The 52,439-nt window shown below is 46.7% G+C and overlaps 2 protein-coding genes across 2 annotated transcripts in view; both read left to right on the plus strand.

The window, feature by feature from the left end:
- Nucleotides 1-2,549, plus strand: part of HRG (histidine rich glycoprotein) — an 11,544-nt gene extending 8,995 nt beyond the window's left edge. Inside the window, exons 6-7 of the mRNA XM_028728492.2 lie at nucleotides 371-466; nucleotides 1,663-2,549. Of these exons, the coding sequence (XP_028584325.2) occupies nucleotides 371-466; nucleotides 1,663-2,460 (894 nt within the window). The 3' untranslated portion in view covers nucleotides 2,461-2,549. The remainder of the gene's footprint in view (nucleotides 1-370; nucleotides 467-1,662) is intronic.
- Nucleotides 2,550-6,577: 4,028 nt separating this feature from the next.
- KNG1 (kininogen 1) lies at nucleotides 6,578-33,905 on the plus strand. Its single transcript, XM_028731677.2, has 11 exons — nucleotides 6,578-6,871; nucleotides 11,921-12,031; nucleotides 17,061-17,145; nucleotides 20,658-20,830; nucleotides 22,667-22,774; nucleotides 26,094-26,175; nucleotides 27,118-27,284; nucleotides 29,226-29,333; nucleotides 29,784-29,873; nucleotides 32,079-32,123; nucleotides 32,615-33,905. Exons 1-11 carry the CDS (start codon nucleotides 6,683-6,685, stop codon nucleotides 33,149-33,151), a joined length of 1,695 nt encoding a protein of 564 aa, XP_028587510.2. The 5' UTR covers nucleotides 6,578-6,682; the 3' UTR covers nucleotides 33,152-33,905.
- Nucleotides 33,906-52,439: the final 18,534 nt, after the last annotated feature.

Below are 52,439 nucleotides of genomic sequence, written 5' to 3' on the forward strand. Positions count from 1 at the left end.
GAACATGCCAGTCGGGCATGTATCTCTGCCAGGGTCCTACTCAAGTGTAGGACGAGCTCCTGACACCTCTACCTCATGTAAGTCATAGGACACCCCCTATCAGTGGTTTACCTTTCCATGGACTCCCTACAGATGGGCAGGAGACAAGATATAGCCTGGCTTCACCTCAGTGCCTAAGCCAAACTGCTCACATCTGTAACCAATGAAGTTGTGGCCTTTTTGAACCCATAAACCAAACTACTCTGTGTCAGTGTGTTTTATTGTTCTTCTGGGAACTTTGTGGCTCGGGTGCCTTGACACACAAAAGAATCTGCCGCACCATCCAGTGCAGGGGCACAGATTCACATTGACATTTCCTCCTTCTCCGCAGCGCAAAGGACTCTGCAGAGGAAAAGCCGTTAAGGAGTCGGATGCAAAAGATCCCAGTGTGATTGAAATAGAGTCCTGTGAAATCTTCGATATTCAAGTAAGTCTATTCCCCTGCCCCTTGCTCCATGGCTAAAGGGAGTGGCCTTCCCACCTACCTTTAAGTCAGGCTTCCTCAACCTCAGCCCTCCAGATGTTTTTGGCCTACAACTCCCATGTTCCCTAGCTAGCAGGACCAGTGGTCAGGGATGCTGAGAATTGTAGTCTCAAAACATCCGGAGGGCCAAGGTTGAGGAAGCCTGCTTTAAGGCAAGGACAGAAGCAGGCAGCATCGACAGAAACAAGTGCACCGCCTTGCCTCCATAGTTGAGGGGGCCGGTGCCCGCAAGATGCGCAAGTGACGTCAGCATGCCACAGGACGTTCTGATGTCATGCGCCATGTGCCGTGCTCGCACTGTGGATGCACAATGAACTGCGTGCTGATCACAGTTGCATGACGGTGTGCAATTAAGGTAAGCATGTTACACAGCATGCACACACAGCCGCCGCTGTGGCGGCAGAAAATTTAGGTGCACTGCAATTGCAGGGGAACCTTGGTTTTCGAAAGTCTGTTTGACTTCCGAAATGTTCAAAAACCAAAAATCAAAGGGCTGTCGGCAAAGTGAATGGTGAAAATGGAAGAATGCTCCGCAGAAGCCGTTCAACTTCCAAGGCATGTTTGAAAACAGAATAATTCACTTCCGGGTTTTCGGTGTTCGGCTTCTGAATCATTCAGCAGGCGAGATGTTCGAAAACCAATGTTCCACTGTACTTCCGTTCCGAAGTGGCAATAGCAAATTTGTATTCCACCCAGCAGAGAGCACCAAAGAGGTTCCTATACTGTGCTTTCTTTTGGTCTCTAGAGTTTCAATGAATAGGAAGTACAAGCTGCTAATGTGGCTCACATTAATTGGAGATTTTGCAAAACAAAAACAAAAAACTCAGCAAAACTCAACAACTTTGTGAAAAAACATTCAGCAACTTTTGGAGAGGACGAATGGTAGGCTGCTGTTTCATGGTGAGCGTGATAGCAGCCCAAAGTCCAAGGACTGACAATCTACATCCAAGGCAAAAAAAAAAAAAAGGAGTTGGGTGCATTCGCTGGTGCAATGAAAATTGTGAAAGGTTCGCAAGCTAACTCCTTTTCTTTCTTTCTTTCTTTCTTTCTTTCTTTCTTTCTTTCTTTCTTTCTTTCTTTTCTCCTTTTGCTTCCCGTTCTCATGTGTGCTGCATGCAAACCTGGTGGCTGCGCTCCAGGATACAGGAAAAGGTTGCCATGTGTGCGGGCACACATGCAGGCACCCGCCGCATGGGCACCCTCACAACCAAGACCACCACCACCATGGTCCTTGTCAACATCATCACCATCACAGCTTTGGACCTCACCATGGGCATCACAAACATCATGGGCATCACAGGCATGGGCATGGGCATCATGGGCATGGGCATCATGGGCATGCAGGGCCCAGAGGTGACCACAATTGCTCTGAAGAATATCCTGACTTCCCCCCTCCTCCAGGACCTTGCTACCCTCCTCCACCCCCTGGCGGACCACACCATTTCCCGCCTCTTAACGGTCCCCCACCTCCTCCAGGGCCACCACATGGGCCTCTTTGCCATCCTCCTCCCCCTCCTGATGTCCCCGACGATCGTCCCATGTCTCCCCCAAATCAGCGGGTTCGTAGGCATAGCAACCACCACAAGCGCTGTCACGGCCCCAGGTGTCGTATGAGGTCAGCTGGGAGAAGAAGAGGAGGGTCTTCTGAAGAGCGCAGTTCCTTTGAAGACCACCACCCGTTCCACAGCAGCAAAGCCGGGTCGGTCTACTACATCCCAGTTGCGAGTCCAGACAATGTCCTCCAAGTTCCTGGGGCAGACTTCTTTGGTGGCCCAGACAGTCAGCAGGGAGGCCACAGGGGGCCGCCTTTGTGCGGCAAAGGCTTTCGCGAGAAACCAGCACTGCAGCCATTCCCAGAAGCTGATTCAGAATCAAAATCATGCCCAGGGAAGCCCAAGTATGATCGGCCCGGCCTTTTGTCTTTGTATCCACAATGAAACACATTCCCATTAAGCCGAAGTGTTTCCGTAACCACATAGCTCCATGGCCTTCAATAGTGAAAAATAAAACATCTCTATACACAAAACAGTTTCTTTTATTCTGAGAGGGAATGAGCATTTGTGGAAAGAGGTATGTCTCAAGCAGAAAACCTAAGTTTGGTTTGTTGGTTGTATTAGATTTATATATTAGCCTTCATCATAAGATCTCGGGGCAGTTCACAGAATAAAATACAGGATGAAAAAGTGAGAATAAATAAAATGAAATTGCACAACAATAACACACACACCCTTCCCACAGACACATTTAAAAGCCTGTAGAATATTAATCAGCCAAAGGTCTGGCTGAAGAGGAACGTTTCCGCCTGGCACCTAAAAATATATAATAAAGGCACCAGGCGAACCTCCCTGGGGAGAGCATTCCACAGATGGGGAGCCACTACAGAGAAGGCCAGTTCTCATGTTGCCACCCTCTGAACCTCACGTGAAGGAGGCACATGAAGAAGGGCGTCAGATGATGAGTGCAGAATCCAGGACGGCTCGCTCCCTCTTCCAGTGTGGTGTAGTGGTTAAGAGCGGTAGTCACGTAATCTGGGTAACCGGGTTCGCGTCTCCGCTCCTCCACATGCAGCTGCTGGGTGACCTTGGGCCAGTCACATTTCTCTGATGTCTCTCAGCCCCACTCACCTCACAGAGTGTTTGTTGTGGGGGAGGAAGGGAAAGGAGATTGTTAGCCGCTTTGAGACTCCTGAAGGGGAGTGAAAGGCGGGATATCAAATCCAAACTCTTCTTCTTCTTCTTCTTCTTCTTCTTCTTCTTCTTCTTCTTCTTCTTCCATATGACAACCCTTTAGATATTTGAAGATGGCTATCATATATCCTGTCAGTCTCCTCTTATCCAGGCCAAGCATACCCAGCAACTTCAACTGTTCCTCATAAGCCTTGGTTTCCAGACCTTTTATCATCTTGGTTGCCCTCCTTTGCGCCCATTCCAGCTTATCAATATCCTTCTTAAATTGTGGTGCCCACAACTGGACACAGTATTCTAGGTGGGGTCTGACCAAGGCAGAAAAGTGCATTACTATGACTTCCCTTGATTGGGACACTATACTTCTGTTGATGCAGCCTAGAATAGCCTACGGTTTTCTCTCCTTTTTTTGCCGCTGCATCACACTGTTGACTCATGCTAAGTTTGTGTTCTACTAAGATCCCTAGATCCTTTTCACATGTACTGCTGGCAAGCCAGGTGTCTCCCTTCTTGTATTTGTGCTGGTGGTTTTATCTTGCCTGAGTGCAGAACCTTACATTTGTCCCTACTGAAATTCATTCTGTTAGTTTGAGCCCAGTTCTCCAATCTGTTAAGCTTATCTTGAATTCCAATTCTGGCTTCTGCAGCAAGTTGCTACTATTGCTTCTTTGTATATACAGCCCTTCACATTTGGGGATCAGTTTACTTGTGAGATTGCCTTACCCATATAGGCCCGTGCAACTGCTTTGATCTGAAGAACTGGCACTGTTACAGGTGCAAATATTCATTCTGCAGTTTTAAGTAATCCGTACTTTACTGCAGCAGCATCTACACTTTGGAACTCCCTGCCGATTGAAAACAGGCAGGTGCCTCCCCCTTTACTCTTTTTGGCACCTGCTTGAAACATTGTCGGCCTACGTGGAGAGGTGTTTTAATCTCTTTTGCTGTTACCGTATTTTTCGCTCTATTGGACGCACCGGACCACAGGACGCACCTAGTTTTTAGAGGGGGAAATCAAGGGAAAAAATATTATTCCCCCCCCAGCCCCAAAGAGCAACGGACAGGCTGCACGCAGCCTGTCCACTTCTCCCAGACCTTCTCGGGGCTTCGGGGGAAGCCCGGGTTCCCCCCCCCAGCCCCAAAGAGCAAAGAAGCCAAGACAGCGCGCGGGGTCCATAGCCGCACAACCTCTCCAGCCAGGAGCTAAACCTCTCCAGTGCAGCTAAAGAAGAAGACAAGGCAGCAAGCGCGATCCATCCCGCTCGCTGCCTTGGCTTCTTCTTTAGCCTTGCGCAGCATCTTTAGTCTTGCGCAATGGGATGGATTGCGCATGCTGTCCACCGGGGCTGGACTAGATGACTCCTGGGGTTCCCTTCCAACCCTGCAATTCTATGACCTCGGAAGGTGTTTGGGGTCTCCACCACTGGAGGCTTTTAAGCAGCGGTTGGGGGACCATCTGCCTGGCGTTCTTTAGCTGTGATTCCTACATTGTGAGGGGGCTGGGCTAGATGACCCTCGGGTGGCCCTCCCAACTCTATACAGTCCTACAGTTCTGCGGCAGGAGATCCACAGCCACTTCACACAATGCCCACTCCCAATTTTCATTGGAGAGACATGTGGCTTCACTGTCTAGGTAGGTACCCCCCTACCTGCCACACTTCCCCCACCCCACTTAAGCTGGGGGGGGAATCCGCTGAAGCCTCCAGCAGCGGAGGATCCATGGTCCCCTTCCTTCCCTCCTCCGTAGTTGCTTTGAAGGAGGAAAGTGGGAGAGGAGCTGCTTACACGAGTGTAAGCTGCCCCCTTCCCACTTTCCTGCTTCAAAGCAATCACGGAGGGGGGAATCTGCTGAAGCCTCCAGCAGCGGAGGATCCATGGTCCCCTTCCTTCCCTCCTCCGTAGTTGCTTTGAAGGAGGAAAGTGGGAGAGGAGCTGCTTACACGAGTGTAAGCTGCCCCCCTCCCACTTTCCTGCTTCAAAGCAATCACGGAGGGGGGAATCTGCTGAAGCCTCCAGCAGCGGAAGATCCATGGTCCTCTTCCTTCCCTCCTCCGTAGTTGCTTTGAAGGAGGAAAGTGGGAGAGGAGCTGCTTACACGAGTGTAAGCTGCCCCCCTCCCACTTTCCTGCTTCAAAGCAATCACGGAGGGGGGAATCTGCTGAAGCCTCCAGCAGCAGAGGATCCATGGTCCTCTTCCTTCCCTCCTCCGTAGTTGCTTTGAAGGAGGAAAGTGGGAGAGGAGCTGCTTACACGAGTGTAAGCTGCTCCCCTCCCACATTGCCGCCTCAAAGGGAACCTGGGAGGAGGGAATCTGCTGCAGCTTCCCCCACCTCCCGCAGAAGCCGCACGCTCTTTAAAGGGGCGGTGCGGCTTCTCCTGGGTTTTCTGGGAGGTGGGCGGATTCCCCCACCTCGTAGAAAAGCCTGCAGGAGCCGCACAGCCTATAAAGAGGGCGCCGCTCTTGGGGGCTTTTCCCCCAGGAGGGAGAAGGGACTGCTACAGCCAGTCAGTCCCTTCTCCCTCCTGGAGAAAAGCCCGCAAGAGCGCACGAAGCTTGTGTGCGGCTCTTGAGGGCTTTTCCCGCCTGCCTCCCCCCTGCATTCGCTCCATAGGACGCACACACATTTTCCCTTGCTTTTTAGGAGGGAAAAAGTGCGTCCTATGGTGCGAAAAATACGGTAATTTCAATTATATTTAAATGCTTTTAGTTTTGTTTTTCAATCATTTTAAACAAACTATTTGTATTGATCATTGTAATATTATAAGTCACTCCAACGTTTTGTTGCAATCAAGCAGCCTTCAAATTTTAGTGAAATAAACAAGCAAATGCCAAGGTAAACAGGTACCAGGTGCGTATCTAAGGGGAAAGCATCCCACAATGACTGCCTATGCAGCCAGGGACCTGCATCTCTCCCCTAAGTCGTTTTCTTGGTTCTCACCTCCTTGGCAAGCTTGCAATCTCTGAAGGATGGTGTTACAGAGGGGGGAAAGGTCCCCTTTGGGGGCTGGAACAGGGCCTCTTGGTTTGTTTTCCTGAGGTTCCACCTCAGCTTTCTCTGTATGCGTCTACGTTTTGAAATCGGCATATTCACCATAAGGCTGCAGAATGTTCTAGGGCGTACAAAACATGACCTAGAACTGGTAATCTTTGTTCTGACCCTGACATCCTGAGGTTCGCCCTGTAACCAGAGCGGCAGGTGAACAAACGTGGTGTCATCACAGTGCAGGGCTGCCTCTTTAAAAAGAAAACAGCAGATGTTTGGATAAACCCAAAAGGTTGTTTGCACTGTACACAGGAAGCGACAAGAGTCCATCAAGCCCTCCTGCCCTCTTTCTGCTTTTGCTTGATTACCTTAAATCAAAAGAAGGCTGTTCCAGTCTTCCACGGCAAGGCATTTCCCCGACAGGCTTTTGGAGAGTCTTTTCTCTCCCTTTTCCTCTCCCCAGGTTTCAGGACCTTCTTCCTCGCCTGGACATGAGACTCTTCATTCTGTTAGCCTTTGCCTTCTGCTCCTGCCATGCCAGCCCTCTCCAAGGCCAGAAGGTAGACTGTGATGATCCTGGGGTCTTTAACGCGGTGGATCTAGCCCTGAAGGAATTGAATCGAGGCATAGCTAGTGGCAACAAATATGCACTCAGTGTAGTCCTGGATGCCAGCAAAACAGTAAGTAAACTCTGGAACAGCAAAAAAATCATCTCTGATTATTAATCTTCCCATGCAAGGACTATTAATTTGTTCTACAAGAAGACATTTCCTACAAATCAATGCGATCGGATGCAGGAGGGGACATTGCTCATGAGTCGGGAGTGCTAATTTTCTCTCTCCTATCGCCGTTGCTCTCATATAGTTCTCTCTCTCTCTCCTTAATATTGAAGCACTCTAACTAGTATAAAATTAAATGAGCACCAATTATGACTCCGTTTAGTGAATATTTCAATTGTATTAATAATTATCACTGCATAGAGCTCACGCTGGACTTCACCCACAGAGTTTTATGTGGGTAACTTGCAACTTATGCGAAGGTCCAGTTCCGTGGGTCCATGCAAGTACGCAAAAATGCGTAAAACCAGAAATCCCGGGAACACCGCTCCCCGGCAAGGTGGAGGGCTGCTTACCCAGTTTTGTCTTTTTCTAAACCTTTAGTCCTTTTTTTTTAAGCACCTCTCATAATTTGATTAATACCTCCACTCGGTAGCTGACGATTGTGGGGTGGGATGGCAGTGCTCAAAGGACCACCCATAAGTTGCATGGTTGCTGTTTACCGGGAGGTAGTACTTAGTTTTAGCATTATATTCCGTCTTTCCTCCTGAAGGAGCCTAGGGTGGCAAGAGGGGGGGGAGGGCAAGGCAGCAGGGAGGGTGGCATGGTCCAAGTATAATGGCAAGAAGTGCCAGATTGGCTCCAGTGTCAATCTCATTGCTGCCTCTCCTCCTCTAAGGCATCAGTGTGACCAGTTAAAGGTCAGGTGAGCATCAGCATCCACTACTGCCTCTGCTCTAGGCCCAGATTACATTATTATTACAGTAGTACCTCCAGTTATGTAACCCTCTGGTTATGTAATCTTCAGGATGCGAAAGCGGCAAACCCAGAAGTATTTGACCAGGTTTCACCACGCGCGCATGCGCAGAAGCGGCCCTCAGGTTGCAGAAACCTCGGGATCTGAAAGGACTTCCGGAACGGATCCCATTTGCAACCGGAGGGACCACTGTATTATTATTATTAATTGAAGTTATATTGGCAAACTGGCCAAAATGTATAAAAAACCCTCAAATGTTTGTTGGAGATTTAAAAAGGGGATGGTACCTTCATGCACATGTGGTGGGACTGTGTGAGGATACGAGAATTTTTTGGATATAATATACAATGAACTCAAAAAGATCTTTAAATTCACCTTTTTAAAAAAACCAAAGCCTTTTTATTAGGCGTCATGTCCACTGAAATCCAAAACAACTTTAGAACCATCTTTATGTATGCAGCTATGGTGGCTAGAATTTTAGTAGCAAAAAACTGGAGATGTGGCTCAATTCCTACAAAGCTTGACTGGCAGGTGAAGATGATAGAATACAGTGGTACTTCAGGTTACATACGCTTCAGGTTACACACTCCGCTAACCCAGAAATAGTGCTTCAGGTTAAGAACTTTGCTTCAGGATGAGAACAGAAATTATGCTCCAGCGGCGCAGCAGCAGCAGGAGGCCCCATTAGCTAAAGTGGTGCTTCAGGTTAAGAACAGTTTCAGGTTAAGAACGGACCTCCGGAACGAATTAAGTACTTAACCTGAGGTACCACTGTATCTATCATCTATCCATCCATCCATCCATCCATCCATCCATCCATCCATCCTTAATTTATTCTAGAATATAGGCATTGCTGCTCTGCTGGCATTTCTTAAATGGATCGTTCAAACCCATCTATTATTGATGGACTAATTAAGTATAAAAGCTTGCTTGTACAAGAGACCGGTGTCACTCTGGTTTCAAGCACAGTGGGTAGAGCTCGCCATCGTAGGAGAAAACAGCATGTAGCTTTATCAAAGGAGCCAAATATTGATGTTGCGGTGGGGCAAGTGCAAGTCTGGATGCAGCTGTAGATCACACAGTGCGTCGACCGCAGCAGAATTTGGAACAAGTCTTCTGCTTGGAAAGTTCACAACACGCCGGCTGAAGAGCTGGCTTTGTTTACTGAGGTTAAATATTCCCATCAGTTACCTTTCACTTATGAAATGTTTGCTCTGCTTTGCAGCTTGCGGACAACGGTTCAAAGAATGCTTAGCTGAAAGGGCTGTTTCACGGCACGTAGCAGAGAAACACAGCAGTGTGCTGGGTCCAGTTTCATTCTGTTGCTTCTGTGTTAACTCAGAACAAATTACTGCAGTTGAGTTAATGAGTCTGGGTGTTGTGTCCGATTCTGCCGTTCCACATGCGCAACACACTTCTGCTTGTGCAACTCCTCTCCCACACAGCTCCCCCCATGCACAATCAAAATCTGTTCCAGAGGATTGAGGGACCCTCTGGAGCAGATTTGGGGAGAGAGAGGAGAGGAAGGGAAAGTCCTGTTGTGAAAGCAAAAATATTTATTTATTTGAAGCATTTCTAAAGTGCTTAATATTTTTTTAAATATCTGTACGCGGTATACAAAAATGACACATAATAAAAACAACATCAGATAGATAGATATGTGATGTTGATGATATAGATGAGATAGATAGATAGATAGATAGATAGATGATAGATAGATAGATAGATAGATAGATAGATAGATAGATGATTGATTGATAGATAGATAGATAGATGATAGATGATAGATAGATAGATGATAGATAGATGATAGATAGATAGATAGATAGATAGATAGATAGATAGATAGATGATAGATAGATGATAGATAGATAGATGATAGATAGATAGATAGATATAGATAGATAGATAGATAGATGATAGATAGATAGATAGATAGATAGAGATAGATAGATGATAGATAGATAGATAGATAGATAGATAGATAGATAGATAGATGATAGATAGATGATAGATAGATGATAGATAGAGATAGATGATGATAGATAGATAGATGATAGATAGATAGATAGATAGATAGATAGATAGATAGATAGATAGATGATAGATAGATAGATAGATGATAGATAGATAGATAGATAGATAGATAGATAGATGATAGAGATAGATAGATGATAGATAGATGATAGATAGATAGATAGATAGATAGATAGATAGATAGATAGATGATAGATAGATAGATAGATAGATAGATAGATAGATAGATAGATAGATGATAGATGATAGAGAGAGAGAGAGAGAGAGAGAGATGATGATAGATGATGATAGATGAGAGAGAGAGAGAGAGAGAGAGAGAGAGAGATGATTGATAGATAGATATAGCTAAAAACAGGAATTCAGAAATTATGGGCTCTGATCTTAAGTGCCAGGGAATTACCAGAAAAAACAATAAAACCTTCAAGAGATATCTGAATACATCTGATATATGCTACGATTTGGCATGTGCTGTCATCTTCTTTCTTATGTGTAGAGGATTTTTAATTTTTCTTTAAAGAGAAGTGTATATTATTTATTTCATCTGCAAATTGATTCCCATAAGGCATTCCAAAGTGATTTAGCATGAGATGCCCCCACATGCAATGGGGCTACCTAAACACAGATTTATCACTTCAATTACCCACTGGTCCAAAAAACTAGGCCTTACAGCAGGGGGCACCAACCTTTTTGGACCAGTGGGTACATTTTGAATTTGAATTTTGATGAAGTGCTCCATTCTATAATTCTATGAACAGAATGGGAGCAGCTGTCGGTGCTCCCACCACCACCCCTGCTTAACCGCAGACAACTTCAAGCTTACTAAGAGAAATCGTCTATATGTCCTGCTGGTTTTGACTGTGGCGCACAACTCGGGCACATTATTTTCATTGGGTTTTCTTTGAGTAAAACTGAGCTGGACATGAGCATAAAACACAGATGAAATCGGCAGCACCTTCGAAACAAGCATAGGCAACTGAATCATATGTCCAGATTAGGCTTGCGGAAAATAATGATAAAAGGGTTTTGGATACTTCTTCCACCTCCAAGTCCTCTTGTACACCCAAAATCTGCTCTGGAGGATGCCCTCAACCCTCCAGAGCAAATGGCAGGTGGGTGTTTACAAAGAAACTATAGAGGGGAGGAGAAAAAGAAGGTGGTTTGTGGGACCCTTCACCATCAGGGTCCCAATGCAGGTTACAACAATTTAAACTTGGTTCTTGAACTTAATCCATTCTAGGAGTCCGTTCAACTCCTGAAACTGTTCAACAACCAAGGCGCAGCTTCTGATTGGCTGCAGGAGCTTCCTGAACTCAAGTGGAAGCTAATAATAATAATAATAATTTATTATTTATACCCCACCCATCTGGGTGGGTTTCCCCAGCCACTCTGGGCGGCTTCCAACAAAACACTAAAATACAATAACCTAAGCTGCGTTAGATGTTCAGCTTCTGAAAAACCTGAAGACTTAATTCTGGGTTTGTGGCGTTCGGGAGCCAGGGTGTTCGAGTACCAAGGTACCACTGTACCAAAAACAGTTCAAAACTAAATACAGTGATGAATTGGGGGCATTTACTTTATTTTCATGAATATTGATCCAAGGGTACTGGCACAGGGTATGTGTTTGATATATGGTAATTCTATTTTGATATTTAATTTGTTTGGGAAAGTCTTTATCAACCTCATCCAAACTGAAGCTATGTGGGTTTTTTAGACTCTAGGGCCATCTTCCCCAGTTAGCATAGCCAATGGTCAGGGAAGAGGAGATCAGTGGTCGAAAACATCTGAAGGGCCCCATGTAGAAAGTTGATTTAAATATTCATTTTACTATGCAACTCCCTCTTTGGATATTTAGGCGTAGTAATTTCTGTTTGTCTACCACTGGTTGAACAAAAGCACTGAAGTATTCTGAACAGAAGCATTTAAAATGTAAAAAAAGAAAGAAAGAAAGCTGAGCGTACACTGTCTACCAAACAAAATTTCTTGCACACTTTTAGAAAAATGGGTTTCCAGCAGAGAAGAGTCTGGCCATTTATGATCCTGGGGAATAGGCCTCATTTAAAATGCTGCACATATTAATAAGTCATTAAGAAATCCTTCTGAAAACGATCTCCCTGGCTCACTGTGGAAATGATGAGCACTTACATAAATGTTTTCTTCAGCCAGGCCCTGGCCAAAATTACATTGTGACATATCAGCTAAAGAAAACCTCTTGCGTTGCTGGAGATGCGACTCCCTGGCAAAACTGCGAGTTCATGCTATTATCGGAGGGAGTAAGTATCTATATTTTCTCTCTAAAATGTATGTATAATTTAGCACAAACGTGGTGGGAAGGTGCTACAGGAGAGGGCAACAGACACTGGAGCATACCCCTAAACAGTCCCAATTTCTGATTGGATCAAACCAAAAGACGCCCATTTTTATTTTTATTTTGGTCTCATGCTGTGGTGCAAGTCAGCTGATTTGCGCCAGAGTGCCGGGCCAAAGGGCTATCGAGAGCCTTTGTGGTGTAGTGGTTAAGAGCGGTAGACTTGTAATCTGGTGAACCGGGTTCACTTCCCCGCTCCTCCACATGCAGCTGCTGGGTGACCTTGGGCCAGTCACGCTTCTCAGCCTCACTCACCTCACAGAGTGTTTGTTGTGGGGGAGGAAGGGAAAGGAGAATGTTAGCCGCTTTGAGACTCCTTCGGGTAGTGATAAAGCGGGATATCAAATCCAAACTCTTCTTCTTCTCTTCTTCTATCGTTTTTTGGGTGTCTCATGTTCTCGAGGAAATCCTCTGGTTTCCATGAAAACTGAAAAACAAGCGTCCCAATTTTGATCAGCGGGATGTTGGAGGGTATGCAGGAGTGCCCATGTAGAAATGCTTTACACAGAACGTGGGAGAACTGTGCTCTGGGTACAGGTCGCACCAACATCTTTGGCAGGGATTCCAATCATGAAATTGTGTTGGTTGCCCAAGCATGCAAGCTACAGTGTGTATGACCCTTTGCTTGTATGTACAACTCACAAGCGTGTATTGCTCTCAGTGCTTTCCAAATCTCACTTGCTGTTTCAAGGTCTCGCACATGAGATAACTGAGACTTCTCTAAACTCAAAATTAAATTGGCATAGGCTTTGTCCTCCAGCCTTTGTTCTGCTTCATCTACTTCTTCATCCTCATCTTTTACAGGAGGGTTAACAATAACAGTCCAACATTGTTCTTTCTTTAAAAACACCTGCATCTGTAAACTCCATGACATACAATTGGACTCTCCCAGTTTCTCTGCTGGAAAATAGGAAGCTCCCCCTTGAGCTCCAGCTCCAAGTCCAGCCATGGCGCCACCCAGCTTCCAGCTTTCCACTCAGTCCTTACTCACACGTGGCTTGAAGCAATGTTCGGCTCCTGGTCTCAAATAGACATTCCCTGCCAACGCCTTCACACAGCCAGCTGCTTGAGAAACGCTGAGTTGCTTCCAGTCTCTGGGTTCTTTTCACACTCTGTCTCTGCCCACTCAGGACTGGGCCCATAACCTATTGGAGGGGGGTTTTCAACTGGTGGCAGAGGACAGACTGTGACTCCAGGAGACAGGTGTAAAACCAAACTTAAACGAAGACTTTATTACAAAACAACAAACAGAAATGCTGGTGGGTGTTATTCCTGCAGGCAGGGGACAAACTGCAGCTTTTTTCCTTTTGTAGTCACGCCCAGCTGCAACCAATTAACCCAGAGTTTACAGAGACTTCTTAAAGGTACACATGTTTCTGTGCAGAATGTCTCCCAACATGAAGGACACGTACCTAATGTCAATAGACATAACAGCAGTATCCAAGATGGAAACGGAAGAGAAGCGCTTGCTGGATTCGACCAGAGGCCCATCTAGTCTACTTTTTTCTCCTTGCATTGGCCAATCAGATATCTAAGGGAAGCTCAGTGTGGAATAAGGGCTTGTGTACATCAGAAAGCTGATCCGCGTGAGCAAAAAAAAAAATCCTACCAACTGCTAGATTGTGGTGCTACTATTGATATATTTACTGCTGAAAAACCCAGAGATTCATTTCCATGCTAATTCCAATTTTAAAGGGATCAATATATTCGCCATTAGCACTACATCAGACTACATCCACACAGTTGTTTTTTTCCCCAAATAACTAAGCAAGATTATCCCTGCTTCAAAGTACTTTGTCATTCATTCGTGAATTACGGTTAAGCAGTTCTCCAGCAAACATTAATCTTTTAAAATAAATAAATAAATGAAGCCACCCACAATGGATAAAAAAAAAAACCACATTTGCAGCATTGATCCATTATATGATCCATTTTCCTTTATCACATGCTTTCAACTGACTTTCAATGTGAGATTAATCCTTTTCGGAAACAAATCACACGATATCACCTCAGGATATCGTTTTGGGTAAAGAACGCCTGCTTGGATTAGTTCTGGATGAGAACATTAACAAATGATAGTTTCCAAAGAAGTAGTTGGCTAAATCAGCTTCAAATATCAACGCTTAATTATTCACCTAGTTTTCCATTTACACACAGTGTGCCTGAAGGCAACTGAGGCGATGTTTGAACACAGCCTGAAACAATAATAAAATAGAGGGCCATAGAATAATTTTGAAACATCAGTTAAAAGTCAATGGCAACTAGAGATGGGGAAAGATTTTTATTCAGTCCACTTTTTATATAATAATAATAATAATAATAATAATAATAATAATAATAATTATTATTATTATTATTATTATTATTATTTATTATTTATACCCCGCTCATCTGGGTGGGTCTCCCTAGCCACTCTGGGTGGCTCCCAACAGAATATTAAAACACAATGAAACATCAAACAATAAAAACTTCCCTAAACAGGGCTGCCTTCACAAAAGTCAGATAGTTGTTTTATTTCCTTGACATCTGAAGGGAGGGCATTCCACAGGGCTGGCGCCACTACCGAGAAGGCCCTGTGCCTGGTTCCCTGTAACCTCACTTCTCGCAGTGATGGAACCACCAGAAGGCCCTCAGTGCTGGATCTCAGTGTCCGGGCTGAACAATGGGGGTGGAGATGCTCCTTCAGGTATACTGGGCCAAGGCCATTTAGGGCAGGCTTCCTCAACCTCGGCCCTCCAGATATTTTTGGACTACAACTCCCATGATCCCCAGCTAGCAGGACCAGTGGTCAGCGATGATGGGAGTTGTCGTCTCAAAACATCTGGAGGGCCGAGGTTGAGGAAACCTGCTTTAGGGCTTTAAAGGTCAGCACCAACACTTTGGATTGTGCTCAGAAACGTACTGGGAGCTAATGGAGGTCTTTCAGGACCGGTGTTATATGGTCTCGGCAGCCGCTCCCAGACACCAGTCTAGCTGCCATAAGAATAGAAGAAGACTCTGCTGGATAAGCCAATGGCCTATCTAGTCCAACGTTCTGTTTTTACAATGGCCAACCGGGTGCCTATTGAAAACATGCAAGGAAGAGCCAAGCAGAAGAACAATCTCCCTTCTTGCAGAGTCCAGCAACTCCTGTTGAGATGCATTACTGCCTCCAACCGTGGAGGCAGAGAATAGCCATCACATCTAGTAGCCCAAACTAATGCACAGATCGGAGCGTAATTATTAGGGCTCTGCCCCTACTTCAGCTGAAGCCCTAATCCCACACCAGATCAGGTTGATCTGGGCTGAATCCAGTTGAGATGGCTTTTGATCAGTCACCTGGGGTTGCCAAATGGCAGGGCAGTTGGGTGGGAGGGGAGAAGGAGAGACAAACAGCCTCTGCAGTGTTTGCCGCAGGGAACTGGCAAAGCAAACCCAGCAGGATTGGACCCTTTACTTACCAGCTGGTAATTGGAAGGTATGATCCTGCTCTCTGCAGTGGAGGGAGGAAGGAGGAAGGAGATCTACAGTGTCTCCATCTTCCCCTCCCAGCTCCCAATCAAAGGCTTGCCATACGTCAGGAAAATTCCTGACATGTCCTGGTTTTTGGATGTAAAAATGGCCTCAAGGGGGAATTTTGCTGAATCGGCAAAATGTCAGGGGAAACCCAGGTGTATGGCAACGTGGTGAGAAAAGCAGAAACAGCCCCACAAACTTAAAATCACCCAAAGAAGCTCAACAATTTTTGAAATATGGCAACCCTACCCAACCACATGTTTAAAAGGTAAAGGTAAAGGGACCCCTGGCAGTTAAGTCCTGTCACGGACGACTATGGGGTTGCAGCGCTCATCTCGCTTTACTGGCCAAGGGAGTTGGCGTTTGTCCGCAGACAGCTTCTGGGTCATGTGGCCAGCATGACTAAGCCGTTTCTGGCGAACCAGAGCAGCGCATGGAAACTTCGTTTACCTTCCCGCTGGAATGGTGCTTTCGAACTGCTAGGTTGGCAGGAGCAGGGACCGAGCAACGGGAGCTCACCCCGTCGCAGGGATTCAAACCACCGACCTTCTGATCAGCAAGTCCTAGGCTCTATGGTTTGGCCACAGGTTAAAACTGTAATTAAAGTTGTGAGTGGGGGAAGTGAAGCCACATCTTCTTCCCCTGCCCCACTCCTGACCACAAGTTTAATCAGAGTTTTAAACCCTAATTAGCACTAAGGTTGGCCTGCAAATTGATTTGAGAGCTTGATCTGAGTCAGTTTAGCCCTGGGTCAGTGCCGAGCCAAAGTGCCAGACTGAGGGGACCTTGCAAAGCCTTAATTCTTCTTCAGGTATTCCTTTATGTATCAAATTTCTTTCTTTTTTAACAAATTTTTTATTAAATTTTCAACAAAAATAACAAATATAAAAAACAAACAATAACGAATACAACATACAAAGAAAGAAAAATATACACGAAAACAATATCAATTCCATAAAATGGGATTCTCTGAATCCCGTGACACACACACAGAGTTCCTTAATTTTTTCTTTTCAGCTGCATATCATTTCTACTCCAAATTATTGTTTATCTCAAATTTTCTATGCTATCTCTATTAAATCTCTATTAAAATGCTGCCAATACATTAACCTGTTTACAATACTTTTGCAAATATATAATAAACATTTCCCATTCTTTTTTAATTTTCTTGTCATCTTGATTTCTGAGCTTTCCAGTTAATTTTGCCATTTTAGCATAGTTTGCCAATCTTCTTTGGTCAGCACTGCTTCCCTTTCCATCTTGTATCAAGTTTCTATCCTGCCCTTCTTCCCAAAGAATCCCAGGCCTGCATTTCTCAGAATTTTGCATTTCTTCAAATTTTGCAGTACAGTTCTAGCAGTAACTAACAGTGTAACTACCAGAGAAGAGGAATTTTATGTCTGGTAAACACTAATCGTTGTCCTTCTCACTCCTTGTAGGACTCCGGCGAGTGTAAAGCTGAAGTTCACATTGATGACTCCGCTGAACATTCCAACGTTTTGCAGAAATGCACTAACATTACTGGTAAGTGGTATTTTTAAGTTAGCACACAGTAGGCTGACTGAATAGGAAAACAGTGGCTAGGAATGGGCAGAAGAATGGTCCATGTTGATAAATGCAAAGAAATGCTCCCCAGGAAAGGATGAAAGCCCCAAGCTTGGTTTTATTTTGTTGTTGTTTAGTCGTATCTGACTCTTCGTGCCCCCTGGACCAGAGCACGCCAGGCACTCCTGTCTTCCACTGCCTCCCGCAGTTTGGTCAAACTCATGTTCATAGCTTCGAGAACACTGTCCAACCATCTAATCCTCTGTCGTCCCCTTCTCCTTGTGCCCTCCATCTTTCCCAACATCAGGGTCTTTTCCAGGGAGTCTTCTCTTCTCATGAGGTGGCCAAAGTATTGGAGCCTCATCTTCACGATCTGTCCTTCCAGTGAGCACTCAGGGCTGATTTCCTTCAGAATGGATCAGTTTGATCTTCTTGCAGTCCACGGGACTCTCAAGAGCCTCCTCCAACACCATAATTCAAAAGCATCAATTCTTTGGCAATCAGCTCTCACTTCCATACATCACAATTGGGAAAACCATAGCTTTAACTATATGGACCATTGCCAGCAAGGTGATGTCTCTGCTTTTTAAGATGCTATTTACTTAAATTAAAAGGAGCCCGTTTCGTGATGGGTTACTTTAGTATGTGTGGAGCAAGATAGGAATTGAGAAATGGGCCACATGGAGATATTCAGCCAATAGGTCCGTGCATTTGAAGGGGTTCGTGTGTCTATGAATATATTTGAGACATATATGCTACCAGTACTTACTATGAGGCAGAAGGAAGCCTTGCTAAGACCCCCCATTAATATTTCCCAACATGTACATATTTCATTCAGATTTATGGTTTATTGAAGTAATTAAGAAACAAGGCTAGGAACTGAAGGCCAGGCTGGCAGGACTGAACAACTGAGACAGAAGCTTAACAAATTCTCTGATGGACACTTGTGAGGGGGCAGTGCCCAGACCTGAAGGATTGATGCCCATCGGATGTGTATGAGGCCTGAGGATTTGCAATACGGTTTGTTAAAGCCATTTAGCACTGAACTTGGAGCTGCAACTCCAGCTTTGCGTGGCAGCGCTGTGGCAAGTTATGTTGTAGTGCCTGTGCAAATGCATCCCCGATTGTTGAGAACCTGAACTGATTGCAAGCACCTTAGCTAAGCTCCGTTCTGCGAATGGCTGGCTGGATTTCTTTTCACCTACCAGCAAGTCTTCTAACTTCGTTCTCAAGCACATTTATAAGGCAATGGTGACACCTAGTTGTCACTGTTAAATGGTAGCTGTATGCGTTCTGCAGGGACACTTTCTGGCCCCTTTGTGAAAGCTGAAATCTAACATGCGCCATGCACCGCCGGAAAATACAGCTGATTCCGAAGTCTGGGAAAGTTCCCCGTTGTATCTGAAGAAATGTAAAAACTAGAAGTACCCTCCAAATCTATTGAATAGGATTTGCTACGTTCAGGGTGCCTTGTCAATCACAGGAGCCAATTCCTAGGGACCATGGGGGCTTCAGCCCCCACAATAAAATATTTGAGGGGGCCACCTCCCCAAGTTTTGGGACATTTCCATTCAAAGGGGGGTGCATTGTGTCACGGCCCCCCACAATATTTTATTCAAATGGCAACCCAGTTGTCAATAGCTGGATGAATTTGCATGGCCATGGGGACCAAGAGAAGGGGAGATTGCCAGTTTGATTAATGCTGCAGCACAGAAGAAGAAGAAGAAGAAGAAGAGTTTGGATTTGATATCCCACCTTTCACTCCCCTTCAGGAGTCTCAAAGCGGCTAACAATCTCCTTTCCCTTCCTCCCCCACAACAAACACTCTGTGAGGTGAGTGGGGCTGAGAGACTTCAAAGAAGTGTGACTGGCCCAAGGTCACCCAGCAGCTGCATGTGGAGGAGCGGGGACAGCATTAATCAAATAAAAATTGCCATGTTCAAGCCCAGCGATGGACTATTTGTGTACAGTGCTCAGAACTACTCTGCCTTCGACTCCATTTCTCTGGTCCTTCACCTCCTATGTTTTTTATTATCTGTAAGTTGCCTTGAGTCCCTATCAGCTAAAAAGGTGGGGCATAAATAAATTTATTAGTAGTAGTAGTACCACTTATAAACACCATCTCCAACTCCTCGAAAGATTCCATCAATGGTGTCTCCGAAAAATTTTACACATCACTTGGGAAGACAGGCAAACTAATACCAGTGTACTGGAAGAAGCAAAGATCACCTGTGTTGAAACAATGATTCTTCAACATCAACTTCGTTAGACTGCTCATGTTGTGCGGATGCCTGATGATCGTCTTCCAAAGCAACTACTCTATTCTGAACTTGAAAATGGAAAGCGTAATGCTGGTGGTCAACAAAAGAGGTTTAAAGACTCTTTTAAGGCAAATCTAAAAAAATGTAGTATAAACACTGACAACTGGGAAACACTGGCCTGTGAGCGCTCCAGTTGGAGAACAGCCTTTACCAAAGGTGTCATGGGCTTTGAAGACACTCGAACTCAGGATGCAAGGGAGAAACGTACTAAGAGGAAGGCACGCTTGGCAAATCCACACCGTGATCAACCCCTGCTGGGGAACCAATGTCCCCACTGTGGAAGGACGTGTGGATCCAGAATTGGCCTCCACAGTCACTTAGGGACTCATTGTTAAAACCGTGTTTATGGAAGACAATCTTAGTCGGCTACGAGTGATCGCCAAAGAAGAGTAGTAGTATTTCTTTTCCCTTGCCTCCCACAGGAGCCCAAGGTGGCAGAATAACAAAACAGCAAACAAAATGAAACAAAAGCAGTGTTTTCACATGCTCATTTTGTTCCGCAGGACTATAGCTGTCCTGTACAAAGGGGTCCTTCTGACTGGTGTTCTATGGCAGCTGTATTATGCAACATGTTCCTGACTCAATAATAATACATTAATGGGCGGTTGATTCTGCATCGTTCTTCTGCTATGCTTCCTGAAAGCTACCACACTCCTGCTGTCGAGAGGCACTATAAGCGCAACAAATGCAGGGCAAAGCCAGAAAGTTTGCAATATGATTTCAATATGATTTCGTAGGATGTGCACCGATTGCAAGTTAAGCATTGACTGGATGTTAAGCAGTTTGCCCACCCTTAAGGCTTTGCAGGTGAAAAGTGGGGTGACGTATGACCACTGAGATGAGCGCAAATCATCATGAATGTGCAATAAAAGGGAGATTTTGAGGGGCCCTACATTTTGGAGAAGTGGTCTCTTGCTTCTATTTAAATTTTGATTAAAAGCAGCCATAGGGAACCCTAAATTAGACTGGGACCACGGCACTGATGGAAGAGGGTTGAACATTTTTCTTAATGTTGTTCATCTACTGTGAATGTCTTACCTCAACCACTATTCCCCCCAGGAAATGTCTTTCTTTCTGCATTGTACCAGTTTGTGCACTGGGCAGTAGAGCTGGAGCTTTGCAGCTTACCAAAGCTGGCATAGCGCTGTTCTTGTTTTGCTTGTTCTTCAGTCCCAGACAAGGTGACCAGGATGCATGCTGGATGCCTAGGCTGCTGGCAATCCATATCCACCAAGATTTTGGAGTTGCTGCCCATTTTGAGACACGCCATACAGCTACATAACAACCAGAGCGGAATGCCAAACCTTTTTGAAGCTGGAGAGATAGTGAAAGCCCAGCGGCAGGTTTGTATATGTCTGGGGTGGGGGGAACCTAATGTCATGTGCCCCTTGACATCATCTGGGTCTCCAGACGCTGGTGTCATGACCTCAGGGTCTGCCTCACCCTCTTCAGGGGATAATAATAATAATAAATTTTAATTTTTTAAATTTATATCCTGCCCATCTGGCTGGGTTTCGCCAGCCACTGTGGGCAGCTTACAACATATACAGTCGTACCTTGGTTTTTGAACAGCTTAGTTCTCTAATGTTTTGGCTCCCGAATGCCGCAAAACCGGAAGTGACTGTTCTGGTTTCTGAGTGTTCATTTGGAAGCCGAACGTCTAAACGGGCTTCCGCAGCTTCTGATTGGCTGCAGGAGCTTCTTGCAGCCAATCAGAAGCCATGCTTTGGTTTCTGAATGTCTTGGAAGTCGAACAGACTTCCAGAATGGATTCTGTTTGACTTCCAAGGTACGGCTGTGTGTGTGTATGTGTGTGTGTGTGAAGTAACATCAAACATTAAAAACAAAATATCCTATACAAGCAACAGACCAATAAATCAATAGAAACCAATTACAATAATAACAACAATAGTGATAATAATAGTAGACTGTTTACAGTTACACCCAAATTAAAGTAACCGCCAACCTCAACTACCGTATTGTTCGCTCCATAGGATGCACTTTTTCCTTCTTAAAAACTAAGGGGGAAAGTCTGTGCGTCCTATGGAGCGAATGCAGGGGGGAGGCAGGCAGGAAAAGCCCCCAAGAGCCACACACAAGCTTCGCGCGGCTCTGGCGGGCTTTTCCCCAGGAGGGAGAAGGGACCGCCGCTCCCCGACCTGTTCTGGGGGCTGGGGTCGGGGGAAGCTCGGGCTTACCCCGCCCCCAGCCCCGCAAGCTCCAGAAGTGGAGGCAAGGTTGCCTGAAACCCCCTGAGCGCAGCTGCAGTTCGAGCTGTGCTTGGGGGCTTCAGGCAGCTATCCACAAGCCTTCAGAGCGCGGTGGGAGTTCCCCCCGTGCTCTGAAGGCTTGCGGATAGCAGCCTGAAGCCTGAAGCCCAGGGAGCGCAGCGCAAACTCCCACTGTGCTCCCCGGGCTTCGGAGTGTGCCCCCAGCCCCGCAAGCTCCGGGAGCAGCGGCAAGGCTGCGTGCAACCTTGCCGCTGCTCCCGGACCTGTTCTGGGGGCTGGGGTCGGGGGAAGCTCGGGCTTCCCCCGCCCCAGCCCCGCAGCTAAAAACGAAGCCATGACAGCTAGCGGGATCCATCCTGTTGGCTATCTTGGCTTCTGCCAAAGCCGCGTGCAGCCTCTCCCGGCTATAGAGGTTGCACGCGGCTAAAGAGGAAGCCAAGATAGCCAACAGGATGGATCCCGCTAGCTGTCTTGGCTTTTTTGCTCTTTGGGGCTGGTGGGGGGGGGGGAATAAAAAATTTTTTCTTTAATTCACCCCCTAAAAACTAGGTGCGCCCTATGGTCCAGTGCGCCCTATGGAGCCAAAAATACGGTAAACATTTAACCAACACCAACCCAACAAAAATGAAACAGAGGAGACAAAATTAGAACATTTTAAAACATTTTAGCTAGTTGCCCCAACCCAAGATTTGTTCCAGCAAGACTGTGGACTTGGAGGGAAAACAATGGGAGGAGTGGGAATTGCCCACAGAGCCACCCCAATGGTCCTCACTGCGTCAGAAGGTCCAGCATGGGAAGAGGCGTTCACTTCCCCAGCCTGAAGAGGTTTCATTGGCCCTTGTGACTTTGAGAACTCCAGCCCAGAAGCTTAGCAGAAGCTCCATCTCCCTTGAGCTGTAGGGGAACTTTTGTGAGTCATTTGCAACCTCTCCTAAACGTTTCTTCCAGGTGGTGGCTGGATGGAAGTATAATTTTGAGTATTTGGCCAGAGAGACCAATTGTTCCAAGGCTGAATTTACAGATTTGACTGCAGAATGCAAAGCTCTTCCTCAAGGCGTAAGTGAACTTCTCTGTTTATTCTGGAATAAAGAAGGGTTCCAGAATTTTGTGCAAAAAAAACACCTCAAAATGTTAGAATCACCAAACGTACATGAACCAATGGATGAATGAACCATACAAATTGGACAAATGAGCATTTTTGAAAATTGCATACAACGTGCATATTTACACAGAATTTGGAAAATAAGTTGAAGCAGGACAAAGACAGATGGAATTGTATGTAACCAGCAGAAAAATATATAGAGTGCATAGAAATGTGATAGCATTTGATGTACCTAAGGTTGCCCTCCATCCCTAACCTCACTCTCCACCTTTGTAATGTATGATGGAGATTGTGAACAGAATCGCCAGGGAGCCAGAGCAGACAAACCAGTTCAGGGAAGGGTTTCTTTTTCTTTTCTTGAACCATACCTAGGGCCGAAGGAAAAACTCAACTCAGCTGGTATTTCTTTTATTAATTAATTTATTGTTTAATTAATTAATTTTTTATACCACTCTTTATCTGTAGATCTCTGTGAAGTTCACAACATTTAAAGGCGAACTTACAAAAATTAGCACTTTCCGAAGCAATACGCGCACCAAAACACAGTTGTATACTGAAATTAACACTTCTCTGAATTTTGCAAAGCAATTCTCCAGTCAAGAGATCTATAGAAAAATGCAGTGCTTTTTTTCTTTTAAAAAGAATGTTTAGGGGTACTCTCGTTTTGACTCAAGAAAATCACTATTTTATAGTTCAAATCGGGGGGAATCAATACAGGAAATGGAGAAAAGTACAAAGATTCACAATATGTTTCGGGGCATGCGTACTCCTGCGTCTCCCCTCCCCAGAAAAAAGCACTGCAAAAATGCATATACTAGGGGATATAAATGTATGTATGTATTTGTGAAAATAGCATACAAAAGCACATTACACATGGGGAAATTGCTTTGCAGAAATGTGTAAATTAGGAGACATTATTTGCAAAAATGTGCACACTGGAAGAAATTAGCAGTAAGATGCTGTTAAATTTTCATGAGAACGTAAACATTAAAAAAAAAAAATTCAATACTGTTTGCACCTGCAAAAGTTTCAGGGTGGACATGCTGTTTTGTTTCTAATCCATACATGTCCCATAGCTTCCTGCTGAAGTCCTGTATCTTTTCAGACCACAAGTGTTCTGGTCCCGTCCCGTCCCGTCCCGTCCCCGTCCCGGTTTTGTTGTGCTATACTGCAAATATTGCCCCTCCAAACTGCAATATTGCAGTAACGTTAGGCTAGCATCGCTGAACAAGTAATAAAGCAGAATGATGTGTGGACGCTTCGGTATAAATCCACCTTTAACGCATTATTATTGTGTCAGTGACATGTTGCAGAACGCACCTGCAAAAACAACACCAGTCTGGTGGGATCCTGAGACTGCAACAACATCCTAGCAAAAGTGGGAACTAAAGTCCTGTCTAGCTCCTAGACGGTAGCTTCCTCCGGGGGTATTTGGCTGGGCAGCCAAAAGCACTTCAGGAAACAGCAGTCTAATTCATTCTGTTTCTCCTCTTGGCCAAGAGAGCTGTGCTGGAAGAGTTGCCAAAAGAAATAAAAAGATTAAGACAGCAACCAATTTAACTCCAGGCAAATATTTCCATAAAAAGGAAGTTGTTAAACGATCCTCTAAAGCATATATATCTGCAATGCAGTTCAGAGGAGGGATGTTTCGAGTGGGGAGATATATATATATATTCCAGCTAGGAATTTACTAGCTACTGCATTGTTAGAGAAGCCTCTGAGTTAGAAAGAACAGCTGATTTGCTTGTTCTTGCTCTGCGATTCTGCCTCCTAATTCCCCCATCAGTGGTCCAGGCCAGATTACAGGGGATCGGGGGAATGTGGATCAGGAACATTGTTTGGAGACCCTGTAAAGCAGGTGTGGAGAACTGCAGTTCACCAGACTATAACCCCCATCATTCTTGTCCATCAGCCAGGATGGCTGCAGCTCATGGAAGCTGGAGTCCGACAACTGCTGGAGGTTCTCAGGTTCCCCACTGCTGGGGTAGATGAGAAAGGGGAAAGGATAGGAAGAGCTGTTAGCCAAGTAACCCTAACACCTATCATAATGAAGCATGGTACTGTTCTCGCCCACTCGCCCCAACAGCTATGGCTATTGCCTACCCAACTTTCTTAAGGAACCGTCCAGCTGAACTTAAGCCTCGGGGGAAGCAATGGATATCAAAAAAACTCCGAAACAGAAACAAGGTCATGAGAGGGTAGGAGAGGGTATATTAATTGCAATTCATCCCTCCATATGTGTGAGTCGAACATACACTGAGCAGATCTTAAAGTCCCACCCTTGGCAGAAAAATGGAATGAGGTGCCTCTGCTCAGCTTCTAAACTATGGGTTACTATTTGACTACAAAAACTCAAGGGATGCGGGTGGCGCTGTGGGTTAAACCACAGAGCCTAGGGCTTGCCAATCAAAAGGTTGGCGGTTCGAATCCCCGCGACGGGATGAGCTCCCGTTGCTCGGTCCCTGCTCCTGCCAACCTAGCAGTTCAAAAGTACGTCAAAGTGCAAGTAGATAAATAGGTACCGCTCCGGCGGGAAGGTAAACGGTGTTTCTGTGCGCTGCTCTGGTTCGCCAGAAGCGGCTTAGTCATGCTGGCTACATGACCCGGAAGCTGTACGCCGGCTCCCTCGGCCAATAAAGCGAGATGAGCACCGCAACCCCAGAGTCGGCCACGATTGGACCTAATGGTCAGGGGTCCCTTTACCTTTACAAGAACTGAGGTTAATACTAATGAAATTTCATCAGTAATTTAGTGCCCATTTCTCCTCAATGTACATAGTTTTGTATACAATATTACCTTATTTTTGCAAACCAATTTTCCCCTAATTTAATGCAATTTTGTATGTTATTCTTTATAATATATCTATTTTAAGCACACTTTGCCCTAGTATATGCAGCTTTGTGCATGTTGCTTGCCTGGAGCACTGCATTGCAAAATTCAAAGAAGTGTGAATTTTAAAGGCAGTGTTTGGGTTCATGTACTGTTTCAGACACTTCGAATTTGGGAGCGTGAACCGAATCGAATTTCTCTACCATCCCTGCTGCCCTGTGAATATTAAAAAAGGAATGGGAATGGGGAGGGAGGTGTGGTATGTCCTTAACATCTGGGGATTCCCTTTCTCCTTTTCCAATTCAACCAAGAGGACCACATCAGGACATCAAAAAGAAGAGCAAAGCTTGAGATGTAGCGGCCAACACACAGCATTTGCTTTTATTTTGGGGGTTTAATGACCACTTCACCTTGTCTTCTTTTTGCTTTCTGTCCCCCCTCCAGCACATAGCTAGTTGTGTAGTTGATGCCGTTGTGGACTTGAAAGGGAAGCTTGTGCATGCTGAACAGAAGTGCATCCTTCGAGGTTTGTAACTGCGGTTTTATAAAAATTGGGGGTGTGAAGTTAGTATTCATCATCTCTACGTGGGGGCAAAAAAGGTAGGGCACTTTTTGGCTCTGTTTGGGCCACAGTGCTGTGTCACACAGGACCTGGCATTAATTCCTATGGGCCAAAGAGACAAGTGAGAAACAGACCGGATGACAGAGCGCAGGCTCAGCTTACTTAGGACAATGCGGAGATGGGAGACCAAAGCGTAGCCTCTTCGCCATAGCTATGGCAGCAGCGCCCATGCCCACTGTCAGGGGACTGCCATCAGGACTGGAGAGGGAGGCAGGGGGATACAGGGAGCCTCTGACGCTTCTGAGGAGAAGCCACTCATCAAGCGATGGGGAAAGCCACACCTCCAGTAGAACGGAGGGGGAAGGGGATAGCTAGTTGAGGGGAGGGCTTGAAGATGCTACTGAGAGCCCCAGTGCCTCACCTAGCCCGGCTGGCCAGCAGACAGACACGCCGTTTCCGTTGCCCAGCTTACGCAGAGGGGTGAAACGTAAGGAGGGGAGGCAGAGATTTGGGGTGTCTAAGTTCTTATGTTGGGGGAGAACCTGGAAGGAGCCACTCCCGGAATCTGCAAGCGACTAGGACGGACATGAACTTTGTGTTTCTGCACTGTATATAGTTTGCACCAAATAAAACCTGTAAAAGACAGGTCTGAGTCCTGCCTGGTTACTCGCGAGCAACCACCACCAGCGCCTGACATCCACATAGGCCTTCTATAGCTTCCTCTGGGCTTCTCCCCACTGAAATTAGGCTTGAAAGAAGCATTCTGTTGTAACCAATAGAATGTGCTCGTGGCATGTGCTCAGTCACAATGCATGCGTGGTGCCAGCAGCAAAGTCTCCATTTTGAAAATCATTTGATTTTGATGAAATCTAACGTGTTTTACTTAGTTTGTTCGTTTACTTACAGAAAAGGAAAAGTTTTCTGGCGCTGTTTGTCCTGGTTGCCCTCAACGTATTCCAACAGACAGCCCAGAACTGAAGGAGCCACTGGCAGTTACCCTGGAGAAATACAACTCGCAATGTGGTGGCGATTTCTATTACAAAATTGAAAACATTACAGAAGCTTCAAGCCAGGTCTGAAGTCTGTTGCTACCGTTATATTTCAATGTAATGTTTTGAGAAAATTGACTCAAACTGGGATGAACTGTTCAGTCTGTCTCGAGAGACAATGGGAGGTGCCTCAGGGGGTGAAACCGCTGGAGAATCACAGCACCTGCTGTGGCTGCAGAGACTGATGACTCGTAACCGCTGCCCCCTGTGTTGTTTTTTATGCGTTAGCACCAAATTGGCAGTGTGTATGGAGGCCCTGGGCTACCCAAAGACCCCACCTCTCAACTTCCAAGACCCCCTTCTCAGCCTCGCTGGTTTGGTCTAAAGGAAAGCAGAGCAATCCATTTGGCACCAGTTTGGCTGCAGGAGTTGCAGGAAGGAGGCATACAAGACACCATCCAAACACCTTAGGGACTCCACTCAATTTGTGTAGGATTTACTCCATGGGTAGGCAAACTAAGGCCCGGGGGCCAGATCTGGCCCAATCACTTTCTAAATCTGGCCCACGGACGGTCCAGGAATCAGTGTGTTTTTACGTGAGTAGAATGTGTCCTTTTATTTAAGATGCATCTCTGGGTTATTTGTGGGGCATAGGAATTAGTTCATTTCCCCAAAAAATATAGTCCTGCGCCCCCCCCCAAGGTCTGAGGGACAGTGGACCAGCCCCCTGCTGAAAAAGTTTGCTGATCCCTGGTTTGCTCCTTAGCCTTTTCTTCTCCCAAATATATCCTGCAAGGCAGAGGAGCTTTAGAGTCAGAGTTTTCCTACTAGAAGGGCCACCTTCCCAGGTTGATGAGCCCCACCTGTCCCTTATGGGAACATAGAAAGCTGCCTTTACTGAATCAGGCCAACGATTCATCAGCTCAGTGGTGTCTACACTGGCTGGCAGTGGCTCTCCAGGGTTTAAGGCAAGGGACAATCTGAGCCCTACCTGGAGACGTCGGGGATGAAACCTGGGACCTCCTGCATGCAAAACAGGCAACCCATCACACTGAGCTGCAGCCCTTCCCCAAAATTCAGACTTTCCCATACTGGGAGTCAAACCTGGGCCACTTGGGTGAAAACTGTGGGAATGTTCAGGGATGCAGGAGAGGATATATTGTTTGATTATATCCTTTCCAACTTGTGTTAACAAGTTCTACAATTTAGCAGAGCAATTTCCCCCTTTTTTTAAAATTCCACAGCGGATATGTTTGTTCAGGCTCGCTAAAGCCTCTAAAATACGTTTTCCTTTTTGGTGATTCCCCATTTAGTCCCTCGTAAAAAGATAGACACGACACAGTCTTCTATAAAAGTATAAAAAGAGTTTACTCACACATTCTGTTCACAATTGGATCCCAGAAGGCAGACTTAAGTTAGAAAAGTAACATACACCTGGAAACTATCCCACAAGGAGACAGCTCCTTTGTCCATTCTTGGCTGCAAGCCAAGAGAGCATCTTAAGCTAAGCAGATGTTGCTTCTTCAACGAATGTGGTCAGAGAGAGAGAGATGGCTGACCAAGTGAGGTCACACCCACCTCTAGTCACATGCAGAGGAAGTCTGTCCCAGCCAAGGAGAAACAGGAAGTTCTGACTGGCTGGTCCAGACATCCCCTTTTATGTCCACTCTAGGGAAGTTGTACTTGACTGCTCTTGTGTTTCACATCCCACAAAAGTCAGGATTCCTAACTGCTAGACCAGATGAGAATATATACATTAAGCCCGATGGGATAGTAATTTTCATGCAAGACATGCCCCTACTGCTCAACCCATTCTGTGCAAAAGCCCTGATTTGGGTTTTGAGGCTGCGCTTGAACTGCGTGAAGGCTTCACTCCCAACATAAGCTGTGTGCCATCTCAATGCTATCCTGCCAACCTCCATGCTGTTTTTAAATATAACAATGCTAAGCATTCACAGTGTGCTCTACAACATCCATTCCCCTTTATTTGTGCTTCTCCTGGTCATCTTTCTCCTTAAATTTCAGGTTGTTGCTGGAATAATGTACCGAGTTCACTTTCAAATTAAGGAGACAAATTGCTCTAAGCACATGGTCCCGAAATTGAATGATGATTGTCTGACTACAGAAGACAGTGTAAGTTACTGGTAGAGATTCTAAGATGAATATTTTATTTCAATCTGCTAAATAAATCTTAAATTTGGATGTGGGTGGGAATATTGCAGATCCATGTGGTTATTTGTATTCTTACTTTTTGAGAAGTCCATTCCTGATTCACTTTGATTTAAACTTCTTTAGTTCCCTGGTTAGACCTGAATGCTAGGTAATATTTAATTCAGTTAAGATTTGTTGCCTTAATTTGTGTTTGGTTTTGGCCTTAATAAATTTTATTCCTCTCCACATGAAAACCCAGCACAACTGTTTATAAACGAAAAGGGTTGGTTTTTTTTTAAAAAAAAATACAGATAAGAAAATGCCACAAGCTTTCACAATAGCATTCCCAGCTATAATAATTTGCCAGGATTTGTATTTCATGATAACCTTTGACTAGAGATGTGCCACTGCTCTATCTTGTTTTGGCTGCAGAAACTGTTATACTGCTATGCATCTATTTACGAGAGACCCTGGACGTCAGAAATCCAGCCCAAATTGAAATGTGGTGAGGAACCTCAGGAGGTATGAAAATCCATATTGTTACAAAACCACCCCCACTCTGCCAAGCGGTAGCAAAAGTCCAGGGGTTTCCAGACACTCACCCAGAGTCTGTGTTCCTTTGGAGATTTGAGACACAGCAAGGACTGTCGTAGCTTTAAGAAATATGGTTTATTCACTTACAGTGGTGCCTCGCAAGACGAAATTAATTCGTTCCGCAAGTCTCTTCGTCTTGCGAGTTTTTCGTCTTGCGATGCACGGTTTCCCATAGGAATGCATTGAAAATCAATTAATGCGTTCCTAGGGAAACCGCCTTCAGACCAGGTCCGGGGACAGTCTGTCCCCCGACCTCTTCTGAAGGCTGGGGGGGGACAAGGGCTTTTCTTCCCACCCCCAGCATTTTAAAAAACCCCGGGACAGCGGAGGACTTCTCCGCTGCTCCTCCCCATCGCCAGCCCCGCAAACTCGGGGGACAGCGGGAGAGGCGCAGCGCGCCCTTGCCGCTGCCCCCCGACTTGGCTGGAAGGCTGGCGGGGGGAGAAGCCTGCTCCTCCCCATCGCCAGCCCCGCAAACTCGGGGGACAGCGGGAGAGGCGCAGCGCGCCCTTGCCGCTGCCCCCCGACTTGGCTGGAAGGCTGGCGGGGGGAGAAGCCTGCTCCTCCCCATCGCCAGCCCCGCAAGCTCCCAGAGCGATGCCAAAGCTGCGCGCAGCTTCGGCAAGGCTCTGGGTCCCGTTCTGGGGGAGGGGGAAGCTCGGGCTTCCCCCGCCCCAGCCCCACGCCTTGCGGTGGGGGAATAAATTTTTCCCCCTTTATTTCCCCCCCCCCCCCGCCAGGCTTCGGAGGAGGTCCGAGGACAGTGGGGAAGACGCGCTGCGCTTCCCCGCTGTCCCGGAGATTTCCCTATGGGCTTTCGTCTTGCGAAGCAAGCCCATAGGGAAATTCGTTTTGCGAAGCGCCTCCAAAACGGAAAACCCTTTCGTCTAGCGGGTTTTCCATCTTGCGAGGCGTTCGTCTTGCGGGGTACCACTGTATTTACAGCTTCTGTTTGCACGGAAGGAGTCCAGATCTTGCAGCATGGTCATTTCAAGAGGGGCTTGGAGTCCAAGGCATCTATCCCAGCCAGCCTTCAGCCAGCCAGGCCAAGATGGATCCCAGTCTTTCTTCTCCCCCTTCTTCCCAGCATACTTTGCTAAAGACTCTCTTTTCCTATCACCTCACATCTAGTTATCCTAGCAGCCTTCTGTCTGCCCAGGCCCAAGATTCCTCTTAGATGGGCCATCAACCCATTTTGTCATATGAATACCTCTATCCCAGGCGATAAGAGTTTTAAGATGAGACACTGCTGTTTTTAATATTGAATTTTAAATTGCTGTAACCTCTCCTTAGAGAAGGAGCAGGTAAGAAATTGAAATAATAATGAGCCAGATAAACTTGGAACAGTCTTGTCCAATGATATCTAGAAGGCATCTGGTTGGAGTACAACTCTCGTCATTGCAGACCGCTGATGTTGCTGATGGGAGTTGGGAGTCCAACAATATCCAAAGGACACCAAGGTGCAGAAAACTGGCTTGAAGATTTGGTTTGGTACAGATGGAGAGAAACAACGACCCACTTCCCATGCTAGTTCTCCTAGTCTTTAGAGCTCCAGTGAGAGCCAGTGTGGTGTAGTGGTTAAGAGCAGTGGACTCGTAATCTGGTGAACCGGGTTCGATTCCCTCCTCCTCCACATGCAGCTGCTGGGTGACCTTGGGCCAGTCACACTTCTCTGAAGTCTCTCAGCCCCACTCACCTCACAGAGTGTTTGTTGTGAGGGAGGAAGGGAAAGGAGATTGTTAGCCGCTTTGAGACTCCTTCAGGTAGTGATAAAGCAGGATATCAAATCCAAACTCTTCTTCTTCCAGTCAAGATGTTGATTGCATTTGGCCTATAAGACTTAATGCTCTTAGCCCAATGTACAGTGGTACCTCGGGTTACATGTGCTTCAGGTTACAAACGCTTCAGGTTACAAGACTCCGCTAACCTAGAAATAGTACCTCGGGTTAAGAACTTTGCTTCAGGATGAGAACAGAAATTGTGTGGCGGTGACAGCAGGAGGCCCCATTAGCTAAAGTGGTGCTTCAGGTTAAGAACAGTTTCAGGTTAAGAATGAACCTCCGGAACGAATTAAGTACGTAACCAGAGGTATCACTGTATCTGAGAGACTTGCTTTTCTGTGTGCCATTGTAGGAAACAGAAGAAAGCCAGCCCTTGAAGAAACCAGTCATGATGCAGGTACAAGCAACACAATAATGGGGGGGACGGGGGCGTGTTATGCTTTAGCAGTTTTGGAGCCACCCCTAGAGTCTAGTCACTCTGGGCACATCTGTTGCTGCAACCTCATAATTTGAATAGTCATTGTGACTTCTCCCATAGAATACTTGGATTTGCAGTTTAGTGAGGATTCTGTTAGAAATCCTGAACTTCCCCTCATAGAACTGCAGTTCAGTAGATCCCTGTCTGGGCTGAGGGAATGGCTTTTAAACCAGTTTTAAGCCAGAAGTGGAGCTGTGCCCTCAAAGTTCAGAACAACTTCCAGAAAGTTCATTATTAGGGCTTGTGGGGGGGTGGGGTCCTGGATTCAGCATGGTCCGAGTTTCCAATTTACATTCCACCATATTTTAAGAGTTAAGTCTAATTCTTGTCTGTTATTGCGCAATCTTGACTTTCGGGATGTGTCGGTCTGTTTTAAGCACCTAATTAAATACATTGTGATGGCTTTTCAGCTTATGAGGAGACCTCCAGGTTACACCCCATTCCGAAGTGCTGGTCTAGCCCTCATCACAGGAACAAGCGGAGGTGAACCAAGTGGGGCTTGTAACCTAGGCTTTGGCAACAATCATGGCCACAGCCACAAACATGGCCACAGCCACAAATATGTCCTTAAAAAGCCCAAAAGCAAGCCGAAAAACAAGTCTTCTGAAGAATCTGATGAAGACAAAACTACACTCACACCAGCTGCTGAAATCCCAGAACAGCTACCTACTATAGACGTGCTTCAACAAGAGGAGGCTGAGACACCACAAGACATCAATGGACCTCCACCTTCTTTGTTTGAACCTTTACCGGATCTGCCAGAACCACCAGCTCCTAAGTGTCCAGGGAAAATGTGGAAACCCATTGTAGACATTCAGGAACCTAGTCGTGACTTCACACTCGAAGATCTTTTACCTCCCTCTGTGGACACCGCTGAACCGATCGAAACAACACCAGCTCCCAACCCGTCAATCCCCCTCGATTTTGATCTCACAGATGCTCTGTAACCAGTTTATTATTTCTTCAGGAATTCATGAAATTTGAAGTGGGAAAGTGACTGGGATTTTAAGGCTGCGTGCAAACATAACACTGAAACAGGAGTTGCGGCAAATTGTTTTCCCACACGGCAAACCTGCCCCCCCCCCTTTTGCAATGCAATTGGCAGGTGTGCAACCCCGAAATTTAAACGTTGAGTCAGCAACCTTGCCTCTCACATGCCTTTTTTTGTTTTGTTTTTCGAATTATTTATTTCAGCATTTGTCCTCTTCCTTCTTTTCTTACACCGGGACGAAAAAGCAAAATTTAAAAGTTACCAAAGTGTTCCAAGGACATGGGGGTGGTAGATTCAGTATATCACAGGCAACCTGCCAATCTGCAATGTATAGATGGCTCCTATAACAAACTCTCAGAACTAGCTGCCTCTGTGCCAATCCCTGGAAAGAATCATTTGTTTGAACAGAATGTCCTAATTGCACTTCTCTAGCAACCTCGCTACACCAATAGTGTTATGTTTGTCTGCAGCCTTGTTAGCCAGTAATTTTCTGAATGAATTCCAAGTATGATCTAGCATATTGCACCTGATGATTTCCCACTCCCACCCCGACTCAGTTGAAATCAGTAGAATGTTCCAGCTTTGAAACAGTAAGGATGAAAGCAATGTAGCCTACTTTGTCTGTTACTCTAATGCAAAGTACATTTCGTGATTGAGCTGCGCTCTCTTCCCTGGCTATTGCAAATAATAAAGCAAGCATCAAAAAAGCACTCAAGTGCTAAATATACTTTGTTGGCAACGAACCAGGAAGGTCTTTGAAGGCTTGGCCAGAGAAACTCAGTTTTCCCAAATGCCTCTGGGCCTCAAACTCAGAGCTAAAGCAAAATTTAAAAAGCGATAAACCTCGCTAAATTTAGGCACCCCCTACTTCATGAACCACAGCAGCTGAAATCTTGAATTTTTCAAAAATAGGTTGGTTATGAAATCCAACATGATGACTCTCATTCCAGGCAATGTATGCATCATCATCTACTGATAATAATAATTAATATTATTTTTTATTAAATTTGTATACCGCCCTATACCCGCAGGTCTCAGGTTGGTTCACAAGCTAAAATCACAATATAAAAACACAGAATACATAATCAAAACAAAAACAACTCAATAGTCATGTGGCACCGTGAAGCCCAGAATGCATCATAGGATATTGTCACCTGTTGTATCTGTCAGGAGTTCAGCCTACCCTCAAGTAGGATCCTGGCAGAGACACATGCCCAACTGGCATATTCCCTCCCTCCTGGTCGATCATTCGGGAGCTTCAAAAGCTTTCTTCTGCCCGAACATCACGGTGACCGATGCCAACAGACACCGGCACACTTAGGGATCCGCAGAGTTTGTGCATCATGCGTAACAGACCGCAGCATTTTGGCTAATCTCCTTTATTTACATATAAACACACACGGAGCACTGCAACATGGCTCCCTCTCTCTCTAGCATCAGACAGCAAAGAGAAAGAGAACAAAGGACAATAGTCCAACTTCACGGAACACAGTAACACAAGCTTCCTGTTTCTGTCACTTCCCACTCTGTGGAGTCAAAACATATACTGTCATGTGAAAGACAACAATCCCATGACTGCAATCATGGAGCAGGAATTCTAACAGTATCCGTTTGAAACTTTGCTTTCTTTCCCTTTCCATGTGATGCTTCATACATCAAGGCTGAGGAACCTTTTTTTTTTTTTTTTAGTTTGAGGGCCACATTATTTGGGGGGCCGCAGGCCAGGTGTGGGTGGGGTTGGAGGCAAAAGGTTGGGGCTACAGGTGTGACTCATACCCTTTGCAATATCAGAGGTTTATACACGTACCTCTCCCCTTTCAGGAAAGCAAGGTTCATCATCATGTCAAAGGCAAAAAAACTCAAGGAAAGAAGGACATAGGGTTGGACTAGGGAGAGGTAGGGGTCATGGATTGTCCCAGGGCCTGATAGAGAGGCATGGAGGACTTTATTTGTCCTTTAGGGCTGGAGTTCCCCATTGCTACAGAGCAGGGATTTGAAGCTTGACTTTGGCTGGATCTAGACACAAACACGCTGCAAACTTTGTATGAGAAATCATGTTGGCAAAAACGGAACTCCACATCGCCATCTGGTGTCCCTGCGTTAGAATGCATAAACAACACATATAAAGCGTCTTTTCTTTGTCAATGTAGCCTAGTCCAGTGTTTCCCAACCACTGTTCCGCGGCACACTAGTGTGCCGCGAGATGTTGCCTGGTGTGCCGCGGGAAAAATTAAAAAATTGAAAGATTTTTTTTTTAAAAGTCAAATTTTCGATTGGGGCGCCGTCACTAGATGACCCCTGGGGTTCCCTCCCTCCCTCCCGCTCTGCGCCTCCCTCCTCCTCCTCCTCCTCCGGGGAGGCCCTTCCTGGCTCTTGGCCAAGGCTTGGCGGCTGCCACTCACTCACTCGCTCGCCCACCCGTCCCTCCATCCCTGCACCCGGCCTCTCCCCCTCCATCCCCGGCACGGGGGCTGCTGGGATCCGTAGTCCCCTCGCCCTTGGGCTCCGCGCCCGCGCGGGGTGCGCGAACTACGTTTCCCAGCGTGGCCTGGCGGGCCGGGCGTTTTGTTTGAAGCGCTCTTCTCCCGGCCATGGAATGAGCGCGGCGGCGGCGGGCGGGCGGGCAGGGGCTCTTCCGCGCAGACCCCGCGCAGCCTGCCTGCGCCCCCGCGGAGATCGGGCGGCAGGATGGAGGCCGGGGATCCCCGCGGAGGCGGAGCGGCGGAGGCTGCCCCCCAGGTAGGGCTGCGTCGGGGGGGTGTTTATTTTTGCAATGCTGCATCCGCGCCGGAGGGGACGCATCGGACCGCGGGGAGACCCCTTGGCGTGCGTGCAAGGCAATGCATGCGTGCAGGTGTTGCATGGAGTGCAGTGCAATGCAATGGCAACGCGGCGCCCTGCATGCATGCATGCAACTTCCACCGGCGCTCCGGACTTGGCAGGTGAGGGGGGTCCCCAGTGGGCGGCAGAGAGAGCCGGGAGGGCGAAGGGGAGCCGGGGGGAGCAGCGCTGCTCCCCGAGCCGAGCCCGGGGGGAAACTTCGGCGTCGTTGCGCCGGGTGTTGGAAGCGGAGGCTGGCGGGGGCCCCTCACCTGCAAAACCTGGTCGCCTCTCATATATTTCGTGCATTGCATTCATCGCCCGCTTTCTCCTCCAAGGAGCTCCCGGGGGCGCGCGTGGTTCTCCCCGTGTTATCCTCGCAACAACAGCCCTGCGAGGTGGGTCAGGCGAGTGGCCCAAGGGAGCACCCAGGGATTGTCCTGGCCAGGTGGGGTGATTTGAACCCTGCTCTCTGCCTGGTCTTCGTCCTCATTTAGCCCCCACATGTGCATGACTGTGCATGACTGAGGTTTTCCCCCCTCGTCTTGGCTATGGTGTGAGTCTGTGCTGTTAATTAATGGGGTTCTGCCTTTGGAGAAGATGAGCCAGCCCTCAAGGAGGTGATTATATAATTTGCTAGCAATTCATGTCCCTCCCGGCGTGACGCTGCGCGCTGACGTCACGGGGCTGTAATGGTGGTGTGCCTCGAGATTTTTTTCATGAAACAAGTGTGCCTTTGCCCAAAAAAGGTTGGGAAACACTGGCCTAGTCCCTGGTCAAAGGCAACAAACTAATACTTGTATTTCGTAGGTGAGGAACACTGCAGCCGAGATATAAGACACTGGCACAAAGCCAGCTACGGCTAGGCGTGGACAAAAACTGTTGTTTCCAGTTTCTCTTTCACAGTCTTAAATTCAGTTTTCTGCACTTCTGCAGCAATTTGCGATTGATTCATTTTTAAATCCCAATGAAAGCTCATCAGCATCTCAGTGCAAATTTCTCCTAACGAACATATTTCGAACACACACATTTTACGCATGTGGTTTGGCTGGAGGACCACATCACAAAATTCAGAGAAGTGGAAATTTAGGAGGGCTAAGTTTCAGTTCATTTGTTCATTCAAGATGTGTGGAGTAGGAAACAGCTTCTCCTCCCTAAAATTGAATTTCACCTCCATTCCTAGCCATGGCAGACTCCCCCCCCTTTTTGCTTTTGGGAGCCAGAAACCCTTTGCCAATCAACTGCAAATCACCCAGACATGTACATTTATTTATTTACATTATTCATATCACTGCAAAAAATTTTTAAAGCCTGGCTTCCTGCCTTTTCCAAAAGGGAGGCCAGCAGATACACCCACCAACTCCTGAATCTACAAGTCCAAGAAAGGCCCTTGTCTGGCAGGATGTTTGAGAAAACCCAGTGAGAATTTATACCATGGGTAGGCAAACTAAGGCCTGGGGGCCGGATCTGGCCCAATTGCCTTCTAAATTCGGCCCGGTTTGGGAATCAGCGTGTTTTTACATGAGCAGAATGTGTCCTTTTATTTAAAATGCATCTCTGGGTTATTTGTGAGGCTAGGAATTTGTTCATCCCCCCCCCCAAAAAAAATATAGTCTGACCCCCCACAAGGGGGTCTGTGCCAGCTATCTCCTCGAAAGGTGTCAAACACCTATGCTGTGTTACATGAGAGAGAGAAGAAGAATCTTTATTTGCATCAGCCACTAGCCGCAGCAATAAAATAAAATAAAATGTACTGTGTTGCATTTGAGGAAGCCAGAAACCTGTTTGTAAGTAACTAGGTCGGCACAGGTAGATTTGAGCAATAGAGCTCCTTTTATTTTCAGAAATTCTACTTTGTGCTCTCAATTTATTTTACACGAGGCACAAATAGTGTTAAATTTTCCTGTGTGTGCAATCCAGCCAATGTTCCCCAGTGTTTGTTGTAGGAACATCTCATTTTCCCCAACATTCAAACTGCTAGAATAAATTGCTGGAGGGAAATGTGCTGGATAGGCTTGGATACGATGGAAACATTGTACGTTTTGAATGCTGCGTGGATATTTATTTATTTACTACATTTAGACACCACCTTTTTCCTTCCAATGAGCTCCAGGTTCTCCTCTTCCCCATTTCATCCTCACCACAACCCTGTGAGGTGAATGTTAAGCTAATTGATGGTGACAGGCCTAAGGTCACCCAGTAAGCTTCATGGCTGAGTGGGGATTCGAACTCTGGTCTCACAGGTAATAGTCCAATACTCTAACCATTATGCCAAACTGGATAGTGGTGGGTGTTTTTGCAGTTGTTTTGGATTACAGTCATACCTCGGGTTGAAGTAGCTTCGGGATAAATATTTTCGGGTTGTGCGCTGCGGTGACCCAGAAGTGACAGAGCGCGTTACTTCCGGGTTTCGCCACTCGCACATGCGCAGTCAAAATGACGTCACGCGCATGCACGGAAGCGGCGAATCGCAACCCGCGCATGTGCAGATGCGTGGATGCGGGTTGTGTTTGCTTCTGGAAGCGAACAGGACTCCAGAACGGATCCCGTTCGCATCCAGAGGTACCACTGCATATTGTATGGAGGGATTTTTTAAATCTAGATTTGATAGATGGCACTTGTGCCCTCACTGTGATCTGAAATACAAATCCCTCTATCTCTTGCATAATAATAATTTATTATTTAGACCCCGCCCATCTGGCTGGGTTTCCCCTGCCACTCTGGGCGGCTTCCAACTGAATATTAAAAACAATACAGCATCAGACATTAAAAACTTCCCTAAACAGGGCCGTCTTCAGTTGTCTTTTAAAAGTAAAATAGTTGTTTATTGCCTTGACATCCAGTGGGAGGGTGTTCCACAGGGCGGGTGCCACTACCAAGAAGGCCCTCTGCCTGGTTCCCTGTAGCTTCACTTCTCGCAGGGAGGGAACCGCCAGAAGGCCCTCAGCGCTGGACCTCAGTGTCCGGGCAGAATGATGGGGTGGAGACGCTCCTTCAGGTATACTGGACCGAGGCCGTTTAGGGCTTTAAGGGTCAGCACCAACACTTTGAATTGTGCTCGGAAATGCATACCATTTTCTGATTTAGCTGTCAGCCTTCTTCCTCCCAGCCCCACCTTCAGAGGCTATGGATTTTTCCAGCATAATCATATTCTTCATTTATCTTATGCAGCAGCCTTCTCTGTTCTTTGGCTGAGAGATACACTGGCTGAGAGTTACATGCATCATCCCTGCCCTGCCAAAAATGAAAACAGGCAGGCAGCCATCTCGAATTGTTGCTACCCTCTAACTGCCACACCACCCGCAAGACTTTTTCATCTTTTGGCTGCTTCTGACAAGTTGCTGTTCCCACCCTTTGGCCATTAGAGGGCAGCTTGTTCTGAATTTGTTCTCGGAATCTCCTTGTCTGTTGACCGTACCAGTTTGCAGAAAGGGGTTTGTGCAGATAATGACGTACCACGCCTCAGCTTACTCAAAAGGTGACGCTGGCTTGCTCCCATTATCAGTGACAAGATGCAAGGCATTTTCACGTCTAAAACGGACGGCTAGTATCTCGCTTGCAGCACGCAGGGCTTATCCAGACACAGTGGCGTAGGAAGGGGGGTGCGGGTCGCCCCAGGTGTCATCACTGGGGGGGTGGCAAAAAATAACTCCCGCACCCACCGCACGCCCCTTCCTACACCACTGCAAGAGTACTCTCCCCTTAAGTGATTTCCAGAAACCAGAAGCATTGCTGCCTCCAACTTTGCAGGCAGAGCACAGCCTTTATGGCTAGTAGCCTTTGACAGCCCTCTCCTCCTGGAATCTCCCTAAACTGCCTCCTCCTCTCTGTCTCCCTCGCCTGATCGCTTTGGCATAGTAAGTCTCCGTGGAGGAAAGCAGCTTCCCTCTGCAGGAATTGGGAGAGTCCTGGTGCAGCCAGCCGGGCAGAGAGCAAGGCTCCCCCTGGAGGCCAGGAGGGGCAGTGGGGATCTTCCTGCCAGCTGTCAGTCGCCTGGAAAGTTTCCAAGGCTTGACTGGGTTGAAATGGGCTGAGGCTGCTTGGGACAGGTGTCCGTGAGGGCTGCCTTTCCAGTATTGTCAGGGGCGGGTGGGAGTGAGTTAATACTTTTTGCTGGGTCTGGGTTGATCTGGGTTTTATGACTGCATGGTGGAAGCCGCCTTTGGAGGCTCGTTTTCTTAAAAAGTGGCTTTTGAATTAATAATAATAATAATAATAATAATAATAATAATAATAATAATAATTTATTATTTATACCCCGCCCATCTGGCTGGGCTTCCCCAGCCACTCTGGTCGGCTTCCAACAAAATATTAAAATACAGTAATGCATCAAACATTAAAAGCTTCCCTAAACAGGGCTGCCTTCAGATGTCTTCTAAAAGTCTGGTCGTTGTTGTTCTCTTTGACATCTGGTGGGAGGGCGTTCCACAGGGCAGGTGCCACTACCGAGAAGGCCCTCTGCCTGGTTCCCTGCAACTTGGCTTCTCGTAGTGAATCTCTGCAATAAGCCAGAAACCCACAGTCTGGCCCCATTTCTTCCGCTCTCCATAAGCGAGCTGCATTCCTCTCACCACCGTCAGCATACGTTCAGCCACAGTTCGGCCGCTGGGTCCTATGGCAGGGTCAAGAGCAATGAGGGGAGGGCTCGGGGAATTGAGGGGGAAGAGTTTGGAGACCCACACTTAGGTGAGCATGAAGGCAGAGGCGTAGCAAGGTGAGGCGGGGGACACTGAGTGTCACACCACGGGGACTGCAGCGTGCCTGAGCCACGCGTCTCTCCTGAGGGGAAGGCGGTGGGCAGACTGCCTGCAAACTCCATGCTGCTTTTTCGAGCAGTGTGGGGCTTGAGTCTGCCCTTCAGCCACCCTACAACTGAGGGGGAGGCTGCGGAGAGGCTCCAGGCAGCGTGCCCTGCCTTGGTTCGCCCTGCCCCCATGGCGGCTCGCTCCGCCCCCGGCTGCAGGGTGCGTGCGCCTCCTGCGCACCTGAGCAACTAGCTATGTCGCTGTCCAGACGTCCCCATATGCTGCTGCTTTCTCCTAGTGCTCAGTTGGAGCAAACAGCAAGTAGAAAACTGCTTGAATTGTGCTTTCTAAGCAAAGGAAAAACAGAATTGTAGACGAGCCCTCGGTGGAGAATTCAGCTCCTTTGGCGCAGAAGGACGATTCAGAAATACAACAAACAAACAAAACAAAACAGACCTCCATACATTTAAAGCACGTTCCTGCAATAATGTGACTGGAAGTAGGCCTAATTTCAATAGAATCTCTAATATGGTTGCATAGATTCCACTTTTGGTTGAAAGTGATGCATATGCCTGTGAGACTGGCTCCCCTCGCATTGACCGATTCTTTTTTCTCCAAGTGGGGTGGGGGAAACCATCTAAATACCAAATTATTAAATTTGGGTTTCTTCAGCAGCGATATCCCACCCCAAGGATACGATAAAGCAATGATGAACATTTCAGAGAGATCGAATTACAAAACCACTTAGCCCAAGCTGATTCATATCTCGTGCCCAGGACAAACAGATTGGCGCCTGCAATTCCCAAATATTGGACAAATTTGACTATCCACAAATTTAGAAAGGCATTTTTACGCAAGCCGAATTTAATGTCATGCCATCTGCTCTACTGGAAGGGAGATACAGAAAATTTCCTCACAGTGAGCGGAGCTGTCAATGTCAGAGTAGTCAAATAGAAACAGTGGGCCGTGTTCTATTTCATTGTAGATTTCATTCAGATTCCAGAGACTCTCTCATAATTCCGCTGGTACAAAAACTGCCAGTGAGGATGGAGGAATACTATTTAAACTACCTTTTGTCTGGTTGGAATTCATATGTTACTAGAAATGTAGCAAGCTTTTGTGCAATAGCCATAAGTCAAAGAAAGCAAAAGATTAAACAGCTACATAAATCGTCACGAACTGCTACAGTTCTTAGCTAAATCTCTTGATCTTTTAAACTTGTATGGTGTTTTATTCCTCTGGATATGTATTTTAAAGGTAAAGGACCCCTGACAGTTAAGTCCAGTCGTGAACGACTCTGGGGTTGTGGCGCTCATCTTGCTTTAATGGCCGTGGGAGCCGCCGTTTGTCCGCAGACAGATTTTCCGGGTCATGTGGACTAAGCCACTTCTGGCGAACCAGAGCAGCGCACAGAAACGCCGTTTACCTTCCCACCGGAGGGGTACCTATTTATCTACTTGCACTTTGATGTGCTTCCGAACTGCTAGGTTGGCAGGAGCTGGGACCGAGCAATGGGAGCTCACCCCGTTGTGGGGATTCAAACTGCTGACCTTCTGATCGGCAAGTCCTAGGCTCTGTGGTTTAACCCACAGTGCCACCTGCGTCCCTGTATGTATTTTAAGTACACTTAATTAGTATACTGGTTGTTAAACTCCAGACTGATCATGTTTATTGTTTATGTAGAGAATTATGCAGAAATTCTGGTTTAAATATGCTGGCTGTTTGCTGTAAAAAACATTGATTGATTGATAAAGCGCGTGTGCGCGCGCGCGCGCGCGCACACACACACACACACACACAGAGGAATCCTTCGAACTGTAGTTTACCCCTTACAAATGTACAATGCCCAGCACCTTTAGCAAACTACAGCTCCCAGGGGGAAAAATTGGGAGGGTGCTTTACACTTATGATGGGTAAGCAGCCAGAGATGGAGAATTGGAAAAAGCAAAATGGTACACCACCACCTCTGTGACTCTGTAGCTTCCCAGCACTTCCCAGCAAGTGCTGGCCCTGCCAGTTATTGACAAAGCATCAAATTCCTGACCTGCAAGCCATTTTATGAAATGGAAACCCAACAAAAGGTCCCGCAGCAGCAAAATTGCCTTCTGTAAACAAGGGGAGATGGCGATGCCATCTGAAGCCTAAGCTCAGCTTCAGAACTTCAGAGCAAGTTAACAGCCTTTGGATCTTTAAAAGAGCTTGGAGGAAATAGGAGGAGGGACTGTTGCTCCATTGGGGGGAGAAATATCCATTGGCAAAAAAGAGAGAGGAAATATGCAGCATTGAAAAAGAGGGCACAGATCTGCATAACATTTGCATGCACCAATTTATATGTCTGGATGCACATTTAAAGTTGCTGAAATTTAAACAGAAATACATCTCTCCATAATGGGGGAAGCCTGTGACCAGGTGACCTGAGTGCATCTGCTCAGTGTGCTACCCAGGTGCTTCCATTTGATTGACAACTTCAAGCCCCTCCCTCATGCCACCCTGCTCTCCCTTCTTCTGGATCTCTAAACTGTACTTGAACCAGAAAGCCCGTCAAATAGGAGGCTGTCCTTATTTTGACATTGCTGGGTTGGCTCAGTCGGTAGAGCATAAGACGATTAATCTCAGGGTTGTGAGTTCGAGACCCGCATCGCGCAAAATATTCCTTCATGGCAGGGGGCTGGACTAGATGACCCTCATGGTCCTTTCCAACTCTACAAGTCTGTGGTTTGTACACCAACCCATAACAGAAGGTTCTCTGGACAGGTTGCAATAAATAAGTAAAATAAGTTCCTTAAAAACCCACTGAAATACAAAGGAAAACATAAAACAATGAAAAAGATGGGGATCACATAAATATGATAAAATAGAACTCACTGCCTCCCCCTAAAAAAAAAAACAGATTTAAGAATTAAAAGCCTAAACTACCTCAATTAAAAGGCCTGGAGAACAACAAAGGTCTCTGCTTGTGCTGAAAAGATCTTGTTCACTGGACCTGACCTTTATTTCTGCAAGATTTACATACCAGTTACTTTTTAAAAGTCTCTAAGCAATTTACATAAAATGGTACAAAATATTCATTTAAAAAGCAGCAATAAAAGCAGACTTTAGGCTTGCTTCTCAACTGACTTACGCTTTGCTCCTGACTACTGCCTTGTGCCTCAGCTCCTGATTTGAATAGCCAAGTCCTCAAAGTGGGCATACAAGATTACTTAACACCCAATTAGTTACCCTTTTAATTTGCAGAGCCCATCACCCTCACCGTCAGGGTGATGAAAGGCTGCATTTTCCCACCCTTTCAACTGAAGTACAAATGGGCTTGTTCATTGCTCCAAATTAATTAATCCTAGAAGAAGGTAAGATACACACAGAGAGAAAGAGAGAGGGGTTGCTATTCTATGAGTTGCAAGGCCATCGTTTCAACTGCTATTAAGCAGGCTATTCTGATTGCTTAAGTGTCAGCTCCTGCTACAAAATGCATTTCGGTGCTTCTGAACAGCCTTATAAAAGCCCCCTGCAAAACAACAATTTAAAAACATTCCAAACAGATTCTTTCCTGCAAGAGGGCACGGGTTAAAGACATGAACAAAACAACTCCCCCAAGCATTCCCTGCCTCCCCCAAAATTGACTCCCTGGTCGACCCCAAGAAAACCTCGCTGTCAAAGACAATTCCAGCCTAGAAAAAGCAAAACCACTTGGGCAATGCAGAAAATCGAGACAGCGAGCTGACAAGGCCATCCAAGGATGAGGAATAGAGGGCATCTTTTTGGCTCACACGGCCCAACGAGGACAATTTTTCTCTCTCACACACACACTCCCCTTTTCAAGTTGCTATTCAAGAACTATTCAAGGGACACAGACTAGGCTGCATTAAATGCTTTGCTGAATGTTGGAGACGGCGCTCAGCCTTTCAAGGATTATAGGGTCTTCCTTCGCAAAGGAACGGGAACATCTGCCACAGTAAACAGGCAGGGGGGGGACTTGGTTTGAAAGAATAATTGCAAACTAGAAAACGGCAAAAGGAAAAAAAATATGGTTCAGCAAAGCTTCAGTTGTTGAGCATCTGATGTAATAATTAAAAGTGTGCCTCTGAGTACATGCAGGGTAGTTCCTCTCACTCTGTTGCAAAGGCCTCCAACACATATGAGATTACAGGAAAGGGCTGGCTTCCAAGAAAGCTTGAGATCTAGTAACTTGGTTTTGATTAGTTAATGGCAATAAACAGACAAGAGCTTGCCAGGAGAGATTAGCATAGCTAACTTCACCTATTCTAACAGAATAGAGGAACATAAGAAGCTGTCTTACACCAAGTACAGTCGTACCTTGGTTTTCGAACAGCTTAGTTCCTGAACATTTTGGCTCCCGGACATCGCAAACTCAGAAGTGTCTGTTTTGGTTTGGGAACTGTTTTTGGAAGCTGAACATCCGTTGGGGCTTCCACGGCTTGGTTGCAGGAGCTTCCATTTGTTCTCTGTCAAAATATCACCACCAAACTCAGCAAGAGGGTTCCTGAGGTGGGGGCGGCAATCTTTGTTGATTTTTGGATGCCGGGAGCCATTTTGAATCATGATGGCAGCCCAAATGCGACTTTGCCGTGGCCTTGCCCATTTTTTGGCATAGGCTCAGCCACCTCTCCAGATATCATCTTGGTGCAAGGGTTTCCAATGTGTGTGGGGGGCAGTGATCTGCATCAATGTTTGGATGCCAGGTGCCATTTTGAATCATGATGGCGGACAGAAATGCCACATTGACATGACGTTGCCTGGGGTTTTTTTGGCATACGGAAGGCAGTTTGGTATGCTCCTGAGTTCTGCCCCCTTCCCATAAATCCGCTCCACTTCCCAGTGAGAAGTTGCAGTGGACCGCGTGACCACCCACTCCCCACCGGGGGCGGGGGACTTCGTCCCCCATTGCCCAGGGGATCCCGGCCACATCAGAGCCCGGCCAGCCAATCTGCTGGCTGGGGGGGGGCATGGCCGGGTCCGTTTAAACAGAGGAGCGAGTCCGGAGGGCTTCCTCTTTGGCTCGCTTCCTCAATCACCCGCCCTCCCTCCCTATTTTGAAAGGTTTAGGCACTGGCCTTGCTATGGACCTCGGTTGGGCGCCGTTGAGGGGCCTGGTAGGAATTTTTCCACTTGGCAAATTGGCACTGGCCACTTGGTTTTTCGCCTACTTCGCAGCAATCGTCACAACTTTGTTAGGGTTGTGGTTAGGCATTGTTTGACCTTGTGTGGGGGACGTGAGGTGTGGCCATCACCTGCCCCTCCAAGCTTAAAGGTATTCCGTTAAAGGAATCCAGGGGTGTTGATCTTGTCCGAAGCCCAGGTCGGGGGCTAGGGCCATGACACGACCCCAACAGGAACACCAGGGGGAGCTTGAGTTGGTCTGCATCGACAGGGTTCCCCCTATTGGTGGTTTGCCCTTACCGATTTCCTGCGCATCGGGCAGGAGTCAGATATAGTCGGGTCCAATCAATGCCTAAGCCAATACCGCTCACATTCTGTAATTCAATAAAGTTGTGGCCAAATTTGCCCAATAACATTAACCTATTATCCGTGTCCTTGTGTGAGTTATTTCCCAACGAGGGTGTGATGGCCTGGGAATCTGATTCAGAGGCTGAACCTGAGGAATCCCAGCCTGCACAGGAGTCCCCGCCTCCAGGGCCGGCTGAGCCAGGGCAGGGACTTGAACCTGAAGGGCCCTCACCTGTCCTCAGGAGCAGACACCAGCAGAATCCGCTCTGGCTCCGCAGGTGATCGAGGACCCATCGCCTGCAGGTGCTCCTCTCCCAGCCCTGTCAGGGGAAGGTGAGGTTGCCTGTGGGTCCAATAACCCTCCAGTCTCTCCTGAGCTGCAGAGGCTCAGGGCAGAGAGGCAGAGGGAACTAAGTTCTCGCAGGAAGAGTGCTCGCCTTAAGGCCAGGAGAGGCGGGTCACCTGTGGGCCAGGACCACCCTAGGCCTCAGAGGAGATAAAGGCCAGTCAGCCCAGTCCCAGGTTGTGGGAGCAACATCATTGGTAACCTGTTCCTGCCGGCACCCTGACCTGCTCTTCCAGAGTTCCTGACCATGCCCAACTCCCTGCCTTGGAGCCCGCTTCAGCCTCGGACCGGACATGGACCACGCCACACTGTAACCCCCCCCCCCCCGGGACCAGCACAGAGGGGGTGACTGCGGGGTCTTGACATGTAATCTTCCTCTGCAATGTACAGCCATGGGAAGAGGATCAGGCAACACACTCTGCTAACTTGAGGAAGCCACAACGCTCGAGGCCAGGAAAACACCCTGTGTGAATGGGGCACGCCCCTCATCCAGGACTTGCCCCAGAAGTCTCTAGAATTCGCAGGGATCCCATGGCAGGCATAGTGATGTGGAAAGAGATGCCTGGAATTTTAAAGTTTGAAGGAAAAAAACCTGCTTTCTTATTTCTCTCCCAATCGCCAGCACATCACTGCCAGGAAGCGGTAGATGCAGAGCTAAGCTAGTGTCAAAAACATTGCAAAAGTGACAAAAAGAGAGAGCTGCAGTGTGCAGGGCGGCCGGGTGGAGGGGAGGTCAGGGATAAGCAGCTCTGGAGATTTCAGCAACAGCCAAAAAAAAAAAAAAAAAAGCACTGTAAGCTTCTGTCTGTGGAGATGACTCGCATTTTTCTGTACAGGATTTTCGTCAAAATACGACAGGCACAAATACACAGAATGCCACCTGAAGAGATATAGGATTGCATATGTCGTTTTCACCCTCCCCACAGCGTTCTGGCCTCATTCTGTTTGCAAGATTTCACTACTTTCTCTGACTGCAGTGGAAATTATTTGGGGAGGCAGCACTTCAAAATGTTTTGTGGTGCAAACGATGGCTGTAAATATGCCTCAGTAGATGGGACTTTGGTTCTAACCCTGCAGGGCTCTTCTTGTGGTTGCATGTTCCCCCTTGACCCATATCAGGTGGCATAAAGGGTGACTCCGAGTATTGGCAGACATGAACAAATTCCCCCCAAGTCCTGCGCAAGTCCGAGCTTTTGCGCAATGAAGTCAACCCAGGTATATTTAGCAGTCCTTTCTCGTTCTCCTAGCTGCCGGCCAGACATGCTGTACTTGAATAGCTTTCAAGTTTCAGTTGCCCTCTGACCAGCCGGGCTTCTGCAACAGCGGTGCCAACAAGACAGATCCCACAGCAGCAAAGAGCTTCTGGAAATTTTCACAAAAGTGGCTCGTTCCTTAATTGCGGTGTTTCGTCGGCAAAGCTGCCCAACTTGTTTGCTCAAAATTCTTTGCAGCCCTGTGCAGCTGAACTAAAAAAGAATCTATTGGTCATCAGTTCCTTTTCTCTAACATGCCGTTCCCCTTTTTTAGACAGCAGCGAGGTCGTAGATTTTGTTTCTCTCTCAACTCCTCGCCGCTGCTGCCTCAGAGTTTTCATTGTGCCCTCATCTTATGTGGCTTCCCCAGGGGAAGAAATCCAGGCTGAGATGATTTTTTCCCCTTTCCGAAGCAGCGCTATGGCAACAGCACTTCTGAGGCAGCATTTCCCTCCTCTGTTCATGTTTATGCGCTGCCATTAGCATGCAAAGGAATTGCTTGCTTGCACGCTGTAATATTAAAAAGACACAGTTCCAGTGCGCCTTTCTACGGCAAATAGTTTCCACAAAACTGCAAAATTTGCTTATTCTATTTTTCTTCTCTCAGGATGCTCGCCTTATTCTTCCCTAGGAAAACTAACATTTGTTTTAGATTATATAAAGTAAACGCCGTTGTTAAAGCTGTAACACTTGTTGGCATCCATCTATCTCGAGATACAATGGAGTGCGCCTCTGGTGGTGAAGTCATCTCGGGGCGAAAGCCTGAGCAGCGTGTATGGAGGTCCTGGGCTACCCAGACGACAAGACCCCACTCTGAGCCTCACTGATGTGGTCTGAACGAAAGCAGAGCAATACATTTGGCACCAGCTTGGCTGCAGGAGTTGCCAGAAGGAGGCGTACAAGGGCCATCCAACTGTCTTAGGGACTCCACTCCAGATTTGTGTAGTGGAGAGTTTTCCTTCTCCTAGATAGGCTGCATTCCCAGGTTGAAGCCTCTGAGAACTGGATAGAGATGGGTCTCAGGCACCCTGAACCAGTTTTGGGGTTTTTGGTCCAGATCACAATGCCTTTCCTAAACAAGGGGGATAAAATATGGTCACCATTTGAGCATGTGACCCTTGTGTATTAAGCTGTGTGCTAGACCATGCTAATCCTCTGGAATCAGCATGTGTTAAGTGATAATTAAGCCAGGCTGGCCTCCTATGTGAGGTGATAGCCTGGTGACTGGCCATTAGGACGACACAAAAACCAGAGGGAACTCTGTGTGAGACAGCAAAATAAGTGGGGTCTTTCACGCCACAGATAAAGCGGTATGCAACAGGGAAGCAGAAAGGCAGGAGGCATGGCATGATGGCTGATGTTTGCTTGGATCCTAAGCTGCACCTGTGGAGGAAGCAATACCTTCTTGGGGTGTAATGCTGGAAACCCCTCCATTGTAGGCTAGGGTTGCATTTGGAACTCTTGTTGGAGGAAAGACACGGCAGTGAAGTGTGCATTTTGGAATGAGGAACTAGAAACTGGTAACCTGTATAAGATCAATTTCTGAGCATGTAGGTTTTAGGTATTATTCAGAGAGCGCAATAACAGCCTTAGGCATGCAATGGAGCCTCTTCCTTTCCTCCCAACTGAATAGCCATTCTCTCAAGCCACATTGCAAGCTGTTATTAAAACTCTGAGAATTTTTCTAAGCAGCTAAGAATACAGGATAAATAATCTTCCTTGTGAGTGTGAAGAAACCATTCCCGTTACATTCTGGCTTTCACCAAGTGTTGTATGTGAAATGAAATACAGTGCACTGTAAATGAAATGTTAATGCAACACAATTTCAGAAGTTTATCAGCAGCTATCACCTGCTTCAGCTCCCTTAGGCTATCTCTGTGCAGCCTGAAGGGCAAACTCTGCACTCAAACATGTGCACATTTCCTCCCATTGACCACTGTGCATCACTTTCCCATTCAAGATGTAAGTCGGTAAGAGTATGGGACTCTCAATCTCAAGGTTGTGGGTTCAAGCCCCACATTGAGCAAAAGATTCCTGCATTGTAAGGGGTTGGAATAGATGACCCTTGGGGTCCCTTCCAATTCTACAGTTTTGTAATTCTATGATCTCTGTATGCTGGGCGTTGAAAGACTGTACCAAAATGTTGGAGAAAGCTCTTCTCCTCTAGAACGGAAGGCCATCTTCCTAACAGATTTTATGAGGGCAGAGCAATATAAGATATTTTTCTCATGTTTCTCTTTGTGAGCTCCTATCTGAAATTTCTCCTGCTAGCTTGCCACAGAATTACTTGGGTGACTGACATGCTTCTTTGAGATGGTTCCACACCCCAACTAAAGGACTAGGCTAGTTTTTTTAAAAAAGTCCTCCTGCAGTCCAAACAGTAATAACAAACAGCCCTTGTCCAGTATAGTATTGGCATTAAGGTCCATAATCTCACCTAATAGGTTGTCATCCTTTATGGACTTGACAATTTGTATACCTCTGACAAAAAATAAATTAACATATTGAGCCCTGGATTTTGGTGGTACAATGACCAATTGGCCCCTTGGCCCACATAAATCCCTGGACTTAACTCAGTGTTTTTCTTTCAAACCCATTTCCCCATGTACTATTTTGCTTGGACAGCTTCAGCTATTTGGAGTTGTTTGCTCAGCTGACAGCCTGAGGAGATGCTTCTACTCTTTCTGATCATAGCACCACAGTGGGCAGACTGAAGCTGTTCTTTTACAGACAGCTACTGAAACTGCAGCATTAGCATGTGGCTATTGCAGCAACTGACCCGAAGCTAACGTACTGCTTCAGGTTTACTCCAGGTTCATTTATTTTTGAGGCAGCAAGCTTTCCAGAATAACTATGTTGCTTCAAAAACGGGTAAAATCAGGCCTAAATGGCATGCGGTGTCTATGTGGACGGTAATGGTGGCGAGCTTGCCAGATAAATCCAGCTGTAAAGACTAGGAAGGGCCCAAAGTGTGGTGGAATGCATGCAGAATGAGCCAGGTTTGGTGCCTAACGCCTCTAGCTGAGCATCACAGGGTGAGGAAACAGGGCTGGGAATAAGCTCTGCCTGAGGCTCTGGAGAATTGCTGGCAGTCAAAGTAGACAATCTGATCAATGATCCAGTATGGCCTAGTATAAAGTAGCTTCTGGCAAGCAACATCAGCTTTAAAGCTGCAATCTTATACTAATGAACAATCTAATTTTACATACTAAGTTGCTGTGGTCTGCAATGGTGTTCCTTAAACTGCTTTACACGGCCGCACCATTTAGGCCAGTATAGTCTTGCTTTACGTTCGCTGGCAGTGGCTACAAATCTTTCCCAGCTCTATCATTTTGAATTATGAGAGCATGTGCTCTGTGCTGCTTTAAACAAGTTTTCAAAGTGCTCCACTGAGCCCTGCAAGATAGGCAACCTGAATAATCCCCTACTGCAGGCAGGAGAGTTGAGGAAGGCAGAGCAAGAGCAGCATTGCCAAAGGAGCTTGCGCTCCAAGCGAGATATGAATCAGGACCTTCCAGGTTCCAACTGTCATTTACTTATTTAATAATAATAAATTATTATTATTATTATTATTATTATTATTAATACCCTGCCCATCTGGCTGAGTTTCCCCAGCCACTCTGGGCGGCTTCCAATCAAGTGTTAAAAACAATACAGCATTAAATATTAAAAACTTCCCTGAACAGGGCTGCCTTCAGATGTCTTTTAAAGATAAGATAGCTACTTATTTCCTTCACATCTGAAGGGAGGGCGTTCCACAGGGCGGGCACCACTACCGAGAAGGCCCTCTGTCTGGTTCCCTGTAACCTCACTTCTCGCAACGAGGGAACCGCCAGAAGGCCCTCGGCACTGGATCTCAGTGTCCGGGCTGAACGATGGGGATGGAGACGCTCCTTCAGGTATACAGGACTGAGGCCGTTTAGGGCTTTAAAGGTCAACACCAACACTTTGAATTGTGCTCGGAAATGTACTGGGAGCCAATGCAGATCTCTCAGGACCAGTGTTATGTGCTTCCGGCGGCCACTCCCAGTCACCAGTCTAGCTGCCGCATTCTGGATTAATTGCAGTTTCTGGGTCACCTTCAAAGGTAGCCCCACGTAGAACACATTGCAGTAGTCCAAGCGGAAGATAACTAGAGCATGCACCACTCTGGCGAAACAGTCTGCAGGCAGGGAGGGTCTCAGCAGTAGGAGCCAGCAGTGTAGCCTAAGTGCTGGACTATGACCTGGGAGACCAGGGTCTGGAACTTGCTGGGTGAGCTTGGACCAGACACCATCTCTTAGCCTAACCTACCTTGCAGGGGTGCTGTGGGGGGTGAAATGAGGAGAACCATGCACACCACCTTGAGCTTCTGTGAAGATAAGGGTGGTATATAAACGTAAAGAAGATGACGACTGTAGAGGATAGCAAGTGGTGGAAACTGGGCCAGAAGGTGTTCAATGGATTTTGGGTGCCCGGGAAGTTTAAGAAAGAGAAACAAAAAAGGAAATCAGGTTATAGATAGCTATAAGTAAGTAAGAGATGGAGTGGCCGGGAGAGGGGCAGAATTGGAGTGAAGAAGGAAGAAGAGAGGAGAAATAAGGCAAATGAAGCAGCCACTTTTGCTGAAGCCAGATC

Source organism: Podarcis muralis, chromosome 6, assembly GCF_964188315.1.
Source record: "Podarcis muralis chromosome 6, rPodMur119.hap1.1, whole genome shotgun sequence".
NCBI classification, from domain to species: domain Eukaryota; kingdom Metazoa; phylum Chordata; class Lepidosauria; order Squamata; family Lacertidae; genus Podarcis; species Podarcis muralis.

Excerpts from the sequence above, each read along its gene's own strand:
- KNG1 (XM_028731677.2), top strand. The coding sequence starts at position 6,683 with ATGAGACTCTTCATTCTGTTAGCCTTTGCCTTCTGCTCCTGCCATGCC. Across the intron at positions 27,285-29,225 it reads TTACAGAAGCTTCAAGCCAG|GTTGTTGCTGGAATAATGTA; the intron begins GTCTGAAGTCTG and ends CTTAAATTTCAG. Across the intron at positions 29,874-32,078 it reads GTGGTGAGGAACCTCAGGAG|GAAACAGAAGAAAGCCAGCC; the intron begins GTATGAAAATCC and ends GTGCCATTGTAG.